Genomic DNA, 72,089 nt, shown 5'->3' on the forward strand with positions numbered 1-72,089 from the left:
CAAGTAGGCAGGAAGTAAAAATTAGAATTGCTCTGGCAAAGAGAATTTGACATAAAGAAGAGTGGATAACAGGATTAGGAGCTCTCAGGGGAAATTAAGAGCAAACCAGGATTCACTAGGAAAAAAAAGAGATGGACATTGTGTGAGAAATGTGAATGGGATGCATAGAGTCATGGGAGTAGAATTAGCTAGGCTTGCCTGGGAAGGACGTTGGAAAAAAATATGTACAGAAGCTGAGAACCAAAGGATGTATTTTGGAAAGGAGACTTTGAGGGAGAGTTTGATGGGTGAAGACTGGAAACAGAGGGAAGAGAAAACTTGGAGACAGATGAAACAATGATAGCAATCCAGCTTGATGCAAAACAGTCTGTTTCCCCTTAAAACTCTGTTTCCTCAACAGTCTGCAGTCTTGAAAATCACCTAAAATCACCATATCTCTGGTGTCAGCAGATATGTTTTAGAACCATTGGAAAAAATGTGATCCTCCTGATTTACTAATTTGGTTTATTAAATGATGACATAACCAAATCCATAAGTAGGAATCTCCTGGGAGGCAGAGAAGAACTGAAACCTGCCTCAGTTAGTGTACAGCTGAACTTGTTTCCCTACCACTGCAAGGGCATGATGCAGAAGACTCTGTAAATCACACCACAAACACAACCATGCCCACTGCTACCCAGAAAAAAGCCTCAAGAACTTGCTCAGAATACAAGCTGACCCAATGTGATTCCTCCTTTCTGGGCAGGACCCGAAGGTAAGGAATGGATGAGTGGAGCACAGCCATGTAGACACGTTGCTGAGGTGGACCAGTCAGATCTTGTGCAGCCTTATGTTATGTGTGAGGGGGGCCAAGGAGTCTAATGGGGCAGAGGAACAAGAAGGAGCCTGCAAGGACAGAGTCAGGGATGGAGAGGAACTAATATATTTCTCACCTGACCTTGTACAGGATTGCAGGATTTGAGGAAGCCTACATTTCCTTGAGCAAATGCAGACATATGCAGAAGGTCATGGGCATTAGAAAAAAGGCACTCATCTAGAGGACCTATAATCTAAACAAGTCTACTTGTCTAAACTGCTCTAACTGTAATCTAGGAATTTTTTTTTTTAATGTCACATTAAACAACTAGTACAAAAATGCACCTTCAACAATGAGAGATGTTCATTACTCTTACCCTGCAGGTCATCTACCTTAGTGAGGGGAGGTATGAATTTGATACCCTCAACAGACTGAATCCATATCTAATCCAGCTCTCTGAAGTCTGTTGGTATCTTCTCTAGCCACGTTTTAAAAAGTGTGTTACCAAGTGGACACATGCTTCTGAAATACAGAATGAGAACTAGTAAGACCATACGTACCATACAATGCTGTCCTCAGTGTTTCAGCTTACCTGACCCTACACAAATGCATACTGAGTCTGCTAACTGTAATCAACTTTCTGCACAGACTGATGATGGCCATGGATATTATTATGCACAGATTAGGTCTCCACATGACATGCACTTCATAGCAAGCCTAAGCTCCCAATCAAAATCCTTGACTCTAGGAATTCAGGTGCTTAAATCCTTATTTGGATCTAGATCTTTGGCCTTAATATCTGTGTCTGGTTTCTCAACATTAAACAACAGAACTGATACCAATACATCATCTTCCAGGATAAAAAGATGGTTGAAGATAAGACCATCAGTAAAGGTTTAAACTTTAAAGCTCAAGGGAGACTGACTTGTATCTAACGTTGTATGGCTTTGCTTAGTCTACTGACAATTGCAGTGAGTAGGTGATGGAATTGTGAAACATGGATTTGTGAACAGCAGAATGGGAAACTCCTTTAACACAGAGTTGGAGCATAGCGACAGAGTTTGTGGTTCCTTCTAGAGGCATTTACAGGTATTTTTCACTATCAGATTAACATCTTATTGTTTTCCCCCAGATCTTGGTGAGCTTGGCCACTTTAGGAATAACCTACCTTTAGAATAATCAGGTTCATATCAAATAATTTTATTCATACAAAACAGACTGAGCACCTTACACATGGCTCACCAATGCTTTTCCCCCAAAATTTCAGGCTTGTTTATTCTTTTAAATGTCAAGATTGTTCTACAGAAGAAAATAAAAATAGGTTTGAAGTCTTAATATCTGAAGAACTAATTGCCCTAAATTGGGTGATTTTTCTTCTTACAGCTGAAAGTAAAATGCCCAGGAGGCAATTTGGTTAAAGGAGGTGTAACTGGGGCCTATGCTTCTGTAAGACAAGAAATTGCAAATTGTAGTGAATATCAGAACATTCTTCTTATTCTGCTTCTGTGGTCTATAATGTATATTCAGTATTCAAATTCCTGTGGCTCAGTTCTGAGGCATCTACAGTAAAAAGCATCTATGAATCAAGAAAAGCAAGGACTTGGTGGCAATGTCCCAGATCTCATCACTCTAGTATATTCATTTCTTGAATGGAAAAGTTTGAGTTTCATTCAGCTGCAGATATCACAACCTCATATTCCGACATCATATTGATATAATTACACTGGTAAATTAAGCCCTAAGCCCAAGTACAAGGACTCTGTACTTTTTATGTAACTAAAATAGTATCTGTATGTCAGATAACATACTTCACAATGAGAGAAAATACATTAAAAGAACCTATAGAAAACATCCAATTTCGACAAGCAGAAACAAAGTGTGTGAACATAGGCATGTGTGTGTGGTATGGGATGATAAAAGATTAAGAATGCCATAAAGGCAAGGAAGGAAAAAATAAAATTCAAACAGTAACAAAAAAGGAAAATATGTAATGTAAAATACAGCAAAGAAAATACAGGCAGTCTTTGTAATAATATGTGGGAGAAACACTCAAAGGAATAAAAATCAAACATTCTAAAACTGCTAAAGATATGTCTTTTTATACCCACTACTAATGAACTGAAGGATGCCATTTTCAACACACACTATAAACCAGCTAGCACGAGGTCAACAACAGCAAAGGACAAAGCTTGTCCCAGTTAAAACCTGGCAAAGGAAACGGATCTCAGCAGAAGGTATTGCGCATTCACTTTTTTTTCAAAATAAGGAGATCTCGTGTAGAAATAAGCTTCAGGACAGAACTTGTTTTTTAAAGACAAGGAATAAATACTTCACTGCAGCCTAGAGTTCAATAATTAATTTCTTCTGGGAATGTTATTAGACTGTGTTCCGCAAGACCCCTTGCAATTTCTTCAAAAGCAGATGGAGCCTCTGGCTTCTGCTGCCCCCAGGCTATTGGGGAGCAGAGACCGGGGTCCGGGAGGAGGAGGCGAGGCAGGCAGGGTGAAATGCCTCCCAAACCCTGAGCATCGCTGTGCCAGGAGCTGGCAAAGGTAGAACTGCAATTCTGTTAGTGCTCCACTCGGACTCATAGGCCGAAAGTGCGGGGGTGGGGAGGAAGCGGAGGACGGCCAAGAAAAAGCAGTAACTTTTCTTCTAACTTACGCTCTGATACAATTAATACAAACTAAGCTCATCAATTACAAACGCGTGTGCCTCGTTTTGCACGGAGCCGAGGAGCCCGGCCCTGGCTACAACCGCTTCTGGCTGGGGAGTGATGGGGATGGGGCCGGGGCCACGGCGCGGGCTCCTCGTGGGGCCGGTCCCGGTCCCGGTCCCGGTCCCGGTCCCGGCCCGGCGCCAGCGCGGCCCCTCCCGCCCGCCCGGAAGCGCCGCGGGCCCGGGGCCGCCTTCCTGCGGCGCGGCTCCGCCTCCGCCGGGCAAGATGGTGGCGGCGGCGGCGCTGGAGGAGCCGTGAGCCCGTGCCTTCTCTTGCCGCTCTCTCGCTCCCCGTCCCTCACGGCCGCGGTCGCTGCTGCTTCCCGGCCGCCTGGCGGGTGTGCCCGGCCCGGCGCGGCGGGCGATGCGGGCGGCGGGGCTGCGGGGCTGTGTGTGAGCTGAGCGCGCCGCCCATGTGGGTGTCCCGGTGAGGCCGGGGGCAGCGGGAAGATGCTGCTGTCGCTGGTGCTGCACACCTACTCCATGCGCTACGTGCTGCCCGCCGCCGTCATGATGGGCACGGCGCCCACCTACATGCTGGCCTGGGGCGCCTGGCGCTTGCTCTCCGCCGTGCTTCCCGCCCGCTTCTACCGCGAGGTGGATGACCGGCTGTACACCATCTACCAGAGCATGGTGCTCTTCTTCTTCGAGAACTACACGGGCGTGCAGGTGAGCCGGCCGGGCCGGGCGGGGCAGGGCAGGGGGGCTCCGGCGGCGGTGCCGGCCCTGGGCTCGTCCCCCCGGCCCCTCGGGCCGCCCCCGGGCAGGTGCGGCCGTGGCCTGTGCCCGGAGCCGCAGAGGATCCGCCTCGTTCCGCAGCCGCCGCTGCTCCTCTGGTGATGCTTTTCACAGAGTGTTGGTGTTGTGTTCGTTTTGCAGGTCGGGGAAACGGAAGAGATGCGACACCGGTCGTGCTCTGTCAGCACTTGAATAGCAGCCGCCTTTGCACACTTTGAACCCCTGTGGCCTGTGTTGCCCATCTGTAGTATTAAATTGGCAGCAGATGAGAAAGCTGTCACCAGCTATAATTGTACATAATACACGTACAAGTTTTTAATAAACAGATTGTTTAATCTTTCAGTTATTACAGATTTTCAGTTTTCATGCAGTCTGCTTCATGTCACTCTTTGGCCCTTAAATTTTGTATCAGCCATGGATTGTGATTATTCAGGATCTCAGTTTCAGGTTAATAAGTTGGAATTGGAGGCCTCTCTTGTATGATCAGAGAGGTATTTGCATTCAGGTGATAATACCTCACAAAGTGCTCAGTGTTTGAGAGGTTGTCTATTTGTCTGTAATTTGGGAAGTAGGCAAGGAGACTTTTAATTCCGCATGTAAAAAATAATAAATGACAGGTGCTTCCTGTGCGTAAACATGACCTTCAAAATTTTTTTATTATACAGAAGGCTGTTTGAAGTTAACGTCAGCTCTAGGTGCTTGAGAGCAGAGAATACCAATACATATTGACAGATGACAGAGCTCAGACAAATAAGGTATTCTCATATTTACAGCTAAGGCTTTTTTCTACTATCTAATAAAGCATTTATTTCAGAATTAGGCTGGATCTCCCCTAGTTTCCCCTCTTGAGTGCAGTTGTAGGCCTTGCTTTCATACTGGCTCCTGGGAAACCCACAGAACCAGCTAAAGATACAAGAGTTGCATCTAATTTGATATCAGAGTAAACAGAACGGATACAAAACTGAAGCAAGATTTTCTTTCAGTGGTAGTTTTTGATCTGGCTTGTAATTTATTTAACTTCGTCTTACCTCTTGTCCAAATGAGCTAATTTTGTTATGCTTGATATATTAGAAAAAAAAAGAAGGGAAGATGGAACAATAGTTCACAGGTACTTATAGTTTCAGCTGCCTTCTGTTTTATGTAGTTAGTATCTCTTGTGCTGGTACCTTGATGTGTAGTAACACACCTTGGGCATTAACTGCTGAAAGTAGTGACATAGAAATTTAACTTAAATTATTCTGAGAATGAGAGGCAAAAATGAATATATAAATTGTAATAGAAAAGCTACTCAAGCTGCCTACGACTTGTGTGCAGATATAACAAACACTTAGAATTTTTAAAAAGAACTTTTACCCAAAAAATACCTGTGACATTAAAGAAAAGAAAATGCTAACCAAAAGAAACAACAAGGCAGCCATCATCTGGTGACCTCTGTTTCATTGCATTCATAAGCTTCATACAAGCACAAAAATGGTGGTGATCAATTACAGGCCACTAGCAGGAGATCGATTAGGATAATACTGAACTAGAGATGCTTTGTCACAGTAAGCAACAAATAATACTAAGAAATGGTGGAAGAGGAGGCATATGTCATAGGATAAATAAAATAGTAACCTTGACTGGAAGGTAAATAAAAGCTTGGAAAATACAATACATGTGTAGAGAGATAAGAGCTATAACCCTTAAAATCCATATGTCATTTAACTGGAAGATAGTCCCCATTTGTTTAAGAGAGAGAAACAGGGTGTCCTTTTAGACTTTTTCTTGTGAATGCTGCAAGTGTTTAACTTGAAACTCAGTGGTAAGTTAACCATGTGCCTGAGTGTGTGAGATTGGGATGGTAACCTGAGAGCTACTGTGGATGGGCTGTCTTAAGGCATGCAGTTAGATGGAGAAGTGTAGCATCATTAAACTTAATTCTAATAAGCCAGCAAAAATAGTAGCTTCATAAAGGCAGCTGTAGGGCTCTACTGTTAAGGCACCGTAAGAGCCATGGGAGGGAGGAATTCTGTATCTCTTTAAGGTCTATTAATTTATTCAATCTATTGAAGTGTGTTGCAGTATTTATTTTTGTCACTCAATAAATAGGAGACAACAACCTAATCCATCAGAATACTAGAACTCGTTGTAGTCCCACTCAAGTAGTTAGGACTCTGCAGATGCTTAAGTGACTTTTTGTTAGCGTTGTTGCTGTCTTACAGTGTTTAAAATGTCTTTCATGTTATGTACTTTTTAGCATTCTTTGGTTTTGTACTCAAGGAATTTGTGGTTTTTAAATGCAGGAACATTCTAGACCAGTTGTGGATATTTGAGGTGTCTGATCTAAAAATAATTTGCCAAAATTCCCAGTAATGTGAGTAGGTATTAATAGGGCAGAGTCAGTTACTGTCATAAACATGGATGACTATCTTTTTGACTCAAATACTAATGTATTGTGATATTTGTTTTCTATTTATTTATCTGTCAAGAGGTGATGTTTCTCTCTATTATTTGCTGTTAATCCATTAAGTATGTAAATCTGTCTCCCCCTCATGACTGCATGCACAAGTGTGTTTTTTTTGTTCTTCTTGACTTGGATGTTCTTAGCCAATTCTTTAAAAACAAAAACTGTTCATGCTAGGAAGGCTTTTTATCTTTGTAGTAAACTCTGTTTTGAAATGTAGCTAAGGAAGGTGATCACCTGATTTGCATGGTAGAAAATCTTGAAATACTAGTCTTTCCCTTTCTCTTAAGTATTTGACTTGAGATATAAAATAATTGCAGAGCTATAATTGCTGTGAGCTCTGGATATTTTAGGTCCTAGAGAGTGGCTTTTTTTTTTACTTGGTAAGTAAAACAAGTATTTACTTGTAAATACTTTCTCTTTTTAAATTTTGGGTCAGACTTGATTTTTTTCTACTAAAATGATTTTGTTTTACAAAGCCTAAGAGAACTCAAGCTAGCTTGGCATCAGTTTAGGTTTTCCAATAATACTAGAATTCATTAATGAATTGGCAAAAATAGTCCTTTTTGCTGACTGTCATGCAAGAGTTGGCAATAGAAGACTGAAGAACCAGTATGGATAGTACAGAAAGCAACAACAACATCCCAGTGCTGTGAGGTAAACTTGACAAAGCCAGTAGGACTATAAAGTGAAATCCTATAATGCTGTGTAAATTTGTCAGTGCAGTTTAATGGGCATCCATTAATTTTATTAAGGAGCTATAAATATATGAAATTAATTAATCTGTGGCACTGTGACAGTGCTCCTCAATAATCTCTAGGATTATATACTCAGAGTAATGAAAATGTGTAGGTGTGGTATTGGAAAGTGGCACAGATAAAATGTCCCTGCTTTGGCCGTATTGTTTCTCACCTGTACTGCCATAAGATGCAGGTGCCCTATAGCATGGCTTTCTAGGAGGAATATATACCAGTTGCTTGAACATTGTATGAAGTGAGAAGAATTCTATGTAAAGAGAGTCTCAGAGAGCAAAAGATCTTAATTTTATCAGTGACGAGCTAAAGCAGTCCCTAGTACAAACAGGTGCAATTCACGCACTTTGGAGGACTTGCATCTGTGGGTGCTAATAGTTGGTTTGGCCCCAGGTTTTTGAATCATCAAGAAGCTGATGAACTGTGGTTGTGTTCCTGCTTTTCTCTTTGCTGTGTCAGGGAAGTCTGGTCTCTTCCATTTCAAACAGACTATAAACAGTTGAATCCTACCATAGAATGTGAAAACCAGGATGGCTGCAAATAAGCATGTGATTAGAATGGTTAAAGGGCTGAAAGTAATTCAATATGATGAATGCTCTCATCTCTCTCTGACCCTGAGCATCTTATCCCTGTTGCTCTCAGGGTGATGAAATTAATGCCTATTGTGTTTGTGCACATGTTTCAGACCAGATGAGGACTAAATGTTCTTCAGCTTTTTGTGTTGTAATTTTGTTTGATATTTTGTACTGAATGCTGGTGAAGAAATAATAAAGCAATCATCACTCAGTCTGCTTCCTAAAGGATCATTTTCATCTGAAAGGTTTTGACAATTGAATGAGATCCATAATTGAATTAATGTGCATGGATTTTATTCAGTACTTGTGTCAGCTGTGTTCCCTACCCCCACTTCCTGAAGAATAGAGTTTTTGGAAGCAGTGTTTTTATTAAAGACATTATGAAATTCTGGTTTTCATTGTCTTTACAGAACTCTTGAAAGGCTGTAAGAATCAGATAATACCTCGGTGTTGTTTAGTAGAGCTAAACAATTATTTTATAAAATACAAGAGATGCTTGTTAAACAGTGTGCTTCCTGGATTGATATTGAAGCTTGGACTTGCTGTGTCTCAATAGAGTTGAAAATTACTTAGGTTTAGAGCAAACTAAGAAAACTCTGTTGGGCAAATGTGCTGCTGAACTCTTGACAATACTTTCCAGTGGAGTAGAGCCTGGGATTTTTTTTGTATCTTGGCTTTCTAGGAAATATGTGAGGAGAGCTTGGTGTCTGAGATTGGAATGGATGCTTAGTCTTGGAGCTGTTGTCCAATTTGCAGTGAGTGTCTGTGCCCATCTCTGTTCCCAGGACAGCAACCTTCCCAGACAAGATTATCTTTACTTAATTCTTGTTTTTCCTTTTGAAGCTGTTCAGCTGTCCAGCAGGTAATTCTTGAGTGCCCAAGGTGGAAGTAAGAAGGCAAGAAGCAGTGCAGGTTTGACAGCCAAGTTGCAGCATACAAGTTGGTGCTTCTGGTTGCTGTTGGTGAGGTGGTTTGTCATCTCTTAGGAGCCTGGTTCTTCTGTCTCCGCACTGGGCGAGGCATCATAACCAGGCTTCATCATGGCAGGGTGAAGGTTTGGCCTCTGACTCCTTCCTGTTGGTAGATGTGAGTGATGGGGTTTGGCTTCTCTTTAGATTAGGACCCATTTCCCAGGCGAATAATGCAACCAGAAAAATCAAAGGAAACATAGCTTTTCACCCTTCTTCCACTGTGTTTGGAAGGAAAATGCTGGCACTTGCATTTTTGGATGAGGCTGGGTGTATGAACCTGTGAGCTCTCTCCCCTGTGTGGCAGCTCAGGGGTGGGAGGATACTGGAATGGTGTGGGAGCAGAGCAGCCTTCAAGGGCTTGAGCTTTCCTCATTCCTGTAACTTGTGGCAGTAACCCCAGTTAGTGCCTGCTTATGTTGCTACTTTGTGAAACAGTGTTAGCTGTTGCAAGGTGTGTTAACAGGTTAAAATAATCATACTTGTAATTTAATAGAGATGGCAGAAACAATGAAGTAAACTTCTTGGGGGAGTGATAGAAATTTGGGGACTGGTGCAATGCAAAGACTGAAAAGAAAACTTGGAGAAGGTAGTGAAGTGTATTACGTTTGTTTGGTAAACTTTTGAAAGAAGCCCAGTGAATTTTTTCTGCTGTGAAGTTTTTCTGTCTCCATTAAGAGGGTTTACCCTGCTTCATTTCATTAGAGAATTCAATGTACAGCTGTCTCCAGGCATATATGTCTTTTGTAGTATACAGCTAAGTTCTTTGTGTTACTGGAACAGAAATTAAGTGGTACCTGCTAAGCCCAAGAGATGCAACTTTTAAATTGAGATGTATGTCTAAATTTAGACTCTTACATTCAACTGTGGTATGAGACAGCAAAAATAGATAGATTAGGTATGTTAACTTTGTGCTCTTTCTGTTTTAGGTATTGCAAACCAGATATTTGCATGTATCTTAATTTTTATTCTATGCCTTTGACTGTACATCTGAAGGTGAAAGTGATGTCCTTCAGGACTCTTGTCCTACAATATACCATCTAGAGTTCCAGTCTACTGCAGATCTGGCTTTGGGGCAATCTGGAAAGAATTTATTATAAAGAGGTTCTGCATTCAGTGCTGGTCCTGATCATCCTCCACTTACTGCCTGATATATGAAAAATAAAATAAATAAAAACGAGGTCTTGTTAGCATTTTTAAAATCAAGTATCAGCTACCTGAACCAAAACTGCTGTTTGGATTCATAAATTAGCAGCTTTGTGTGGAGATTTGCCTGGCATATGTTTTCTAAATGGCAAGTCACAACTGAATCTGAATTTTATATCAGCCTTGTCTGTTACAGTCCACAATTTAAAAAATGTGCGTTTACAATTTTAAGTTAGCTGCATGTACTTATGAAAATATTAGAAAGTATGTATCAGGTAGGAACAGCTAAGGAGAGCAAGTTTGAATGCTCTTATAAATTCTGATTCCAAGTATTTGACCAGTAAGTTTTGCAAAATCATGGTTTGATTTTAAAATTTTCTGTTTAAATATACTTTATTTTAATATCTTAAGATTTTTGGTATATGGATTTTTCAGTACAATTTGTCTTGACTTAGCGTAATTCGTTACATTGGAAAATAAAAGTTGTGTTTTTCACTTTTTTAACCTGCATGAGTTTTATACCCTTTACTGATTTTTTTATTTAACTCTTCTGGTAGATGCTAGGCCATGGAGTTTTACTGTGCTCTTCTGCCATTTTCTTCTGCTTACATAATATGTCTGGATACTTTATGTAAGGATGATTGTTAATTTAGATGTTTTTTCTCCTGGTACTCTACCATCAGACACTGCTCTTGCTAAGAAAAGATTCTGTTCATAGTTAAACATTTGAGTGCAGTTATTTCAAACTTTTTCTCTTAGGCTTGCAGGTGGGATGTCCTTTATCTCTCAGTTTTAGTTGTGTTAGATAAAGTAGGCTCAGATGTCAGGGATTTTGACATTACAATTATGAGGAAGCATATCTTCTTGGGGAAAAAATACTCTTTATCTTCTGTCACTTTGAATTTATCCTGTGAAGGTATTTGGTGTAAAAAGCCAGGGAAATTATTTTCTTTTGTTCATTTCATTTCTGTCACGTAGTACTTGTCATCTTCTCTGTTACAACTAGATCCTTTGTGTGAGTAGAAAATAGCATTTGTGCTAGTTTGATTTTTAAATGTAAAATTAACTACACATGATTTTGTCAAATTTGTATTTTAGCTCATGACTAGATATAAAAAAAATATTAGTTTGGAGTGCTTTGAACTTTACCGCGGTAGTTGAAATAATTTTACCTGATGAACTTATGGATTGTCTCGAAGACTTACTTTGTTCCATTTCCTAAGGCTACTTGGCAATCTGAGGCCATGCGTGTTTCTTTTTGAGTAAGCAAACACAGTGCAGGGTTCTGAGCAAGCTGCAAGTGAACTGGCTCATTTACATGCTGTGGTGGTGAGCAGATGAGAGTGATTTTAATGTGGTGATTTTTGAGGCTGATCAGTTTACTATGTTCAATTCTGGAGGCAGAATTGTTGCAGATATCTCTCTACATGTTCTAATGCTGTGTAGTGATTTCTTTGCTTCACTGTGAAAGTCCAGAGTGCTTAAATTCTAGATACTTACTGACAGTGTATGGAGAAGCTTTCAAAAATCCTATTCCACAATCACAAGCAGAGACTAGAGATGTTTCTTAATCATCCTCATTCATGTCAACTCACTGAGAGCTTCACGGGAGCTTTCAGACTGTACTTGATACAAACAGTTGTAATGATATAACAAATAAAGATGCAAACAATTCCATGGAGTCCCAGGAAAAGTTAAAAAGTTTAAAAGCAAAGTTCCTATTACAAAGAGCTCTATCTGGAGGAAATGCTGCAAACTGCCACAAGGTTTCCTGCTCATGTCTCATGGGCAACAGGTATTTCCAGAGTGAGCTTAAATGGACATTACATATTTTCCACTACAGAAGGATAATAAAGTAAATAATGGCTACTTTAAGGGGGTTGCTTTTTCCCTTCTTTTAAGGAAATTACAAAAATGTGCATGAAGAAGTCTCCAGAGATGCAACAGCCTTACAAAGGAGACTTTCTCCTATTGAAACAGGTGGAATACTTACTTCCACTCTTGCACTAGAAGACATGTTCAGGTTTTATGTAATACCAAGATGCCAAATGTTCAGAAAAACACTCCTGTTGAAATCTCATAATATAAATAATCACTTTTCATATACATCTGAAGTATGTGCAGTTACTATTTTAAAAAAATCATTATCGGTGATTTATGATGAAAGTTAGGTACTCTAATTTTGGTTTTTCACAGGTAGTCACTGATTGTAATGGTGTGTTCGTGCCATGGAACTGCAGTGTAATCAAAAGCAAGTAATTTGAAGAAAGATATGTAAATTATTTGGGCACTGAAAATAGGACTTCTTCAGACTTAAGATGTCAGAATCTTAGCATTAAAATAATGATAAATCTTGAGGTTTTTTCCTGTTATCAAGACTGGAACATTTTAAGATATACAGATGCCTTTTTTAAAATTTTGTTAAGGATTCATCAAGAGAGCTAAGGAGTACAGGGGACATTATCTTTAATTCAGCTCAGAAACTGTAAAGCCTTTACAGTCAGCATCAGAACAAAATTACTTCTATACATGTATCTAGTACATGGAATGAAGTATAACCACTCATAAAAGTTTGTCAATTTAGACCATAAGGCTAAAAATGTAATATGAAATAAGAATGTGCAGACCTCATATTTAACATCTGATGGTAGTCCTGCTTAATCTAAATAGATTGCTACTATAATTTTTTTACAAAAAGGAAATTAAATGCCAGTAAGTGTATTTTCTGAAATTCTGTTCTCTCTGGTTGAATTAAGTGAAAAACGTTATTTTTTTAAAAAAATTGAATTACAATACATATAGGAAACTATTCAGTATTGACCAGAGCTTATATCTTAGGAATGTTTTTATTTGCTGAACCCCAGTAAAATACAGAATGTTTGAATGAATTCTGCTTCATAAAATGGATTGCCTTGTGCTTTTATGGCTTGTTGCTGAGCTTGCTAGAGCTGTCTGAGCAGGAGGCTTCAGACTTGTGCAATTCTGCATTGAGAGGATAGTCCCTAAAGAAGTTGTGACGTGTAGCAACAGTATGATCGTTACCTTAAAGCTGTGTGTCCTAAAGGTATTTTTAGAAAATTTATAAACCTTTTTTTTTTTTTCCCCAGATCTAGGGAAAACACAACTAAAAACATCAAAGTCCTTCCTCTTCTGTTCTATTCATATTCCTTACGCTGTAGGCAAGGGAAACCTGTATCTGTTAAATGTGAATGAAAGTGCTTCTCTGTCTTCTGTAAAGAAAAATAAACATTTAAAATTCTTATAGTAAGACGTCTTAGAACCTGAGAAATTTGTCAGCACCAAGTACAGATTCACTATCTGTAACCTATCTTGAGCCTGCTTCTAGTCAAACAGGGTAAATACATTCTATGGTCTGAGGTGGTTTCTCTGAAGCTCAAAGGACTTGTGACATGAGGCAGGTTTTTAGTCTAAGAGAACTTAAAGAACTTTGCTGAAGATGCCTGCAGCAATCCTGCAAAGGTCAACTTGCACCGGGTAGATGTTGACATCAGAAGCTGCTGCCTGGTAATTGTTTTGGTGGTTTGTTCATGCAAGCTCCACCCTTTCACCAGAAAATTGTATCCAGAGTTTGTAACAAACAGATGAGAAATATGTCCTAGGATACTGTTTATTTTTGTAGAGGTGTTGTTGTAGTGCCTAGCTAACAGAGATGCTCTTGTCCCAAAGAGCACACAGTCCCAATTATTAATCGTGAAGAATAGTGGAGAGAGGTGAATTTTGTGAGGATAGTACAGCTGAGTAGGAAGTCTGTGAGGTTCTTTTTAAGTGTTGATGTCTTGACTTGTTCTCCCGAAGAGGGAAGAAATGCTTTCCCTGTTATCCTGCTTTTATCCCTCTTTCCAGTTGCTATTGCCTGTACTTGGAGCTGATGTTTTTCCTGAACATGATGCTCTGCTTTCACAAAATAGTCCAGTGAACATAAGTTTTGTTGAAGTAACAGCAAAGATGGGAACATCACTCTTAATTCACACCTGGTTTCTTTGCATAGAGAAGGGAGGAGGGTTAAGAAGTCTGAGGAACCAAGACTGAATGTGCTGGATAGGCACCAGATGAGATGGCCCAAGTTTTTACCAGCAGCAGCCAGTTGCCTTAATGCTGCTGAAACAGGTCACACTAATCAGAAGATCTGCTTGCAGATCAGCTTCTAATTGCTTCCATTATCAGCCACATCCAATTACAATATTATGGTGATCTTTGCTAGGAGTTTGATGTAATCACCAGATCTTCTGATAGTATGATTACTTTTACCTACAGTTATTTTTGTCATGACAGTGTTTTCTGAACTGATCTTGCTAGGATGTGATTAAATGATCTATCTAATTTTCTTTGGTATGTAAAGATTTCATAATCAGGAAATAAAATTCTTAACTCTAAGTTACAGTGTCCACCTTGTTTCAGTGAAAACCTGTGTGCAAATTATGGGTTATTCGGGTGTGGCTGCCATGCAGGACTGTTCCTCATTGGTACGTGACCTACCACATTAGCACAGCCGTAGTTTAGTATGTTGCACCGGAAAAAGCGGTCTGGTAGGGAAGCTGAAACTGGTGTCACCAGATCACCCAGGAGCTTCCATTTGCATGCCTAGATCAGCCTATCACTGAATTAGTACATTCTCCCTGCGGAAATACTTCTAACTTCCTGCTAATTCACCAAAGCTTTGTCTGGACACACCCTGAGGTGTGTCTTTTGGCTGCTGAGCCTGTGAACAGCTTGGTATATGGCATCCATGGAAGCTGGGTTCCAGCCTTCCCAGAGAAGGGATCTATTAGCCTTCAGTTTTCTTTATTTGAGATCTGACTGTATTGAGTTTGACAGTGCTACTGTATAAACAGATCTGAAAGGCCCACATTAACACTTACTGTATTACTCATTACTGTGAACTGGGCTTTGAAACCACCAAAACATGGCTAAAAGCACACATTTCAGTGTTGAGTACACAAGTAATGTTTACAGTGTTCGACTGTAAATCTGCATTTTAAACATTTTCCCTCAAATCTCTGCTTACTTTGGCTTGCTGTGTTGGGCTTCCTTTTGACTCATTTTCTTTGCTTGACTTCATTGTGCCTTGTTTTTTTTCTTTTTTCTTTTTTAACAGCAGATTCTATTCTAAATGAACAGGTTCCTCACTTGCTTTGCTGTGGCTGGCAGGGCACTTATCAGTTCATTAAGATGGTAGATAGGTAGAATAAATCTATACTGTAGTGTCTGGAGAACCATGCATGAAGTACGTGAAACACTATGCTGACATTCAAATTGCCTGCCAAGCATGTCCTGAATGTGCTATGCTGCTTCCCCTCCCTTCCTATGCTCTGCACACCCCAGGAACAGCGCTGCTTCTCTAGGAGGGCTGGCAGTCTAAGCCACTCTGATGTCTTCAGGTTTCTTCCAAAGGGACTTGAATACAGGTGGGCTCTGTGGGCTCTTGTTTCTACACTGCTGTCCCTGGCAAGTCACTCAACTGCTGCCCTAGAGCACAGTGCTGGGAGCACCAGGGACACAGGTTTGGTCCCCATAGGGGCATTCGCTGAAGAGGTGGACTCAAGGATCCTTGTAGGTCTCTTGCAACTCAGAATATCCTGTGATGCTGTAATTCACTGTGGCCCCCAAACATCTCTGGCACCAGCAAAATGAGGAATCACAGGCTGCATAGCCTCTGCAGCAAGGGATTCTGCAAAGTTAGCTAAGAAAAATAGCAGGGAGTCTGAGGTTTTCTGGAGGCCATGAAGAAGACTACTGTATTATTTTCTTCTGCAGCTATAATATACTTGAGGTGCTCTGTTTTACCTAAACACATCAGATGGCCGGAAATTGGTGTCTTGTCCTGAGCAGACTCTTCTCCTGCTTATCCACAAGCAGATTAATTCTTCAGACACCATCAAAAAGGAAAAAGGGCATTTCTATAGGATTCAAAGCTCTTAACTGTTACCCCTCTGTTGTGTATGGTGAGTATTTTCAGAAGCTCAATAAAGCAAAAATGCTTTGGTCACATAAGGAGAGTTGCGTGGGTGCCCACAGAGTAGGTGTCTCTTGGGACTGCAGGCTGGAAGTTGCCATTCTTAGCTATTTGTAGTAACAGTTGTAAGTTTGTAGCTCAGTTCTTTAACTCAGAGTGTCTAAGGTGAATAGTTGTTTGCTGGCCTTTGATGAACTGTATAAGCCTTTCCTGGAGGTCGGTGAAATGGGCCCTGCTGAAGTGATGATGCTGCAGATAAAGCTGGTGCATCCTCTTAGGGTGAGCCATCTGAGCAAACAAAATAGAGCTTTCAGATTTACTTGCTCTTACCTTCACTTTGAAGTAAAACATCCAGGTTTTGTGTGTTCAATGAGAACTAATATAAACAAGGTTTTTTCTTTTTTAGTTCTGGACAATGGTTTGGCCACGTGTTTTATCATGAGTAAAAGATTTTGGTCCATTGCATGTAAACACATCTAATCCTTAGGGTAGGCCATCATCTTGTGCATAGAAGTTGTTTACAGGAACAATGAGTGGGTGTTCCTCTGGGGTTAAAAAGTGAACTAGATCCAATCCTAATGAAATAAAAAATCACACAGATTAACTGTTATATTTGGCAGACCCCAGCATACATTTTTAAATGGGAATGATATTTTATATTTGTTTTTACCCATGCAATAGTCCAAAGCAAGTGCTTTAAATTGTGGGTGTGACTGCACTGAGATTCTGATTTGGTACATTAAAGTGGAAATATTTACAAGTTGAAGTTATAAATTGTATATTTCAAACCCTGTTTCTTGTGTGGGGCAGACCTTGGGGTCAAGGGCAGATTTTGTTTTCCTCTCATTTTTATTTTTTTTCTGTGTTTTAGTAAAGCTCAAATAACTTTCAGGACTTCTGGTTTAATGGTTTGTTCTACTGGGCCTTCTCTCTTACTCTAAAATTCTCTTTGCCAGAAACTGCATAGTGGAGTCTTAACTTGAAATTAAAGAAAACAATATTTATGGACATTGTGCGTAACAGTGCTGGGAAAGCATACACTTCTAAAATGAAGTTTTAACTCTGTAAGTGAGAGTAGGAGGATTTATTTTGGAAGAATTTGAACTGTAAGGTCAACCCTCAGACTGCTACCTTGCTCTAAACTGTGTGTGGTACCCAGTGTCAGCAGTAAGGTTATAAATTCTGGTATTTCAATGAGAAGACTACTCCTTTAGCAGAATCTTCTTCAAATTTGTCAGATCCTGTTCAGAATATACTTGTCAACTGACTTGTTACAAATATTGTTCAGTTAGAATTTATTGTGCATGCCTTTTTCATTTTTGGGAAAAAGGTAACTCAAGTTATATCCTCTTCTACTGTGTGCTGAATGATCACATAATGACTGAGTATCTCAGTTCACCAATATCTGGTTATGGCCTTGGAAAGAAAACTTGATCAATGGTGTGGTTGTATTTTCAAAGGAGCAGCATGAATGTAAAAGATACAGTGTTTTTGTGAGGTTTTTGCCTGGAGTTAACAGTATGAGGCATTAGCCATCCAGTATCACAGGTTATCTGAGAGATGGGCAGAGTTTCAGACATGCTGGTAGACACCTTCTATAAGGATCAATATAAGACTTAGCAGACTAAATGATACCAGTTAAGATATCAATGTTAGTTCTTCCTAATGAAATTCTAGTATTGCCCAGACTAGAGAAGTGTTGATAATAAGTGGGTAAATCTTCCATATAGCACTTTGCTTTTTTGATAAATGGAATAATTTCAAAGTAGTGTGTATGTCTGATACAGCCATCTTCTAAAAACAAGGAGTATGTCCATTGGCAGAACAATGGTGAAAGCCTACCTAGACTGTTAGAAAAACTAGGTTTCATTAAGTAATGAAAAAGTTTATTAAAGGTAATTGAACAGCTCCATTGGTTCTTCAGAATTAAAATTAATTTCTCATTTTATCTTTGAAAATAATTGAATTAATCCATTTTAAAAGGGTTACCAAGATTCTAGCATCAGCATCTTGTTCTGTAGTCATGCTCTCAGAAGGTTATTTCACTAATAGACCAATACCTTTCAGGGGCAAGAAACTACAAGGTTAAAGTGTGTCTTTAGTGTAATAGGGGAAAAGATATTTAAAAACCTGTTTATTTAAAAGTCTGTTTAGAAGCCACAGACTAATTTAAAGGCACCCCTAAACCTCATGGGTTTTTTTTGTTCACTCTTGATGGTTAAAATCATGGCAAATGGTTGAGATTTTGTTCTTGATCTAATCCAGGAAAATTTACCATTTTAGATTGAATAATAGTAAGTGTCTGGCTAAAGCATGTCTTATTCATTAGATGTATAAATCAAATTGTGATTTTGCACGTGTCTGTGATTCCTCATTAACTTCAATTATATTAATGTAGGGAGCTTGTGGCTGAAGGTCACCTTCCATGGATCCAGTTCTAGGACTATGACACAAGAACCAAATAAGTTTCTTGAGCCCTCATTAATTAATATTTACAGTTTTGTTGATAAGTCAGTTGTCTGTGGTGGGTACTTTGTCTGTTAATGATGCTAACTTGCTGACAGTTTTCCTAGTAAAAGCCAATTACTGCATTGGATCTCATCACTGCCTAATGCAATGAAAATAAATTATAAAGTAATACTGCATATTTTTTAATTTTTTTTAGGTAATTATCTACGGGGATTTGCCAAAAAATAAAGAAAATGTAATATATTTATCAAATCACCAGTGTACAGGTTTGTATTTTTTTTTTGCTTGTCTTAACACTTTTATAGATTTAAAAAAATCTGCTTGTTTGTTTACTGTGTCTCTTTCCAGGCTTGCCCTAACAAGCAAGAACTTCTAGTTCAAAAACCTTTAATGACATTTATACATCCAACATGTACTTTCTGTTTCATCAGTGGCAATTAAGAGTTAATTAGCTGATTACTTCTGGCTTTTGTCGTTGCAGTTGACTGGATTATCGCGGACATGCTGGCGATCAGGCAGAACGCGCTCGGGCACGTCCGGTACGTCTTGAAGGATGGCTTAAAATGGCTTCCACTGTACGGCTGGTACTTTTCACAGGTGAGCTACTTCACTCTTTCCTTGCTGTTTGCGAGTCAAATATGTAAGATGTACTTTCCCCCTGTTTTCCATGCATGCTGTGAAGATGTAGTTCTGAGCTGGCATTCGGTTATTTGAACGTGAAAGCAACTGGTTTCACTCAGTGTAGTTAGATGTGTATCTTAGTTGAGAGACAGTTACTAAAGATGCAGTTTACTTTTCTAAATGAATACTGATTATGGATAGAATTAAAACTGTAGAGTCTGTTTGGAGTATTTCAAAATATTCTAAAACTTTGTTCGTTTTACAATCCAAAACTCCAGTTTGTAGTTGTGCTGTCAGGTTAGCAAAAAGTGTAAACAGACTTTTTTTTGCTGTGTATCGTGCTACAAACTGGGAGTAAATTGGCATTACTGTTTGATGTACTTCTTTGTTTTTCAGTTGTTTTGGTTTTAGCTCTATATAAAAGAGAAAATTTGGATCTTAGTATAGTGTGGAGGAAAGTCAGATAGATCCTGCCTCCATGAAAATGTTTGGACTTCAGTCAAGCAAAAACCTGAGTCTATCAGTATTCCCACCTTTTTCTTTCTCTTCTTTCTGCATAATATTCCTTTTGTTCCTTCTAGTCTGAGAGCTCAACCTCATGTGACTCAAATTTATTCAGTTACTGAGAAACAGTGGCCCATTGTCACTGAACAGCCAACATACTGAGTGGATATGATCTTCAGTCTAAAATGGTGGAGAACAGTGCAGATGGCTTACTTCCCTAAAATCCTCTGTGAATTTGTCATGCCTGTGGTGTGCCTTTTCCAAAAGCAGAACTATTTCTATGTGAAACAAAATAACATTAGAGGTGAATGGTTTTGGAAGTACTGGCCTTTTTCTAGGTGAGCAGAAATGGCTTCATGGTACTTATCTCAGGGTTTAGATGGGTGCTTAATTATTAGAATAGAAATGTGTATAGTTTTGGGCAGTGATTCCAAAGTGCTTATTCAGTAAGACTTCTCTCCTTTGTCCTCTCTGTTTGATCTTAATGTGTTCTCTGAATATTAATCTGCTTTCTGTCCCTCACCCCATTGCCCAGGCAAAGAAAAATATAAAAAACAAACAAAAAACAATCAATCAAACAAACAAAAAACAACTGGGGGGGACAAACAAACAAGCAAAAACAAAACAAAACAAAAAAAAACCCATACATGCTTAGGAAAATGCTTCAAATAGAATTAGACATTTTGATTGAATTGCCTGTCAGTCCTGTCCAAGAGGGCAAGGTGGAGAACACTGAGAGAAATAATAATATGCTGGATATGACTGGAACTATATATTAATTTGTAAAGGAGTGTATGAAGAGTAGGTAACTACAGGTGTATGTCCAAATAGGAAGATTTACTCTTTCCCTCATATTTGAAGCACATCCAATGTCTTCAGGTTGATGGTTGAAAATCTTTGTTGTCCTCTGGATGAGTACCTTAGTGAGTAGGCTATACATCTAGGCTGGAGCATGGGTGGTCGCCATCATTTCTGCTAAAATTGATATGTTTAGAGAAGTATATGCTGCAGAGAAAATGAGAAAGCTGTTCATAATTTCTTTTATTGGTAGATCTGCTGTCCCAGTCCCCTAAATACCTACAAACTGTCAGACCCTCTCATACCTTACTAAGGTATGCATTAGGAGAAAATTGAATTCTCAGTTGTCTAATGCTTGTCCTTAATGCTTCTCTACATTTTTTGTCCACCAAAGTGGCTGATCTGCTGCTTGGAAATATTTTGCTCTTTGTCCTTGCCTTTAGCCATTACAGTGGTGGTGATTTAAGTCTGCTTTAATTAAAATGTAAACAGGATATATATTCCATCCATTATCACTCTGTGTCCAGAATTTTTTTTTTCAAGATTTTGGAAAATCACTTTTGCTATGTGGAATATCCGGTGCTAGTTTCCTGAGTTGTATATTGACTGTTAAAAGGAGGTTCCTGTGGAAATTAATCTGAATGCAACCAACATTTTAAAGCAAAACATGTATTTATTAAATAAACTCTATTCAGGTTTGGACTCCTCAAAAAACAAAATTTCTGCAAGATTTAGTGGGCAGTGATTATATATATTTTATATATATATGTGTATATATATATATATTTAAATCAGTGACACAATTGACAGGCAGGGATGATGCACGTATGCTTAAATGACTGAGATGGGATGCAGAAAGCCTGCAATGCAAGCTAATAGGTATTTTTATTGTTTTTATCACACCAAACAGTGCAAAAACATAAAACACTTCCTGCCCTTCCTGTTGATGTTCTGTCAGTGATGTCACTTACACTCCACTAAAAGTTTCCAGAGCCACATAATTACGCCATGCTTACGGAATTCATATTCCCTTCCTCAGGTAAACATCCTGTTTGGAAATAAACGTGGTCTGGATGTCCAGGAGAGCAAAATTCAGGCACAAAGGAAGTATATCTGTAAACACAATCCATTGTTGACTGAGAGAGGGGCTTTTAAAGTACAGCGGAAAAAAATTATAACCTTAAAAACAGTACTTCCAGAAATCTGTTTTGAAGAGTGTTCATATATTTGATCTCTTACTGAAGAGGAAATGCAATACAAATTGGGGAATTTGGGCTATATACAGTCACATAACTAGCATTCTTCTTTGAGGCAGCTATCTAATAGCAAGGAAAGAAAAGAAACACTTAAATTAACCTATTATGTTCCAAGCTTGTTTTTTTAGGTAGAACCAATTTCTTTTCATAAAACTGTCTTTATTTCTTTTTTTTGGGTGGATCTGAAATATTTTTTTTTGCCCTTATCATTTGCTGCCAATTCATCCCAGCACTCCTATTCGCTTATACCATCCAATTCATACCTGTTTATCTTATACCCCTGATGCAGCTGCGATGTAATTTTGAAAAGTATTTTTGATAGCCCACAGTTTGCTTGGCTTTTTAACATAGGAAGTATGTCTTTATCTTTTCTGTTAACCAGCATCAGCTTGTGCACCCTTTTGTTTTTTCCTGAGTTTTAGCCACATATCCTGACTCTCTTTAGCTTTGTACCTCTGAGCCACAGGGGCCTGCCATCGTGGTGGAGTTGGGGTGAATGTGGTGAATGCTGATCCTGTGATACTTTTTCTGTTCTTATGTTACATGACACTGTGCTCATTTACTTGAGAAGTGCAAATCTATTTCTGAGCATTAAAATGTCTGACGTGCAACACCAGATCTATCTTTGGTGTCATGGTGTGTGTCCCTGACCAAATAGTCCAGTAGTAACTTCATTTGTCCAATTTTCATTTGACAAATCAAACAAGGAGAAGTTGGTTCAGCATTTTTCCAATTTATTGCAGCTGATTAGTAATTTGATGATAAGGGAATACCTTAATTCCAGGTTTCTCTTATTTATCAAAGCTTGACCTAGCTGAGCTCAGAGTATGATGACTTACCCATTACATAGAAGTCTTACATAGCAGATTAATTTTTTCTCATACTGATCTGAGCTTGCTCTTCCTGGAAGGGGTGGTTGTGTTGAGTGTCAGAATACAACTGTACTTAAGTCTGCTTAAGACTTCTGTTTTCCTTTAATAGTGTAAGATCTTGAAAATGGTCTTATATGTGGAGTGTGGAGATAACATGAGGCTCTCTGTTTACTACACAGCTGAAGAAATGTTTTTCTGTTCATGCTGCTTTCTGTCTGGAACTGTTAAACTGCTTGTGGGATGGTCCCAATATCATGCCACAGCCAAGCTCAGTGAGCTGGGGAATTCTGTTCATGGTTTTGGTTCCCTGCCAGTCACAGCAGCAGAGCTGAGTGTTAGAGCTGGCTACTTCACCTTGGGAGGGAACCTCAGACAATAAAGTTAAGACATGATATTTAGTATGCAGTTAATGCTTCATTGGCTTTCTATTCCCTTTCACTGCAGCTTTTGAAGTACAACTCAAAAGTCACACCTTTCCACACCGTGAAAAGCAAAGGCTGAAAGCACTTTGCATGACCACCTCTTCTGCCTGCCTCCTCCTAGCCCCTGAGTTTTATATCTGTCCATGCCATTGACACAGCTCTGCACACAGCTGCCACTCCTGTTTTTACGATGTAGTATATCTTTCCATGAGATCAGGTATTTGAATGGGGCTCAGATCTTAGTTTTTATCTTACTGTCACCTTTCTGTTAAGAACATGTAAGACCAGAAATGGACAGAAGTTGTCTGACAAATCCTAATACCAATTGTCATGGTAAACAGAAAAGAGTATTACCAAGTTAAGGATTCAGCTGGAAAATCCATGAAAACAATGTACCTTAAACCTGAAATTCTGTTATTTGGAAGCTAATTGTGTTTTTTCCAGACTTCATTGTATCAGTAGTTCATAGTTGGTGCTTGTTTGTTTACATCCTCTTTCTCTCTAGATAAAACAACATGCTGGAAGAGGGAAATTATAGGGAAAATTTCTCTTTGTGTGTACTTTTACTGAAGTTTTGTCATAAATTGTTTGCAAAAAGTTATAAAATCAATCTCTTCCAGGACATAGTTTAACTTTTATTAACAATTTTCAGTAAAAATACTTCTATAAAATCCTTCACCTTGTGAAGAGTTTGGTTTACTTATTCAATTATTATCTTGGTATATAACTTCTTTATTAAAAGTTTGATTCAAGTTTTCAAGACCTATGCTAGTTACTTCTGTGCTATTCATAAATCTTGTATGTAGAAGTATGATATTTGCATTCCCAGTATTTGCATTAGTTACTATTTAATAGTGGGCACATACAATTGAAAGCATTGACATGTAAGTACTTGTGAGTAACTTAAGTTCTGCGTTTTTTCCCTTGATACACAAATGAAGCTGCGTGTCAGCATTGTTGGGAGTAAACACCCTGCAGTCACCTCTAATACCATCTTCTAATTACTTATTTAACACCTTTAAAAAAGACACTTCAAGTGTCTTATGCATTGGGGTTTTTTTGTATCTGATTTTTATTTAAATAGATTTTGTGAACTAAAGTATATGCAAATGTAAAATTAGTTTCCCATGTTTATGTGATAGAAAAAAATGTCTTGTAGGCAATTTGCAGTGTTAAGTCATAAAGATGACTTGTCATTGTCTCTTGTTTATTCTTCTATCAGCTATTCTACATTAAACTACTTAAATATTTAATGCTTTCCCTTTTTTTTCTTTCTCTCTGATAGCATGGAGGAGTCTATGTAAAAAGAAGTGCCAAATTCAATGAGAAAGAAATGAGAGAGAAGTTGCGGACCCAGATGAAAGCTGAGACTCCAGTAAGCTTATACCTTCCTTCTCATTTCTTTGACTTTTTTAATGGCAAAGGCTTGTTGGAGAAAAGAGCCATGCCTGATATCCACAAACCACTAAGATAGTAATCATAGATTTGTTTTCTTTCTGTGCTTTTACAGTTACTTTCTGTGATTACAGTGATACCTCCAATTAAAATGAGGAAATTTTGACTGGTTCTTTGTGGTTGACAGGAACTTCATGATCCGCTCTGTAGAGGACGGGGGGGATCTGGAATTAGAACATGAACTATAGTACCTTCCTAAAGAAACCACTATTTCAAAAGAGAAACCCTCTGTTTCAAAAGACAACATTTTGACTACTGTGTGCTTTTCAGAGACTGATATGCTCAACTTCTAAAAGTCAAGAACCTTTCTTAGCAAATGTTAATTAGTCATCACAATGATCAATCATTTTTAATGGCAATGACATCTTAGAATTGAATAACTTTGTCTGCTATGCCTGGAGGAAGGAAAAAACCCAAAACAAACTCTTGATAATTTTCTATTTGAAGAATGACTGTTACTGCCAAGTGACTTTTCTCATGACTCCCTGTATGGTTTGTGGCTCAGTGGTTAGAATCACTGTGCTTTGCTTCTATTACTTGCTGTGCATTAAATTTTTTTCTGCCTTTTTGGCCAAGCTAAAAAAAAATAAAACAACTAAGGAAGCCTTGATATAGAACAGTTAAAACTTCCATTTTATTTAAAATTGTGTTATTCGGACTTAGATTCCCCATATTGTCAAAACTTTTATAAGCTGAGACTTGGGTAAAAAGAATTCATGGGTTGTTTTGACATTCCTAATAGTATTCTTTTTTCTTATTTGGAGAGAGTGAGTTTATGTTTGTGCATGTGTTGAAAAAGTAAATTTACCTTGTGCTTACTGAGAGGTTTAAATGAGTAAAGGGTCCCTATTTCGGACAGTGCTCAAACTCATTTTGTCCTCAACTAAGATTTAACATGGGTTTTTTTGTTGTTTTGATTAAGTAAAGAAAGTTCCAATTGTTAGCATGTAAGTTAGGCCAGATATACATTACAACAACTAAACAGTATCTAATCAGTGATGTCCATGGAGAAGATGGTAAAGTACCAGGGAGGGTCCTGGGATGTTAAGAGTTTGTGTTGCCTCATTATTTGCCAAATGTCAGTGGTAAAGATTCTACTTACTGTAAAACTTGTGGTGTAACGGAATAAGCAAAGGCTGCTTGCAGGATGTCATCCCTCTAAGCAGAGTGCTGGTTAAGTTCATTGTAGTTAGTCTGGATGAACTAAGCCAGCAAGGTGTTTTCCTGAATAGGCCCATGGTTTTCTTGCTAGTTAAAGAGACAGGTTCTGTTTGAGTCTGACTTTCTGGCTTCCCTCTGCACTTCCTAAAAATCAGGGGTTTGTTGTTACTATAAGGTTTTCATTGTGATAAGAGTCTTAATTCAAAGTCTGTGTTAAATTAATCTCCTTTTAAATGTTTATTTTTCTTTTAATACAATCTTGGGAAGATATGCCTAGAAACTCATCTGATTATGTCCCTGGAAACCTGCAAATGGTGTTCAGCCTTGCTGCAGTGTGTCATTTTAGCACATTTGGAATGTAAGGAGAGGTTTGAGAAAAAAGCTTTTCTTTAAAGGTACAGCTGATGTGGATTCTGCTTTCCATGGGGTTAGTAAGTGAAATAAATCCAGAATTCTTTGTTTGTGGAATCATCTTTCTTCTCCCTCCTGAGCTGTGTGTAGATTGAAAGTCTATACCTAACTTGTCAAAGCTAATGTGTAATAAATATGGGACCACTTGGGTACACTTGTTTTTTGCTGCAGTTTAGCTCTCTGGGAGTTTGGTGGAGCTAGTAACGAGCATAGACGTGCATACCAGGCAGTTGTTGTTGCCATTTGCCTTATATTATCAGGTGTTGAAATATAGAAGAAAAATAAGTGTAACTGCTGCAGAAATTAATTGTCAAATCTCTCAATCAAACTATATAGGGAGTGACACTTGAATTTACAAAACTGAAGTTGTCAAAAGCCTATTTACTGAGGCAAATGTTTGCATCTACAGGGCTACAAGACACAGACCATTGAGCTGTCATTTGAGGGAAGAGTAAACTTCTTATAGCCTACTTTATCTGAGAATTTAAATGTAGATGCTATTAAATGGCCTTTAACATGCAGTTACTACTGTGAGAAGAACATGATAACCTCTGTCCTTATTGCATTATTCTTGCAGTTCTGCAACTTGGCATGACATTTACAAGCAACCATATTCCTTTTAAAACAATTGCATTTTGATCAAATATGCCCTGAACTCATCAGTTTAATGCAAAAATAACTAATTTATGACTCTGGAATTTTCATGTGCTGTATGCTACAGCTCAGGATGAACTTTCCTCAGTTTAGTGGGCAGCTGGTGTAGCTTAGTCATTCTGTGTGTATGTGGTAGAGTTCTTTCTTTAATGTAGTGCTAGAGATGAGCTGGCTTTTCAGCTGCTCAGGAAAGATTTATACACCAATAAAGATGAGATGGACGGGAATCTGTGTTAAGGGTCACATTATTTACAGTTTCTCTCCACATACAATTTAAACAAAAGAATCCAGATGATTAATGCTCAGTCTGTCTGGAGCCATCCCTTTACCCATTAAGAAATTGAAGATTGAAGTGAAGATTGAAGACAGCAGCAGTCCTCTGTTCTCCTTAGCATAGCAAGCTCTTTACCACTTCACTGTGGACTTTTTTTTTAATTATAGCAAGTAAATTGGAGTTTAAACTGACAAGCAAAGTAAGGCTGCCTCTTGGCCTCTTAATGCACAGCGTAAGTTGATCAGTGCTCTGCTATGTCTGCTTTTGTGTAGACAGCAGTGGACTGAGTGATTCTCCTTGTTCACCTTGTCTTACGAGTTCCACCCACCTGTCTGCTATAAACACCCCCTTTTCCTGTCCTCAGGTCTGCAGCTGGTCCACACTTCTTCCCAGGTGTAGCACAGCAGTGTCAGACTGGCACAAAACTGGCACCAGACTGAAACACTGCTGCACCTGTGTTTTCTTAATGGAGATATTGAACTAACTGTTTTCATACTTATTTCTGGAAGTCACTTTGCTTTCCAAACTCCCGTGGAATTATACGCTTGAATGGTGTATTATTGGGATTTTGTTGATAAAATTCACTCAAGATGGTGTGATTTGGTTTAGAATTCTGTAAAATTTGACTGATTGCTAACAAATTGCAATCTTATGTCTTGTGAGAGCAGAGACTGTCACAGTGTTTAAAGAACACTTTTGTGTTAATATTGTTTTAATGTAAGCCATAGATGAATGTAAGCCCAATGAATGGGTATCCAGCTGTTACTTGATATGCTTAATCTACTTGATTTATAAAGAAAGTCGACTCTTCTGAACAGCAAACTATTCAATTTGATAACTGAAAATTTCACTTCTCTTTTTTCATCATGCATCAAGAGTAGGAAATGCGCATTCTGAGATGTGAGATTTAACTCTGTACAACCAATATTAAGCTGATTACTATGTGCTTTGGTTTTGTCATTCATTCAATCATAGAATAAATCATCAACATGTGAAGAAATGGCAATCAAACAATAAAAACACAGAGGGTATGGATTCATTAATACAACTGCTATGAGTTTAATGTAAGAATTTTGTGGTATAGTTACTAATTTGCAAATCCCTGACAACTGTAAATCATGGATGTCCTTGCCTGCTTTTCCACATAACCTCTTGTATTTTGTTCCAGTTATGCCAGATAGGCTTTCTCATACCATATCCTTTTCAGTTATTGATCTGAGTGGTAATGTCTCTCATCCAGTTCACTAGAAGCATGCTTTCTGGGCAGTGGTCTAAATGGATGCAGATACGAATCTGTCTAGCTGCCAAGATACAGTAGTAGTATTAATAATATGAAAATTAAGCAAGTGCATTGTTTAAGACAGTTTTTAATTTCATAAATTATTTGTTTCCCCTTTGTCACGTGAGAGCAGCACAGTATGCAAGACACCTTTAGTCAATAGTTACCACTTCGTGATGCCCTATATTCTTCTACAGAGTAGGATCTGCTTACTCCAGGACATTCTTCAAGGCCCTTGGCCACCTTTTCTTGCTGTGTATTTATGATTGTTCTGTATTCCAGGGACTCTGCATTGCTTTGCTGCTTTTCCCTGCTCCACCCCTACCAGCTCAATTTGTGGCACTCTGATCTATCTCAGGGACTTCCTCAGCTGCCCTATCTCCTCTCTGGAAGCATGGCCTCTTCTTAGTGCCATTGCTGTCTCTTCTTGCCCGTGAGACCTTGACAGTGCTGGGCAAATGAAGCATTGCTGTTTGGGAGAATGCAGTTACTATCAGGTAGCCCGTGATTGGCAAAATGCAAAAGAAAAGATTTGCATCTTTTTATTTTCTGGCTCCAAGAAGAATCAGTAGGGTTCTGCTATATGAATCCTGATCTACCCCTTCAAGCTTTCAAATTGATGAGAGATACAAAGTTTATTGATACCTACCCATTCCACAGAAGGAATGAAAGTAGCACATACCTGAACATGATGACTTATTTCCTGGGTTAAAATTGGTGCCTCAATGCATGAGGGATTGTCGTAATCCAGAATTGTCACTGCCATTTTGAACATGAGCACTGCATTTTGCAGCAAATAAAGCATGTAACTTCTATATAGCTAATTGCCCTAACTGAAAAATCTGTATTAAAAATGGCCTGAACTGCAGGTAGTGTTTCTCGGCAATTAAAATGTTTCTACAAGTTCTTATTCCAAGTTCAGGAGAGCTTATTTAGTTATTAACATCTTAGAGATTTGTAGTTCTTACAGTCTGTGGAATTAGTGCTTAAGGATTTAACTTCTGCTGCACATAGTGGGAGAAAAGCCAGTCATAGAAGTAGTTCTGATAGCCTGAACTGTACTGGCAGGATATCTTTGTCTTGTGCAGTACTGTATGTGAGTATAAGTAGGTCATCTGTTTACATTCATGAATTCTACTGTTAAAACACTCCTAATGAGATATATAGTACGTTATTATATGCTGAATTTAAAGCAAAGGCCAGTTCTCTGTCTTGTTGGTATGCTTTCAACTCAGAGATACACAGATTCTGGTCAACAAACTTGTTTGGCTGTGTATTTAGAGATTTGCTAGAATAAGGAAAATATAATTTCAGTCCCTGGTTTGTATTACACACATAGGACTGGAGTAAGTAGATACTGTTCCTGTTGTGTAATCAGCTTTTGGGGATGATTATCTCCTTTGAAGACCAGTAACAATGTTGCCTACTTCTAAGTGCTGAGCTATGTACCAAGAATGGTGTTCCTGTCCTGTGTGCTTCACTTTCTTTGCTCAATGACCTGTTACAGTCACTGTATTACCCTTTAGAGCTGAGCAATGCAGTCTTTAATGGGGATGAAGGGGTGGAACTGGAGCACCTCATTTTCAAGTACCATTTTAAGCATCTAAATTGCAAGATTTGAACATAAGCACATTAATGAAAAGGAAAAAAGTGTATCTGGATTTGAATATAATGTCCTTTCCAGCTACCTCTGAAAAGTTTTACTTAGTCACTTAACCATCTCTACATTATACTTCATAGATTAAATGTATAGATGACTGGGGAAAGTGTGGACTACCTCTGGGTCTAAGGATTCCTATACTTGTCCCTGTACTTAGGCTACTGCTATATGTGAAAAAGTAAGCACCTTGACTCTTAAACCCCCCTTTTTTTTTTTTTTGTTCTGTCACCAGCAAATCTATATGCATCTTGGATTTCTGTTGATCCTTGAACATTCTTGGACTTCATCTATCTCTGCAGTCTGCCAGTTTCCCCCAAGCACATTGTGACAAGGAGAGTCTTTCTCCTAGCTCTCTTTACTGACACTGCTTTTGCTATTTTTAATATTTATTTTCTTTATTTTTCCCCTGTCAGGTTCTGGGCTATATACTCAGTTCTCCTTTTTCTTGATCTCCAGCTGGCTTCTCTGGTTGGCACATTTCCTACATTTCTTCCCACCTCTGCATTTTTGTGCATCTTTCAGCCTTCCTCACCGTGGGGTGATTCTGGAGAGGTCATTTGCTGGGGCCTGTCTTTTGGCATTCAGCCCTTTCTGTAGCTGTTCCTCAATAATTAAGTTCAAATACCAGCACACTCTGATGTTTTGTGGGCCAGAAGCACAAAGTTGCATTCCTGTGTGTATGTTTTTGAGTTTTTATTTAACTTGGCATCTTTATGTGATGTGCTCTCCCAATTATCAAAGTTTCTGTCTAATCACTGATAATATTCCTTGGTATACATTATCATGTTTTCTTTCAAATGTTTCTTGAGACTGCTTTCTGCAAAGTTAGTGAATTAAGTGTTTACAGTAGGCATTTTACTATGAATGTGTCACGTTCAACTCTATAGCAGTTATCATTTGTGGCCATAGTTGCTTCTGTAGATGAGCCCCCAGTATGAAATTTTCACTGTTTAAATGATACTTTGTTTTACATCAGCTTAGTTTGTAGGAGATTAAGCAAGACACGCACACACGCACACACACACACACACACACACAAAAATTCTGTCCTGTCCTGTTTTAAAAGAAAATGGAAAATTGTCAAATTTGGCTGCTTCTATTTAGGTACATAATTCATAATTTTACAGTCAGATATGCAGATAGTTAGGCAACCTTTGCCTGTGTAATGATTTGAGAAGCCATAGGTAGTTTGGTGCTGAATAGGCAAGCAAATGAATTTATTTGAGAAATCTAACCTTGCTTAAAGGAATGTGACTTTAAAGTTCAAATTATGCTAAACTATGAGTTTGAGTTCCTAATATATTTAATATCCAATTCATTGAGAAACATCGAGGCACCTAAGACCTGTTATCATTTCAATTAATACTATTTCTAATAATGAATGAATTATTGTATGTTTCAGCATAAGGAAGGACTAGAGGCAAGATCACTATTTTTTTAAAAAAATGGTGACTTTGTGATATATTTATCTATCTTTTCAAAATCTCTTAAAACTGATACTCTTGTTGATACCTACTGCTTCTGACTTGCTGACTTCTGTTGACACATGCTATCTCCCTTCCTAAATCACATGGAGTATTGTCTATGGAGTATTTTCAAATAAAATTATTTTGAACCTTGAACAGTAAGTTTCTTAGAGCTAAGAAATTTTATCTCAAGTATGCTGATTTTCTTTTGATCCTTACAATAGTCAGTGGTGTGAGCTAAATAACATAATGGACCTAGAAAGTGTTGATAATTTCTGTAAAAGCAGTCATTTTACATTCTTCTCTGTCTGTTTCTTTTTTTAATTCCACAGATGTATTTAGTGATTTTTCCAGAGGGGACTCGTTACAATCCAGAAATACCAAAAGTCATTGCGGATAGTCAATCATTTGCTGAAAAGGAAGGTAAGCAAAAAAAAATTTGAAAGAATTCTTTTGTTACAGTGTTAATATGTATAAAATTGCTACATAATATGAAGATCACCTTAATTGGACTTTTAAACCTTGCATCATTGGTATTTAAAGGTTTAGAGCAGTATAAACTACTGTTTCTCTTACAGAGTAAGATTATAGTAGTTAATATACAGACATTTCATGCATTTCACAATGTACAATAGTAACAGTTCTCCAGAAGGCTCTTTGTAGTTCCTATCTATAGTTGTGTATTTACTTATTTTCTTGCTTCTTGAGGTTGTAAGAATTGCCTACACTGAATCAGGGCACTGATCCATCTAAGTTGATATTGTAGCTCCAATTACAGTTGCTAGTCGATATAAAGAGTATTTTGCATAGAGCTTGTTGTGCCTTAAAAGAGAGAGTGTTCCATCATTTCACTTTTAATTAGTGTTAGTGCTCCTATGGCATTTTTGTTTTGTTCCACTCTTACCTTCCAGTCTCACTATTCCTTGGTAGAATTTTATTCTGGAACTGCTTTGATTGTTGACATTGTCTCTATAACCACAGATGGAAAGGCTTGCAAAAAACCCAAGAGTCACAAGATCTTTCATATTTTCTCACATGATATGCACATAAACTTTAAATCCAACAGTTCAGAGAACATGTTTCCTGATGTTTTTTCCTGTTGACCAAAGTGAAATAATTCACTCTAAAAGTAAACAAAGAATAACAAATAGGTCTGGTAAATTCATCTCTGTGACACACTGAAATGAATTCACAAGTCTGTGAATCAGCCTGTTGATATAATCAAGCTATTAAGTATTGTTAACTCTTGTCCAAAAGGATATATGCTTTTCTTCTCCTTGGGAAGAATGGAATTTGTTTGCGTGTGAGAGCAGGAGAGCTGAAGTCATAATGTATTTATTCATCGCTTAAGTTTCCTGTCGGAAATGAAAGTCAAATGTTTCATTTAGGTTGGTGGTTCTTTGAGAGTTCAGACGGAGGGGGCTGTTTGAGAGGTTTTTTTCCTCACCTTCTTCAATGAGAGAAAAGGCTGTCATTGTTTTACTATTATTTTATTTCATTACTGTTATTTTATTTCACCTTTTAATTATATCTCTGCGGGCTGCAAAACAGTGAAACACGGCTTTTGTGCTTTCAGAGCACCTGTTTGTTTCTTCTACTGTTTTTCTCTCCAGTACTGGTCTGTTCTTATTTTCCAACGATTACTCCTTTCAAAAACTCTCCCAGCAAATAATTATTAAACAAGAAGCATCTCCAATTCTATTGTGGACTCTTCTTGATCTCCTTCTCCTCACTGCTAAACTCTTTTGTTGTTGGCTTCTGCCCCATTTTTTATGCGGGGAGAATGGGAAGCAGTGTGTGCTCCCCTGGGGCCCTGCTCCCCTGCATGTCCACACAGAGACACGGAATACTCATGGGAACTGGAGCATCCCTCGTGCAAGTGTGTTGAGAAGCAGGGGCTGACACTGAGAGGAGAAGCAGACCGTTCTGACGGCTGAGCCTGGAGCACGTACCAGTCCAGGACACATCCCAGCACGCCAGGAGCTGTGGGGATGGGGAGTTCCGAGTGGCTGCTGGCAGGATGTGATTACAGCTCCCCAGGGTCCCACCCTGCTGCTGTGCAATGCTGCTGGCCCTGCCCTGTGGCTTGCCCTGAGCAACCCCGGTGTCCCCACAGTGCTGGCTGGGTGCTGGGGCTGCAGCGTGGGAGCGGTGGCCACGGGCAGTCTGAGCGATGGCCGTGCTCCCTGGGACACTGCTGAGCTCAACCAAAAACACACCTTGCTATGCTTGTCCAAATATCCAGGAGGCTCCTTACTTCCTACACTTTTAGGAAAGGTGGTAACAAGCGGTAGTTCTGCCAGCCACAGGAACGAGGAGGACATACTATAACCTATGGTTTAAATAAAATTGCACTTCATTCTTTGTGGGGATATAATAAAGTGTAATAATTTAGTCTTGTCATCTTAGTAAATTTGTTACAGAGCATGGTGCTTCAGGGCAGGCCTTACTGACATGTAGGGGAATTTGTTTGTTTTGTACCTTGAAATGATTTTTCCCCCTACTTTTTTTGCTCAATTTTATGTTGAGTAAATACTGCAAGTGTAATATTGGGAAAAGTAGTTTAATTAAGAAGAATTAAACAAGAAACCCATGTTAGAACCAGAGGTATTAGCCCCAAAGATAACAAAGCTATTCCTAAAGCACAAACATAACTCAATGTTTATGATGCTGCCTGAAATACTGATTTTGACATTAGTGTGTGTATATGTTTTACTAGTTTTGCAGAGAGGAAGTATAAAAAAGTTTTTGTGGGATTTTACTTTTACTCCCCATGAGCTGCATCCTCACCTAGAAAAGATTCATTGGTTTAAGAAGAATTCTTGGGCTGAACTTAGTTACCTGCTCTTAGTGAGACCAGCTGATAAGCTGCATCTCATATCTTGATGTTCTTTTTATGTTTTGCATACAGTTACTGGCTCTTTACAGTTGGTCCTAGGACCAGTTCAACAAAATGAAATTTAAAATTAATTTTTAAAAAGCTGGTATTTACCTACAATGAAGTATTGTGACAATGCTGATTTCAACTATTATGTCTTCATTCATTGATATGAATATTTAAATAAAGCTTAACTGTCTGTCTATGAATAGGATGGAAGGATATCAAGCAGCAAAAAACTTCAATCTTGAAAGAGAGGCAATATTTAAAAATACCAATAATAATTCATGTTACTGTTTGTCTTGCCCTAGGGCTTGGGTTCTGTACAAAATGTTTATTTCTAGCAAGAACAGATGGTTTTCTTCTTTATGAAACTAGCAAATCAAATACACAGGGTGGGTCCATTATAAGTTCTGCCCATTGAATTGTATTCAGTGAGAATTAGCAACAGAAAGTTAGTTACTTCGAGGAATACTGATTTTCTGGTGATGAACTAAGAATGTTGTCATCTAAGGGCAATGCTAATACCTCCAAAAACTGAAGGATTACTCACACCTTTTACAAGTGGCAGAAGATTCCCCTCAGATCAGCTTCCTACCTGGGATAGGAGTAAACTTAAAATATGTTTGTTTGGTGGTATTGGGAAAGAAACTTGTTGACATTTAAAAATGAGAGCAAAAATTACATGTCTAAAACTAAGCTGTTTGGTTATTTGTTGTAGGATTAATGCAGGAGTTAATAATAAAACAAGTCAAATTTTGTGGAGTTAAGAAAATTAATCCACTATTTATATTTTTTGGCCAAAATATCAGTATTTGCTGGGATTTTACAGTTGCAACAAGCCACATAAGCCACATGTTGCCAGAATATCAGATGTAGATGCGTGTTTGATTTTCTCATTTCTGGTGGAGGCTTCCAAGCTAAGGGCATGTGTGCCATGTAGCTGACTTTGAGCCTGATACATCTTGCTGTCCTCTTCTGGCACAAAGTAGGTGCCTGGGTGAGTTGACTCCAGCAATTGCTACCAGGATGGGCTCTTCCTCCATGTTCCAGTCTGGTTGGTGGCTCCCATTTTTCTAATGGTGTATCTTTTGGTATATCTTCCAACATTCCCATAATCAAATATTTCATCCTCTGCTCTCTCAAAGAACTGGTATGATGGCATGGGTTTTGCCTTTTGTCTTCTGAGCTTTTGCATTTCAATTTCCAGTATTTAAGTATATAGTCAGTAGTCGAGTTTGCTTTAGTTTTCCATTGTGTGGGAGTAGTCAGCCAACCTGGTTCCTGTCTTCAAAGTCTGATGCAGTTATTCAGTTGACATATTGGTGATCCCTTTCAGGCTCTGTTCCATGGCTTTAGGTATCATAAAAGTGCAGGATTTCTTTCCCTGTAGTCAGTGAGCTGGGGTTGCTGAGTCCAGTTCTAATGTCTAGGTGGCACCCATATTTCCATAGGGATTTAACTAAGCTTGTCATAATAATAGAAGTGGTAATTTTTATTGGATCTGTTTAATTAAAACTGTAAATCTTATAAGTCTTGGTCTTTTTATTTATATTGGACTATAGAGAAAGATATTTGTAAACCCCGCAAAATGCATGATTGCTACTTTTTGTGACAGCTTCTAGTATAAAATCTATTTCATTTGTATGTAGCCAAAATACCTATGTGTAGATTTCATATCATTTTGCAGTAGTCAGTCATAGAATCATAGAATATGCTGTGTTGGAAGGGACCCATCAGGATCATTGGGTCTGAATCCTGGTCCTGCACAGGATACCCTGAGCACCACAAATTTCTTTGGTTTAGTAGAATATAAATTTTATGAAAATGTTAACAAATGGTGTTTTAAAAATTTGAAAATAAATAGGAATAATCCAAAGCCCTCCTACTCCTAATATTACTAACTCTGAAAAGTCAAAGCCAAAGGGATGAGAAACTTCTTAAATTTAACTTGGCTTGTTTTTGCTGAATGAAGACTAAACAATCTTCCCTGGCAAAAGGCATTCGTGGAATTTTGTATTAATGTTTGATTTCTAACAAAGGTCATTTCATCAAGCAAACATTTAAGGTATGAATTTATTATCCTCTTTGGTTTTATGGAGAAAAGTTGCTGATGTAAATATTTTTTAATGCTGAGTTTATCTTGACAAATATGCTTTGTGCTAAGATGTTTGTGTATGCAGGATGTGCTTATCTCGAAATTGTTTTCCAGATCATGTAAAAAAGAGGTGTTTCAATGCACCTAATTGAAAATGTTTCCCTTCTAGGTCTTGGCATTCATTTTGAATTGTATTCTAAAGCAATTCAAAGTATTCAATATCCATAAAAGTTATTTGGAATTGTCACTAAAGAAAACAGATTTTGGCTGTATTTATTCTACACTTTCATGAAAGCAGGCTTGGTCTAAAAGTGCTGGTGAGATGTGGACAAAGAATATAGTTTTAAAGATGAGTAGGTTATGGACCTTGAGTGTCATTTGAGATGGATCATTAGAATGAAGTAAGGGTCTGTGTTATTAAAAGTTATCCTTTGGAAATTAAGTAAGGAAAACAAGAAGCTACATTGTATGCATTCTGTAGATATCCAGGATGAAAGAAAGTATATCAATGTGTTGTGTCTCCCATGGCTTGCTGTGGGCTGGTCCTACTCTTCCTGAGGAGTTTAGTTGCATTTCTGATATACTTTAGTTCATGGTAGCAGAAAAACACTTTTTGCTAGTGCATGTGGTTTTTTACTACTGCTATCAGCTGAGTCCTGTTTCTGTGAGTCAATGGAACGCTAGCATACAAATGGGTGAGTTCTCCCACCAGTTATTTTATAAGTCTGACTATGGACTCTGGTTTCAGTATGTAAGGCTCTGAATCACTGGAGGCATTCCAGAAAGCTGGTGGGAACTCAACAGTTTTGTGAGTACTTGGGACACTGCACGTAACTGCAGAGCTTTTTGTCTAATATCTTCACTGCACACACATTCACATGGAAAAGGAAAGATCTGGTTGGTCTTGAAATCAACTCATCAGTTTTCACCCTGGTTTCAGTTTTTGTGTACTTGAAAGGTGAGTTTCAAGTACATGGTTTCATGGGGAGGGGAGAGAGATGTGGAGACCTCAAATTAATTCTGACATCCACTTTCAGTGAGCAATTAACGTCTGTTGATGAAATGTGGTAAATGCTAATGTAATACACATGGAGTATTCTTAAATTAGAGCTGAGAATTTTTACTGTTTTCTTTTTAAAATATGGTGTGTACAGATCAGGGGTAGAAATACATCTAACAAAGTCCAGCTCTGAAAATGTGGATGGCCTGCCTGTACTGAACAGCTCTGAGTTTTTGGCCTGGAAGAAGGGAAGACGATGGCAATCTTCTACACAAAGCTGTATTTAGCTACTATTATATGTTACTTCACCCTGATCAAGTTAGATAAATGATGTTTTATTTAGGGTCTTTTTGCTATTTTGTGTTTAGATGAAAAATTCACATCTATAGCTGTTAATGATTTGGGGCTTTGTAATTGCCAAAGTAATTATTTTATTTCATTTGGTTTTCTCGCAGACTTTATGAGGTAATTTCTGCATCTTACAATAATGTAGTCAATGGATGATATTTGAAGTATCATAGCTCATCATATTTCTTCAAATTTTCTTTTTTTTAATGTCTATCATTCAAAAATTAGAAGAGTAAAGCTGTGGCTTTTTAAGGTAGAACATTGCAATATTAGTAGTATCTAGTTCATTTTCTTTGGCATTTAAAACAAAATCTCATGACCTTAAATACTTTGACAGAGGGTCCTAACTGCATTGCACAACATTAAAAACAGTTTAAGCACAGTGTGTTTTGTGAATTGGATGCAGGCAGCTTGCCAAGGTAACTATACTGTAACTACTTAGATTTAAATTCTGTTATGTTGATTTTAGCAAAGATCGTAAGTAATTGCAAGAATATGTGGTAATGTTTTTATAAAACAGATTCTTTAAAAGTATGTGCTGAAATGGTGTTGCTGCATGTTTGTCATTCACTGTAGTATTTCTGAAAAATGGATTATGGACTTTACTGATTTAGATGCATAGTCATATTGTACTTAAATTAGCAAGAGTTCACTGACAGCATGTGGAATAGGAGTGGCTTATTCTACATTTGCACTCCACAGATTGTCACTGACCATCTTCATCACCAGAACTGGCCATGGATGAAAAGAAATCAGCAGCTAATAGCCATAGATACCTAACTTAATAATTTTTCTAGATGGTTTAATTCTCACTGAATTTTCCCTTTTTCTTCCTCACAGTAATAGCTTGGTGAAGGGGAAGATGAGTTGGGCAGGAAAGGAATGACTGTGTTTTTAGAATATGTTTGGGAATTCGGCTCAGCAAGAGTTGTGTTGAGTGTCATGTCCACACTAATACCATTGCTGACACAGCACGAAAATATTCATTGCTTCTTTTATAGAATAAACATTTTGAAACATAACATAACATAATTAGCTGTTTGATGTAACAGTTCACAAGCTAAGAAAACACTACCACTATGTTATGCTTCAAAATATTTACATGATCCATATAACATTTTGCATAGACAGTTATCACTATTGCCAGTAAGGCATGGAACAATGGCTTCAGAAGGAGCGCTGATAAACAGCCTTTTATCTTTGCATTCAGACAAGGAGATTCTTAGCAAATATTAAGATCAAGATAATGATTTATATTAAAAATTTCAACTCTTAAGGATATTAAGAGTGGTGTAGAAACTAGCATTATCTTACAATATTCACTAGATATTTTGTAATTTTAGGTCAAAGTGTGTTTTACCTGGCAAGGGAGTTCAGTACAAAATCAGGACACAATATATAATCTTTTGAATTGATTTTGCAATCAGAAAGGTACCAAAAGCAATGCCACAATCCTTTGGTTTAGAAAAATTTCCTGTTTACCCACCAGGAACCAGTGGATTCACCAAAGGATCATTCTTTAAAAATGGACTGAATAGTAAGCCAATGAAAAATAGGCTAGAAATGAAAAAACACCATTTTATTCTGTTACTTCTTTGTGAGAAAGATACACATAGGAAAATAGCAAAAATGTTACATAGCATGCTTTTTTTTTCCAAGTAAATGTGGAAGAGCTGGGTTCAGGTCAAGAAAAGGCTTTGGGTTTGGGCTTGTTTGCTTGTTTTAATTTTGAAAGTCATTGTATATTGAAATTCTGGAAAGAAAACCAGGTTTACACTTTTGAGCCCAGGGTGTTTTTATGTTCTTAAGTATGCTTTAAGTAGCAGTGGTAAACTGAAGTAAACATGGATATGAAATACTGTTGTTAAGACATGTGGAGTGATGTTAAACTTGATGTTCTTGTGTCTTGGCATACCAATCTCTGTGGATTGGCCTGGAAAAGACAAAAATTGATTTCTGTCACTATGAGTTTGTCAGTAGCCAAGTCAATTTTAACAGGTTATTTACAGGGAAGCACAGAAGATGTCCTCCTTGGTTTTGGATCTCAGTGCTGTATTTTCCTCCATTGCTGCTAAGTTTTTCTCTGGGATAGTGAATAGGTTAGGATTCAGTATGTTCACTAAACTGGTTTGCCCTTGGGAAGTAAAATGCAGGATGAGCATTAGGCGTGCTTAAATTTTCTGTGATTATCTGTCAAATCTGTTACTGATACAGAATTTCAGGAGGTGATGCTATGTGTGTTTCGTAGTGGGCACACATAAACAGTAAAGAGAAGTGCTGTTTCATCACTCATGAGCCACATCAAAACCATCACTGCTTCCAGTGAGAAGTTGTAAAAAAGGCTCTCTTACTGAGCAGCCTTCCTATTGTTAATGTCCTTTAGGATTTTTTTTCATCTTCTAATGTGTTCAGTAGAGAAAAAGCAGTGAATACACATGCACAATCTCTCAACTGAGAATTGAGATTGAGAATAAACCTCTTGTGATTTTGGATGGAGGTGCTGACATTCCTTGGTGTGATGTTCCTTTTGTAAATGTAGTCCAGTTTACTTTCAAACACTGTAGTTCTTTTTTATTTTTTTTCTCCTCTAGGACTTGCTATATTAAAGCATGTGCTGACTCCACGGGTGAAGGCAACTCATGTAGCCATTGACACAATGAAAGACTATCTGGATGCAGTGTACGATGTGACTGTGGCTTATGAAGGTACTGTGGACCACAAAGGGCAAAGAAAACTGGCACCATCTATGACAGGTGAGTTGAGGCCTATGAGACATGCTGTAGCCATATGCTTGATCATATACAGTACCAATTTCAGGTGTTTTGAAATGCTCTGAAGATAATCTCCACAGCACTTCAGCCATCCTATAGCCCCCTGGTAGGGCATTGTTCTAGTCACTGGACTTTACAGGAGTTACCTGTGACACTCCTGCCCTCTGCTTCCCCCTTCCAAATCTAAATACAAGTGCCCTTTGCAGTTAAAGGGAACTTGGAGCCATAGGCAGCAGATCCCATTTACCTTCATGTTTCTTCTAGCACTGGGATTTGGCATCTTAAAGTCTCTCTCTCTTCTTCTGCTGTGCTACATATATGTACATGAACACGTGTACATCTAATTGCTGAAGTGCACGTATTTTAAAGGGAAAATGCATAGCAGTAGTATTGTAGTGACAATTTTTCAAAGTGCTGCACACAGCCAGTAATCTTACAAGCACTCAACAGCATTTTTATGCAAGTGGGCTTCACTTGCTTTAGATTTTTAAACCACCTACAGGACCTTAAGAAAATCAGATAGATTGGTTTTACATTCCTTGAGTAATCTAACCAGAAAATAGGTTCTGGAGTTTCTGCTAGGGAAAACTCAGGGACAGAGAGCTTCAGGGTTTGCTGTTTATTATGCTTGGTGGTAGATTGATAATTTATTCTTAAGTAAATAATTTGCCTGCACTGTTACTGGAGTGCCAGATATCGCCTTTCTTTCCATTTGTAGTTGCTGTATTACTCAGCTGTATCTGTGCCTGACTGTTGCTGGTTGGATCAAAGTGGCACTTTTGAGTCTCTTGCACTACCAAAAAATACCAAGTGAGAAAAAACAGCTACAGTAGTTCCACAGAGCTCTCCAAACTTTTAGGCAAGGGATCGGTATCAACTGAGAGACCTGCAGGAAACTTATCTAACTCTCTGATCCTCAGCTTACCCAGTGTCACTGGGACTTGTTCCTTCTCCTGCTAAAAATAGTTCCTAGTGCAGCTGTTTCCATGTTCCTTCATTAGCAGGTGTAACTCCTTGAGTCACATGCACTGCTTCCCAGGTGCTAGTTGATTAGATGTTCTGGAATTGTCTATTTTTACATTTTCATCCTGTTTAAAATACTTTCGGATGAGTGAGAAGCAAAACCGTAAACATTATATTAATTCAACACTTGTATTGTACTATAGCATCTTAGGATGGTTTTATTTTATGTACTTTTTGTTCCTAGTGGGAATTTTTTATGTCAAGAGTTCTTTTTGTGATTTAAAGTTATTTTATTTTCTTAAATGCCTTCTGACCCTTTTACAGTACCTTTGGAGACTGAGCAGCCTCCTTCTTGTCCCATCACCCAACCCTTTCTAAGACCCCCTTCAAAACAAATAGGATTGTTTCTCCTTCCCTGCAGCATATCTTGTTTCATGACTTAATTACTAGGCAGTTTCAGCCATTCTCATGCTGAACTTCTCACTGCCTAATGGTTAATTAAACTATTAAAATGTCATTACCTAATGATAAGATGGCAAATGTTCAAATTCCTTACAAGACCTCTTCACCTATTGAACCTTATGGTTTACATGAAGCATGATACAATTATGGAAGGGGAACCAACAAGCTGAATTTCTCTGTTGGCTGCTTTTTGTGTTGGTGTCAAGGAGGAATCAGATGCTTTGGGGTGGCCACTCCACATCCAGCCTTTTGGAGCCTCCATGGCAGCAGTCCAGGCATATCTTTCAGCCAGGCTTACTGTTAGGGCTGGGGTAATTACTGGTTCAGCCTTGGGGTAAAAATAAGGCAGTAATACAGAATGAAGTGCAGCCAACCAGCTGTTACCCCTTACAGAGCAGATAAATGATATATCCATGATAGATCAACATTGCATTCCATGCTATTGTGGCAGTCACATGTATATCATATAATATAAATTATGTAGATTAAGAACACTTTATGAATTACAGTGTGGAACATAGTTGTCATTCTTTTAGACTCTCCAGACAAAGTGACAGACAAACAATTTCTGTTCTAAGAGATCAAGATCATTTCGCCATTTGTTATGCAGAAGTCCAGCAACTGGTCTGTCAGGAATATAACAAGAATTGAATTAGGCATATTTATGCATTTAACATTTTTTAGCATTATTTCTCTTTCACAGTCCTAAAATGAGTTGTGCACACATGAAAAGAGCATCTTACTTCGTATGAACATTTCATACTTGTGTCAATGCTGGTTGAGAATCTTGTTTTTCATTCTCATCGGAATAAAATGGCAGTGCAATCTTGGTAATTTTTAAAAGATAAGGTTGACATGTCTTTTTCAATCTAGCTACACTGATTGAAATTTATTGCATGGAAAACAAACTTCTGATAAACACAACTTTACTTGAGGACTTTATTTCCCATACTATGACATTTCCCATGTGAATGAAATCTGAATTCCACACAGATAGTGTTTCTTGAAATGCATTTTGCTTTCAGATCTATAAATCTCAGTTCCTTAGAAGAGCCTCTGCCATTTCAGGAAAAGCCCATACTTACCTGGCACATCAGCAGCTCTTGGCTGTTGTCTTCCGTAGTAAACAAAGTGTGTTAAAAAGAACATTTTAATGCCTGTGAGGAGTACTAGCACACTTTGAGAAATTGTGTTAACAAAATGTGAATGGGAAATAATATCTGAAGAAAAAGTGAATTGCTTTTTAAATTTTGTAGTATGCAACTTTTAGTCTACGTAGTCTTTCTTCTCAAAATTCAATTTTTTGCAATTTTTTTTTAACTCCGGCAATCTTAAATGTGCTGTTGAGTTGCTCAATAGGATTAAAACACAGCCTAGTATACTAGCAGCTGGAAAATAGTTATTTCACCGTAAGAACAGTGAATGCCAGATACACCTGTTATAGCATGGTGCCATTTCATAGCAGGCAAATTGTTGTAGTATATACTTTCAAATGTGTTGAGCTTTTTGTCGCTACTTATGCATGTTAATATTTTTTGGCACTTTCCAGTGGCAGGTTTGTTTTAGGAGACATCAGATTTGATTAGTCTTCAACAGTGACTTAGGTTAGCTTTACACAGGGATGTTGCTTTCTGCTGTTGCTTCACATCCAGCTGTAACCAATGGATGGAATCCTTCTCCTACCATTTATTCATTCCCTTTGTTACAAGTGTGGATCTTGGTACATTTCCAGTGGAAGTTTATCTGGCACATAGCAGCCTTTCTAAAACATAGCAATTTCCCAGAGGTTTCTTCCTTCTCTCTAGTCCTGAAAATGGCTTGTCCAGATCATTAATGACAGAACATCTTGGTCCTGCATGGGAAGGACCATGCTTCTAGGCAGTATTTATGTGTGGTCATTCGAATAAGATGCAAATAATCATATGGGCACTGTGGCACAGCTGAGCGACATCTCAGGTACTGAAGTCTGGAAGAGATATTTAGAAGGGAAAAGGAGGAGAAGAAACCTGTGCTGAATTTGTTGATACTGTTTTACTACACTGTAATTAAGTGAAAAGCAGAAATAAGTTTGGGAAGAAAGGATGAGAACGTAATTCCCCCCCCCCCTTCTGAATAAATGTGCTATGCATTCACATCCAGCTTTGTCTGGTGTTAAGGGGCAGGTCTCATAGGATGTGGGAACTGTTATCATTCTTGCACCTGAAAGAGCATTATGTACACATCTACATCTTTATTATTCTGCCTGAAGGCTTTAGCATAACCAGCTGGTATTTATCTGGCCATTGTAGATGAAAGAGTGTGTGAAATAGCAGCATGTGACAATGATAAACACTGAATAAAAATAGCAAGTACATATAGACTCTGTCTTAAGTCAGAGGAATTCTTGAGAGTTATTGACTCTGCTGTATATCAGTTCCAGAACAAACGCTTTGAAAGCCTTGTGTATGTGTGCATTTCTGAAAATCTGTACATCACTTTGATCAGTATAATTTGAGGAGGTCAGACTGGCCTAACTGCCCTTGGGGAAGATACACTTTTCCAAAAGCTTGCACTTTTGTTAGGACCCAGTTAGACAGGGAAGTACAAGACTATAGAAAATAAACTGGAGCAATAGAAAACAGTCTTTTTCTGGACTGTGGCCCAAATTGGTTCACATCCATTGTCTCTCAAGGTCGAAAGAATGATAACAAGCACATGGTTACAGATGTGTTGAAAGAATTAAAAAGCTGAATTATTAAACAGATAAACATTAACAGAAGTAGAAAACAGCCCAAAGTAAGTTTTATAGTTATGAAGTGACTAATAATCTCTTCAGATCTCTGCTAGCTGTCATCTTGTATTGAATGAAAGAATATCGAAGAGTAAATGTCATTTATTTTTATAGTAACCAAAGAAAAGATGTAGATTAGACCTCAGGCTGGCATTAGCACTGGTGAAATTTATATCATGTGTAGGATGGCTTTTTAGCATGTATAGTAAGTCTCACATCGAAAGCTTGTCATTCTGCATCTGTTCAAGCAGAGTTTAAGTAATAATTACCTTTTGTATTTCAATATGTAAAATTTACATTGAGGTGTTTGGAGGAATTTTGATAACAACACTAGCTGGCAACATAGTTTGGTGGGGGTTGTGCTACATGATCTCCAGAGGTCCCTTCAAGCCCTAAGAATTCTGTGATTCTGTGATATTCTGTAAGACATTTTTCTTTTCAAGGAAAACCCTAGTTCTATTTTGTACAAAATGTAAAATAAAACTTATTCAATAACATGATTTCACCGGGTACCACAAGGTAAACTATCATCCAGTTTTAACTGAATGCATTTTCACTTGTCCTCCATAGGACTAGAGCTGTCATTTTAGACTCCCTGTAATTCCCTATTAGAAGTAGTTTGAGTAACATGAGAACCTGTCTGTTAATTTGGGAATGACTTATTCGTAGTGGCACTTTCGACAAAGATGTGGGCATATGTATCAGTATTCTGCAGATAAGGACAGTCTGGGTAAATGCAAAGTGTTTTCATACTGTAAGAATTAAACATTGTACTTCTGGTCCAAAAAAATATGTCACCAAAGAGCAGCATCAGTTTATGGGAGTGTATGAAAGCCTAGATGTAGTTCATCAGAGAAAATTAAGGTCAGTCTGTGTCCTTGTTTTCAGATGGATAAAGAAGCAGAGGTGCTACTCATGCTCAAAATGTCAACTGTGTTTGGAATTCCTGTAGCTCAGTTTCTTGTCTCCACCATCAGGCAATCTTGAATGCTTAAGAAAGAATGCAAGATTCAGGCAACCCTGAATATGTCTAACTTTTCCCAGATCACAGACACTGTATCTGTGAGCACTGTATCTATGTGCTCACACCCCCTTGGTGGGGGTAATGACCCTCTGCAGCTCCTTCTGAGCCCCAGGCGTATGTTCCTCTGATTGCAAACCAGATCATTGTGTATCTCAGTTATTCCCAAGCAGCTCTTACTGAAGGTAAGCATCTGTAGTGCATCTGTAGCTTCCCTTTGGGAATTTGTGATCTGAAAACTCATGGTCATCAGGAAACCTCTGCTACATAAGAGGCTCTTGAAAGTATTTACACTGGAGATTCATAAAATTGCCCTGCACCCTGGACCTCATGCACATCTGAGAGGAAGTATTCCACTCCCCAAGCAGCCATTTATTTACAAAGGCTCAAGGAGCTCCTGATCTTTATGCAAAAGTGTATCTAAACCCTGAGGATAACAAAAACAACTTTAATTTCTTCTCACTGTCAGGTTTGGCCAAAAATATGTTGCTGCTTTGAGAGTCTGTGTTTATTTTTGGGGTTTTTATACATTACAGTCCTTTTCTTCTACTCTGTGGTGCTGTCCTCTGTTTATCAAAACAGACTGTCTGAAAGAAAAGCAAAAACATCAATATTAGCAGTATTGGCATAGTTCCTAGCAGATCCTGTTTTTTTTCTATGGAGAACATAGTTTTGAATTGGTCCACTCCTCGTATCTTTTGTTGCCATTTTTTCTTAACTGCAAAGTTTGATTTTTTTTTTTTTCACTTCTGAAACTTTAAAACCCTTCCAGGGAAGACACAGGTATCTCCTGAATTTGCTCATTTTCAGTTACCACTGGTGGGATACACTTTAGATGTAATCCACAGACCTAACCTGATCCAGGTTCTGTTCCTGGCAGCCTCATGATCAAAACTGTTACACTTTTGTAGGAAACTTCCTGCTAACTCGGCCAACATACAATATTCACATATTCTTACAGACAAGTACAAAGGCCACAGTGCAGCTGTTAGAATAACAGATTAAAGCCACTCAAAGATTGTTTCAGTGAGCTGTAATGTGCAAGTACTGTGGGTCTTCATCAGAGACCATCTTGGAACAGGAAGACAACTTACACTGACAATATGCTGCTCTCCATTGCTAATATCAGTGTAGCAAACTATAGATATCATTTTCTAATAATTATAACTTTAAAATATTCTTTAGATCTCAGCATCTTCAGGAAGATACAGGCAAGTGATGATTTACCCTTGAATTTGCAGGATTTGTGGAACTACAGTTCTTATCTGCCATCTTCAGGATATTTTTTTAAGCTGTCATATCCTCCCTCCTGCTTCCCTTCTCCAAACTGAAAATTTGGCCTTTTTAATGTCTCCTTGTTTGTAATGGAGGTACTTTTCCTCCTTAAATGTTTTAGTTGGTCTTTTCTGTGGCATTCTCTGAGTTCATTACATCCTCTTTCAGATGCAGAGACCAGAAGTGCACACAATATTTAAAATGTGGATTCAGAATCTTTATCTGTAGAGTGACATTCTTTGCCTTGTTCTTTATGTCCTTCCTCAAGCTACCCAGTATTTGGGGGATGTGGGGCTGCTGCTGAGAGGATGGGTTTAGGCAAGGGTCAGCAACTCCCATACTGTAACCACCAAATCCAAGTTAAGCATCATGTAATCGGGGTTTCAGTTTTTGGTTTTTTTTTTCCCCATGTTTGTTTACCCTGAAGCTTGGCTGCCACATTTTCACCCTGTTTGTTCAGCTTTGAGGGTTTTTTGAAGTTCAGCCAACATTTGACTACCCAAAAGAGCTCAGGGTCTTCTCAAAGAGATGTGAAAAATTTGAGCATTCACAGTTTGTTCCCTTCTTCAACTCATCAGTCATGAGACAGAGTAAAACCAGTCCTGGCATCAATCCTCGGAGGATCACAGTCAACAAGTCTTTTCCATCCCTAAGTCCTTCCATTTGCTTCCTCTCCTTTAAGCAGCTTTAGGTTTATAAAACATCATTTCCTCTAATCCTGTGGCAGCTTAATTTCTTAAATAGCCTTCAGCGTGGAACTCAGTCAGAGGCTTTATGAAAATTTACAAATATCATGTCCAGTGAATCCCCTTTATCCGCCTGGTCCTTAACACTGTTGTAGAAATCCAGCAAGTTGATGGGACAGGATTTCCCTTTACAAAATCCACACCAAATATTTTTCAACAGACTGTGATTATCTGTGTTCTCAGTGATTTTATTACAGACCTGTTGTCTTACCCAGTGATGTAAAACTCTAGTCTGTATTTCTGTATTTCCCAGCATCATCTCTAAATGAGATGAGATTTCCCAGCATCTTCTCGTTTGTAGAAGGGAAACTCCCCACTTTTCTGGCACAATGGCTGTTTGTGATGATAGGTTACACATATTTGCTTTTAAATTACACATTTGAGAGCTTCTGGATGAATGCTGTCTGGTTTTAGTGACTTCCTGACATCTGACTTGTTTATTTATATTTAGTCTAATATTTTCTGTGTGTTTGCTTATTGATCTAGTTCCTTTGAATGACCTGATACAAAGAGTGCAGTGGGTGTAGGAATCAAACATTTTCAACAAGAAAGAATGGTGAAAACAGATATATGAGCTTCTCTTGCAAGGGTTTATACTTGACCATAAGCACTGGTCTTCATCCAGCAATCCTACCAGTGGATTATCAAGTTTACTGCTTTTAATATACTGAAAGAAGTTAAAATAGAGCACCCTTTCCATTTTTCAAGTTCATTTTTAGTCCTCTTAAGTTTATGTTTACATTTGGCATGAACAGTTTTGTGGCTTTTCCTTACTTGGACAAGCTTTGCATTCCTCAAAGAGGAGAAGAAGGTATCATGGTAGCCTCCTTGATTCTTCCATTAAAGTCATACAGATGTTTTTCATACCCACACAGACTTTTCCTTTTGCAGTGTTACATGTTTTATGCAAGCTTCTATTACAAGTTTTTTCTGGGATTTGGTATTTGGGGAGTTTTTTAATAGTATCTAGGTTGCCTTCTTTTAGAATGTATATTTTAGGGTGTTTTGACACTTTGCCTTCCCTCCCATTGTGTACTTCCTTTAATTCATAGAATCATTGAAGTTGGAAAAGACTTCCAAGACCATGAAGTCCAACCTTCAAGCAAACACCACCCATACCCACTAAACCTTATCAGAAAGTGCCACATCTACTTACATATTTAACACTTCCAGGGACTACAACTTCACCACTTCCCTGGGGAAGCCTGTTCCAATGCATGAGCACTCTTTCAGTGAAGAAAGTTTTCCTAATATCCATCCAGCCTGAACTTCCTGTGGTGCAGCTTGAGGTCATTTCCCTTGTCCTGTCACTAGCTGCCTGGGAGAAGAAGCCAACCCCAAAGAATTCTGCATTTCTGTGCTGGATTCTTTCTCTACAACACTGAAATTAATTGTATTGTGGTTGCAGAGCAAGACCACACCAAGAAGACCATCTTTTCTTGTGGGTTTTCTTACTTAGTAGCTATTCCAGGAGATATTGTTTTCCCCGCCGATGTTTTTGTCCAATTGGTTGGGTCATCTTGGTTTGGTTTGATTTCGGATTTTTTTCCCCTGCTCATCCTGCTGAAGTATCAATGCAGCTCAATAAAGGTAGGTGGAATCTCACACTCCTGTCATCAGTCCTGAACTTGCAGGTCTCAGTCTGGCTTCACAGTTTCTGCTCACTATTATTAAGCTTACTTGGAAGTAATTTAATTATTTATGGTATATATATTCTAGTAGAGTCTGGATTTTCCATCCACAAGGACTTCATTGTGCTTTTGTCTCCTTATTATATAAAGCTATTATACTTCATATAATTTTTCATGCACAGTACCCTGCCCTCACTTGTACATCCGCCTCTGTCATTCTTGGTAGTGTGGTAACATTGCCCACTCCTCAAGCCCACCAGGATACCTATGTTACAGGAAGGAGTGATCTCTACGTGCCAGTAATTCTTGTAATGTCTTCATATTTAGCCTCCTCATGTTAATACAGAGGCACTTCTTAATCTTGTCCTCAAAATAAATTTTAGCTACATCTACCTCATGTTACATCCATCTGAACAAATTGCTTTTTCTGATTTTCAGTCTTGCCCAACTACCAGTTGAAACAGTTTCTAATTTTTCAGTTTTCGTGGCCAGCACACTGGCCTAATAATGATTCAGGTGCACTTCAAAACATTCCCCATCTCCTGGGGATGGAGAATCCTCCTCACACTGTGCCCCCCGTGCATGCATGGGATCACTGATCTCTGTGTGCATGTAAGTCCTTGCACAAGGGCTTTGCCAGTATTCCTGAGAGCTCTATTCCTCAAGTGCAGGCTTGTTTCCTGGCTGTGAGCTTCAGTCTGGGCTGCACAGCATCCCCTCCACGCTTCCCTACATCCGCAGTGCTCGCAGGTACTGGTGCTGCTCCTCCAGTGCTGCCTGGGGCAACTCCTGCGATCAGCTCGGGATGTTTGCTTTCCTGTCTAGTGCTGCTTTACTCTACTGCTGCTTTATTTTGTTAGAGCAAGTCGTGAAATAGTTTCCTGTCAGCTCAGCCTGGGATGATGGAAAGCATGAAGCTGAGAAACAATGCAGCACTTACATTTATGTTTGTTCTGCTGGTTGATTGTTAATTTGGTGTACAAAGTAAATGGAAGTGGAGAGATGGGATTTCTTTCTTTGAAGAGGAGATAGTTTACAAAGAACTTTGGTAGCTGAACACTGAAGTCCAGACTAATGCAAGTTTAAGAAGTGGAGAAAGAATCTACAGTTCAGAGGAATGTCTTTGCTGTCATGGTTGTGCCTGTAAAACTACAAACCACAACATACAGTGTTCTCTCACTGAAGAGACGTATTTTTACACATTTGAAATGCTAGTTACTTAGAATAAATATACATTATTCAGATATCATTTACTGTGATATCACTATTAATTTATCACAAACATTACTGAAATCTGTTAAAACAGGAGAGATTTGAGGGCTCCTTAAGCAGACACAGCTAAGTCAGGCCTCAGTTTGTCCATTCTTAATTTTGAAGGACTTTGGCAACAATTACATTGTAGTAGAAGAGCCAGTGTAGGAGGTTGAAATCTGAGCCACTTTATTGCTGTCATATTTAAAGTGCATATAAAAATAGACTTCATTAGTAATTGAAAACTGGAATATCTGTTTAAGTGTAACACTGCTGTCACAATTTTCTTAAGGTACAAGGCAAATAATTTGGAGTGGTGGAATGAATTTATGTAGTTCAGAAGGGGAAGGTGGTCTGAGGCCAGTTGTTTGTCCCTTCTCAGTTACAGATGTATCAGTGTTTCAGAGCTTCTCTCCTCACTCAGTTTCCCTGGTAATGGTGGTAATTCCAAAGAGAATTAATTGGCTTTTGAAGGTGAGGAGTTGGGGACTGGTAGACTTTTGCGAGAGCCTCAAATAATAGTTTTCAATTAAAAATTCCATGGATTCAATTCCTTTCCTGGAGGCTGTTGCACCTCATTTATTAATCCCAGGGCTGCAGTGATTCCTGCTCTGAGGCCCTGTGTTAGTATGAATCCTGTCCCACCAAAGGAGGGGTACAGTGTTGCAGCTCAAGAACAAAACATGCTCAATCCACTTTATTATTTTCGATTCTTTCCTTCTGCTGTGCTTGGTCACTAGAAGCATTATAAGCATTCTGTGCTTGTATCTGTTATTCAGCCAGATAGAAAGTTTTATTAGGAAATTATCTCCCACACGAAAGTCAGTCCATTTGGCTCCCACACAAGTTGTTAGTGGTCATTTAACCCAAATTGTACAAGGTTCTTGACTAATGCTGTCCCCAACATAATGTTTGCTTGTAATGCATGATTTCCATTTCTGTTTTGTCTCTTGAAGGGAAGTTCAGGCTTGCTTGTTCCTGCTGTTAATTATAACAAATTCTGGCAAGTTTAGGAATCTGAAAAGCCTGTCAGATGTTGGCCTTAAGGGCTAGTGTCCCTGAAGTTGGATGTAATTTGCACATAATAAATTGCTTCAGTAAGATTTTGTTTCTTAGCTTAATTACATAAGTCTTTTGGGAGTTAAGCTAATGTGAAATTAAGGGTCATGGGACCACCACAAACCTTTGGAGGTTATGGTGATAAAATCCAGCTGTTTCTTCTCACATTCAACCTCCAATATGTCCTTATCCAATGGTGTTCTTACGTGATTGCTGTGACACTGTAGATTGGGGGAAGAAAGGTTTGGTTAGTCACATTAAACACTGATATGAATTGGATAATTAAATACTAGTCAGATTACCTGACTCGGTTGACTGCATTAGAGTTTCATCTGCAGATGTCTTGAATACCCAGGCTTCGGATAAAAGGACTTCAAATTGATGTGTGGGAATCATGACCTTCCCTAGGTAACACCTGAAGTAGCAGATCACACAGCCCTGAGTGAGGCTGAACTCAGTCAAACTTAAAAGGGAGGGTGAGGTTATTGGGGAAGGCCCTGGGATTCACAAAGGTGGGAGAAATAATGACAAAGTTTAAGAGATAAATGTATGGAGATTCAGTTTAGAGTGTTTGAAGAAGACCACAGTGGGAAGTGGTAAGGATAAGTGTGCATTGGAACTTGGGCCTAAGGTGGAAAGCCAGCAGCAACACTCAGATATTTGAGGAGGGGATTTTGTTGTCTTAAGTAGACTTGTAGAATTGCTACACTTCAACTTTGGTGGGGGAAGGTGTTTCTTTTGAAAGACTTATGTCTTGAGTTTTGATTGGCTTATAGTTTTCCTTAATAATTTATAACTAAGTTATAAGTAACATCAGTAAAGGCTTGTTTGTTCCTATGCAGAACAGCCCATGTGCTATGAAGCAAAAGAAACATATACTTATAAAATGCACAGAATGTTTTAAGTATCTTTTAAAGTTGGATCATCAGCTCTAACTGAACATGCATACCATAGATGCTTTCTATAGGAGTCTAGTACAGAAAAAGGCCAGATCATCTGGCTTCCAGTATTCGCTTTCTAGATACAGTTTTGTATATTGTTAGAATGTTCCACTTAATAGGTAATGCCACTCAGAAGAGGATTTGTACATCATGAATATTATAAGCATTTAAGACAGGGATAATACATCTGTCATTTTAAGATATTAATAGCATGCTTTTAGGTGCTCATATAGTCAATGACCTTCACGTAGTGGCCTGGGTAGTATCCTTAGAGAAACAGCCCTGCAAAATCCTTTTTTCACATTAAAGCAAGAGGAAAAAATTATTTTAGATAACAGTGATTTCTTTGTGGTTAGTAAAAGCATTGCACATAAACCTGAAGAAAATGTCTACATGTACCATCATTCTGGACTCCGAGTCCTTAACTTGCCATCTTATATACTTAAATGCCATCTAATAGCTGTAGCTAGGAGAAGTTTCTTCCAGAAACATTTCGGCAGCAGCTGTGTTTGCTGCCCCATGGCCAAGAGACGGACTCATGACTGGATGGAGCCTTCATCCAGCTCCAGCTGATGGTGTGGGGCCATGTTGTTCCCTTTATGCTGTGTTTCGGTGAAGGGCTCTGTGCACGACATCCAGAGAGAACCACACACAGCACCTTACAGATTTCTGCATCCAAGTGCCTCAAGACCTTAGGGATCTCTTTATCTCTTTTTCCCTCCCCCTCTGCAAGGACACACACACATTTGCATGAACAGGCTTTTAAAATTCTTTAAGGCAATTTCTAGTATGTGATAAGGGCTGTTTTTACAGCAAAGTCCTTACAAATCGATAATCCTGTGAAGATGAAAAACAAATAGGGGGATATCTGCTTTGGCAGACAACAATAAAGATGTACATGCTGTAACAATTTATTTGCACATTCATTCCTCCAGATACCCCTTACAGTTACGGGTCAAAGTCTTCAGTGCATCTGCACTGCTGTCCAAAAAATGTCAACAACGTAAAGGGACCACCCAGTCTGTGTACATTTGTTGCCTGTATGTATTGAAGGAAGGCACTTTTCAAAACAGGATGACTATCCAAATTTCTGAGGACTTCTATCCTCGCATCATGCAAATCTCTGTCCAGGGATGCTGTGGTTACTGCAGTACCCCTTGCTACTGATAAATGCAAGTAGTTACCAATCACACTGCACAGGATTTCACATTTACAACATGCAGTACATTACAGTAATCATGCCCAGTATCTTTACCATTTGTTAGTTGTAAGAAATCCCACAAGGCCATTTGAGTAATGGAGTTTTGTTTGTCCTTAATGCTTGCTTGGTAAGTTTGTCTAGGGACAAATTGAGGAAATCGGGGAGGGGGAGGAGCAGGGGAAGGCAGTTTGCAGTTTTTCAAGCTCTGTGAGACAGAAGAAAAATGAAGGGATACAAAATGGAAAGCAGCATTTTGTTCTGAATCTTCTGTCCTATTGCACTTTTTAATTATAGGTTATTGCTTAAACTGAAGCATACTTTCTCCTGGAGATGCTTTGGGAAATTGCTGTAATCCAAATTTTGTCATCCAGCAGCAAACAAAATTTAGATTTTAAAAAGGACAAGCAAAGAGGATTGCTAACTTTAGACAAAATTGCAGGATGGGTAACATGACATCATTATGATGACATCAAAGTTTACTGCATCAGACACTACTGAATTAGTAGATTGCTGCTGAGGTAGAGGGCAATGTTTTCAAGCACAGCCTTTTACAGTTAGCAAGGTGCATTTTGGGACAGTTCTTCCATGTTTTACATGACAGTGGTCCACCATTTCAAGTGTTTAGGCCAGATGGTTTCTAAGCTGAGTGAAGTGCTCAGGATCCGAACATGAGGAGGGAAGGTTTTTTGAGCACTGAAGTTAGGCTTCCAAGGCACTTACAGTCTGAATTTTTTTGTGCATTCATAACTCAATGTTTCTGTAACTCAGTCGTGTTGTTTTGCTCTCTTCTTAGAGTTTCTTTGTAAGGAATGCCCAAGAGTTCATATTTTCATTGACCGAATTGAACTGAAGGACATTCCAGAAGAGCAGATGTATATGAGAAGGTGGCTTCATGAACGTTTTGAAGTAAAGGATAAGTGAGTAGAAATATGTAGGACTTTGTGTTTCAAGAGTCTGTCTTATTTCTTTTATATTAACAAATATACCCATGGCTTTTGTGTTACCAGCAGTGCCAGCTGTAGGACTCTCTGAAGAGAGGTGATGTTGGTACTCCCATTAATATAATATAATATAATATAATATAATATAATATAATATAATATAATATAATAAATACAATATAATTAATATAATATAATATAATATAATATAATATAATATAATAATCATGTCATATCATATCATATCACCTTGTATATTCCTTGGGTTTTGACGTTCTTTAGATTGAAGACGTGTGAGTCCATGTTCCAGGCAAGACTCATATTTATCTGAACACTCTCCATTCATCTTCTCATAGTTAAGTCCTGTGCAGGAATGTAAGATGCCTGTGGTAGGCAAGCAAGAAAGAGCAGTGTGATTCTGCCCTTGTAATCAGTGTTAAGTTGGAGTGATAGAGGGGTAGGTCTTGATCTAATCTCTTCTGCCAAAATTGTTTACAAATCCTTCATCCAGACAGTGACTGGATAAAAACGCAGTTAACCCCAAAATTCCTACCTTCACTGGGGAAAACAAGGTGAAATAAAAGTTTCATTTGTCCATTTTTGAATTGTGGCAGAAGCAAAGTGCCTGGCTTCCTCCAGCATCTCCAGAAAAGGTCACTAGCGAGAATATGCAGCAGATACTGGGGAACTTCATTCTCCAAAAAGACTTTGTGCCTAAATGTAGGATTTAAGTATTATTTGAGAGATGATTTAATTTGCCAGATCTGAAGTCCTGCTTAATGGAGCTGAATCTGTTTACTTTCTAAATCCTTAAATGCTTTGAGTGAGACAGAAATTTCCCTGGTTCTTCAGTTCTGTTCTGCTTTAATATTGCTCTGCCAACCGCAACACTCCACAGAAGTAAAAAACGTATTAATTTCTCCTGAGAACTTTAACTTCATATAGAAGTTAACATGACTATCTGTAAACATGGCACTGTTACTAAAGTTTCTTAGACATTTAGGACCACTAAAAAGTTTTTCTTTTCTTTACTTTTGAACGATAGAAAGTCTGAATTTAATTTAAATAGCTAAGGAGCTGATACATAAAATAAAAGGCTGTCCAATGTCTGTCCCTTTAATTATCAAGTGGAGAAGAACAAAACTGAATCATCCATGTGTCATTGTTCACTGGAACATCTTTCCTGGGACCAAAGCAGTCTGTCAGGCAAGTTTAGAGATAAAACAAAACTTCAGCATTTCCAGACCCATTTATTACTGTTTTATAAAACTAGGAGGAAAAAAGTTACTACTAAGCCAGTGATGTAGCATCTTACTCTTGCATGTTTAGCTTCCATTATATTCAGCACCTTGTGAGCCCTTGTTATTTATTACTTTATTTTATGACAATACTTCTTCCTCCTCCTTTGGTGCTCAGTGTACTGTTTTGTCCTACAATATTGTCCAGTGCTCTGGGCTTTTCTGCTAAATGCTGAATGAATTCTTGTCAACTTTTATATTCACTGTTGCAGTTGCTCCACAAGGAAAATATGGCCTTAATGTTTCCAAGGGTTCAGGTTGAGTATTTTGATGTGCATCATATTTGTAAGCAATGCTCATTGTTTGAACTTGTTACAGAGGAGCTGCTACATATTATGAGATCATTTGTTAAAAGTGTTTGGTTAGAAGCAGTTACTGGATGAAAGTAAGGTTGCTTAAAATGTCTTAAGCTACTGTCTGACTTTGACTATCTCCTTTTTCTCTGCTTATAGGTTACTAATAGAATTTTATGATGCAAAGGATTCTAAAAGAAGAAATAAGTTCCCTGGGAAATGTGTTCATTCCAAACTAAGCCTCAAGAAAACTTTGCCATCTTTGCTGTTTTTAGGTGGCCTGACTGCTAGTATGCTTCTGACAGAATCTGGAAGGAAACTCTATGTAAAAACATGGATATATGGAACTTTAATTGGCTGCCTGTGGGTTAGCATTAAACCATAAGCAGATGTTAGTCCCCAATCAGTGAAATGTGCAGTCTTTTCTTGCACATTGCAGCAAATTTTTTCCTGACTTTATAGAAAAAAAGTGTAAATAAAGCCTTATTGATCGAATATTGGAAATAATAGGTTTTGTGACTTAAGCCTCTGTGTGGTTGGTCTGGGGAAAATAAATGTAGATTTTCAAATTTGCTACTGATTTTTGCTGGAATAATGACAGATAAACTGAGTCATATGATAAATTGCTTTCCCCATGAACTAACATCTATCTCTGCAGATTTGAAGAAGTATGAGTTATTCATAAGGGTGTCTTATGTGGACCTGTGAATGTATTTACAGAGATTAATTTAGGGTATATATTTATTCTTCTGATATTCATGTTGAATTTTTGTTACTCTTTGGTGCATTACAACAGCTCAGTTGCATCTATCCCAGCTGTATCGCAACTAAAATCAAAACTTTTTTTTTTTAAATGTTGCTTTTCAGTTTTCACTAAATACTGTGTTCTTTAAAAGGGACTGTGTAAGCTGGCAAATCATGAGATGTTACCAGAAGCAGAATAAAATGTTCCTGAGAACTATTGTTCATGGGGAAGAAGCTCTGTTTATCTAGTGCATGATTTTTGATTATATTGCAGTATTAGGTGATTATTTTACATATGCAAAACATTAAATTGTACCAAGCAAGCAGCTTATTTTGCGCACCTCGTATTTGTGCATAAAAGGAATGTGTGCTGTGTAAGGAAATGTGAAGTTTTTGTTTCTGGCCAGAACCCTTGTAGCCTCCCTTGTGTCTGCATCACTCCTCACACCACGAGTGTTCAGCTGAGCTCACTCTCTCCCATGTGTACGTGCCATAAGCAGAAGTTTCCTGTTACCTCACAGTTTTTTGGAAGCAAACCTTGTTGTTTGGGAAGTGCACAGAATCACTGTAACTTCAGGAGCAGTATTGAGGAACCTTCAGGTGTTCCTGCTAAATCTGGAGCATGTGCCTTTCCCACTAACCTGATTTAGCTTGGTGTTTCATAGGCTGGCATCATCTCTGTGCTGTAATATCCCACTAGATTCTGAGTCATTCTAGGCCATGCAGACTGCACTTAGGTCGAAGTTATGGGGTTGATGTGTATGATTTGCACAGTAGATAATAGTCAACGAAATGCGTATCCTATCAGTAGTTCACCTGCTTGAAAATGTACTTTAAAAAGTAAAATCAACAAGCCCTATGAAAGTCTGTGATTCCCAAGGCTGGTATATGTGTTGGGGAAAGCCATTTCCTGATCCAAGGGAACAGTCTGTATGTACAGCAATGGGGTAGGAAAGAAGATGTATTTTATCTTCTTCCATGAGGGAATTGGACTCCCTGTATCAAAATTTAAAAACTAGAGAATATTTTTATATCACACTTGCAAGCTTTAAATGTGCATCTCTTTTCTTGCTTCAGTACGATTTGTCTTGCTTTAGAGTCCATTGTGAGTTAAACATCTCTTAAAATTATATCTCAGTTTTTCAGATTCCACCATTGCCAGTTAATTAAAGGTTTTACTGTGTGGGGTTGGTTTTGGTTTGTTTTTTTTTTTTTTAACAGAGTGTTACAGAGGAATTACAGTTCCACCTTAAAATCATTCAGTACAACTTTCAGTTTGCAGTTCTGTGTCCTTTCATAATGGATTTTGTCACTGGAGTTATTTATATCAGTGATTGATTCAGGATATGTCGATGAACCATTTAAAAAACAATGACTGGGAACACTGTTGAAAAACAGTATTGTTATGAGGCTGTGAAACAAAAAAAAAAAAAAAAGCCATTTTATGTAACAGCCAAATGTGCTTACATGTAGTTCTTCCTAGTCTCACCTGACCGTTACCAGTGGGTATAACCAGAAGGCAATGTTCTTACATTAGTGTGAGTTTTCTCAGTCATGGAATGAAATTTTACTCTGACATGACTAAATTTCTTTGTAACAGCTAAGAATAGCATTTAATTATGCATCAAAAATAAATGCAAACTGCTTAATTCATTCAAAGGAAAATAACTGCTATTTTGGAGAGCCTAATTACATGAAATATTGGATCTCTCTTGCTATTTAAGTACCAGGAATATAATTGACACAGTGCAGCAAACAAACAGGATGTTTATTTTGAACCTTATTGTCTATGTTAATCTTTTTTTTTTCCTTACCATTAATTTACAAAGTTTTGAAACTGTAATTTGCTGATGTATTTGGCATTGGGAGTATCACATGCTATTTCTAAATATGCACTGATATTAACTTGAAATATTTCTTCATTAAAATAAGAAGAGCCAATGCTCATTCAACTTTTCTGTCATGTCTGCTCATTCAATTTTTTCTGCCCTTTTATGTTTGTAATTTAGAACTGTTTAAACAAAGGCTACAAGTGTGGTTTTAAGTCCCTGAAGGAAGGACTTGTGTGAGAAGCAGTCAACTGAAAGAAAACCATTTTGTCTTTTTTTTCCCATGCATCCAGAAATGTGTTGGAATGGATCTGTGCCTGTTCCAATGCAACACACCACCAGGTCAGTCGAATTGCTGTAGCTTTTCATCCTTGAGCACCTGCACCATTTGCTGCTCATTAATGATGTTCATTAGTGTGTAGGACCACTCTTCTGTCCAGGAATTGGCCTCAGTGGCAATAGACCTTGGCCTGACAATGCTGACAGAGTGTGGACAGACCCTGGGGCAGGGAAGAGGTACTGCAAACAAATATCTGAAGCATATCTTGGTAGGAATTTTACCAAAGTTGTAGTGATGTGTTAAATCTCAGAAGGACCTTTATGTTCAGAAACTGCATTTGCCAGCTGTATCAGTGCCTCTGATAAGAGCTGTTTCCCTCCCACAAGTACCATTTTGGTCATGCACAAGCTGTGTGTAAAAGTTGCAAGACCACCACTAAATGCTAGTTTTGTGTTTACTTTTGGGGAAGGAATTCATCTAAGCAAGCATGAACTTACTTGATGGAAAGCACAAAAAGTGAAGTGACAAAATATTGTGTGATACTGGAGTGAAGAAATGACTGAGGAGGACATGAGGAACTCCACCCAGATGCAGTCCTCTGAACTCCTCTGAAGCATTTTACTGTAATACTTGTTTCTTCTCCTTTCAGTCCAACACAGCATACCTGTAAAACTTCTTTTACTACATAAAAGTTGGCCTCTGATTGTTTTCGTATTTTAGCATGCAGAGAATGTATATACTTAATTCAAGGGAGAGAGAGGTAACTATTTTGCGTTTGGATAATGAAGAGGACCATAAGCAGGTTTGGGATTTTTGGCTTAATGTTAAAACTGAAAAAAAGATACTTTTCCTGTCACTACCTCCAAATAAAAAAAAAAAAAAAAAAAAAAAGAGAAACACTTAATGACAGAAATTTCAACTATGCAATCAAAAACCATCTAACGGGTTCAAGATCTTGGCACCTGCTTAATAAACGCTTTTCTGTTCTAAATATGGAAACCAGAGTTTGGTCCCAACCTCCAGTTCTAGGTCACTTCTAGCAGAGTGGCTCTGGTGCCAGGGCTTGGAGCAAACACAGTGGAGTTTCTCTTGTGCTCATTTTCATGTTCTTGCCTGTCTCATCAGTTTGGAGCTCTGTGGTCCCAGTGAAGTGTGCTGAGCAATTTACTGAGCATAAGACAAAAGAAATTGTTACTTTAGTTTGTATAATGGCAAAAGTCACACAAGTAAAACACAGCATGTCCAGAGAAAGAAAAGCAACAATAATCTGAAACAAAGATTAGAAATATCAGCTCCAGTCAGGCATGACCACATCTGACTGATTCAAGGGAAAATTTGTTCTCTGTGTGAGGACCAGTTTCCCTGTCAGCATGGTAAATATTTCTCCCACCTATCCAGTTTCAGTCCCAGATCTGCATCCTTACCCTAGGCTGACTGCAGTCTCTTTTTTCTAATGAGTCCTTCAGCACTTTTCAGACTGATGTGAATCTTGGGTTTCCTTCATTCTTCTGGAACTGAATAATTTCCCTGTTTGTTTTCAGTCTGATAAACTGCTGACAGACCACAGCCATTCACCTCCTCCTAATATGTTCTCCTTTAGAGGACTGGCATTTGGTGGGCAGATGCCAGTGGAATGGCAGGGGTCTGTTGCTGGTGGGCTGGAAGGAGGTGTTGCTGTTGAAGGAAGGGGTGTTGAGCTCTGAGCCACTTGGTCTAGTGGAACGTGTCCCTGTCCATGGCACGTAGCTTGGAACTAGATGGTCTTTAAGGTTCCTTCCAACCAAACTATTCTGTGAAGTCTATGTTGGACATCCAAGATGGATCTCCGTCCCTCCCGCCTCTGCCAGAGCCTGCTCCTTCACTGACTGGCACTTGCATTGCTTTGAGTAAAGGCAAAGGCCAGACACTCCCCTGAAAAATAGTGATTGTTCCTGGGTCATATTTGTGATATGAAAGCTCCATTAGTTAGGCTTGTACAAACTATTCCACAGCCTTTTATCTTCTGTGGGAACTCAGTTTTCGAAGGACATTTTGATGCCTTTGTTTGTATTCCCTGTGTGACTAATTCGAACCAGAGCCATTTCAACCTGTTTGCCTGACAGGCCCGGAGAACCGACAGAGGATGCAGATGTTCAGGGGCAGAAGTTGCTGCCAGTTTTCTGGCTGTGCAGTGACAGAGCTACTGGTCAGAACTGCCGGGCTCCCCACAAAACCTCTGCAGAAAACAGGCCCCTCAAATCCCAGTCCTACCATCACAGCCTGTGACAAGAATCACCATGGGCTGCCAGTACAAACAGTTTCAGAGTGGTATCTTGGCTTGTTTGCAGTGTCCAGGATGTGTTCTTCTCTCCTTAGGGTGAGCTGGGTTTCATTGGTGCTTTGAAGCATGGATGACAACCAGTAACAGAGTTATGCAACTTTAGGGCATCAAAGCCCAGTCACTGGGATGAGAAGTAGGAGATCTAGTCTCAACAACTCCTGGCCTGAGAAAGACCAGAGATACTTTACTTTTCCCACCATTCCATGCCCTCAGGGAATCCCCAGTGCTGTTTTTCACCTGGCTAGGCTGGAAAAGATTTGAAGATTTATAGGGCCAGCATGACTACCTGCATGATGCCAAAGGCATAGGCTGGGTACATGGATGTCTGCATTTCTGCATTCAGCTTTGGCCCTGGGGCATTTCTGAACTACCCTGCGAACAAGGTGGAACCAGAGATGCCCACAGCTCACACCAGTCTGCAGGCAGAGGTTACAGAGAGAGGAATAGGGGAAGGGTTCCACCCTGAAGTGCCATATTTTTGAAGTGCCTTAGGAGTGCGTCCAGCACACCATGGGCAGCAGCAGATCTTGTCACCACTACAATTGTTGTGTCCCACGCTCCACACCAAGACCCTCCATCCCTGTCTTCTTCAGGGATACTCACAAAGGTTGAAATTGCCAAAGCAGTTTTGAATTTCTGGATATAACCAGACCCTAGTTATTCAGCTCTGCAAGTATTTCATCCAGTTGGGACCACAAGGGAAACAGAATTTCATTTCCAGTTGGCCAAGATGGGAGAGTCAACACTGTAATGATCCCAAAAAGTATCAAATGCTGTGCAACATCATTGAACACAAATAGGAGAATATGCAGATTTCTCAAGGCTGAAACCTGAACTGGAGGTATTAAGTTAAATTACTTTTCATGCTGCATGCATTACTGTCTCTGGTTAAGGATGTCAGGCTTTAGCAGGCATTTGCATCTCCTATAATGTCCTAGTGCACTTTTAGCAGAAACACTTTTGGTCCAGAAAATGGCATTGCCTTTATGCTAGTTTGCACCCAAGTTTTTTAAAGTCTTGCATGATAAACAGGCTATAAAATTTTACCTCTAATCTGTATAATCTGTGAGTATATTTTGGCTTCTACAAACTACCAAGTCTTCACTTTTTGTCACACAAGGTATAAAAAAAGTAATTTGACATCAGGATACTTTAATAAATTCCTGTTTATCACAAAGGATTGCATTAGTACGGTCACATACTGAGAAATATTAAAAAGACTTAAAAATACACATTGTTTTTACAGCCAGGGGAGATCAATCAAAATGCAGAAATACTTCTTTCTAGAATCCCACACTTGTGGCTAGGATTTGGTTGTAGTCATAGGTGAATAACCTGGTTCACGCAGCTGTTTAAAGACAGAGAAATAGAAGTTGCTGGAGAAATTGTGTTTTTATTGTCCAGAAAAGGAAAGGTATTCCAAAGAGCTGACAAATAATTCTGCATAACCCATGGTAGTCCTGTTGGCACAGGATATGGTATTGTTTTCTAAGTTTAAACAGTAATAAGAGATTGTGCGTACATATCCTGATACTGTCAATTGAATTCCTGACAAAATCACAAGACATTCAAGAAGTCTCAGTGCTTAGAACACATCCCCTTTTGTACTGCAGGGTTGGAAATGCCAAGTGGCTGCTGTCGCTAGCTCATCCTGTGTATCCCTTTGGAATGCTGGCTGCTGCTTTCGGAGCCACTTTAAAACTAACAATTACTCTTGGCAGCGCAAGCACATATGAGAGCAGAGGTGTGAACAGGGATGTGTACCATCACCAAGGATGCTGAGCACTGCAGGAAAGCCTGGGCAGCCCATCAATTAGCCCTGCAGAAGGCAGGAATGGGAACTCAGGCCAACATGGAGCTGCAGTCACGGTGAGATAACCACGTGCCTGTTTGAAGAGCAAGTCTCAGCACAGGGGTGGGCACTGGCAGCACCAGGGGTTACACCACGTGCATGGCAGAGGCAGTGTCTCTAGGGGCCACACCAGGCTCAGCTGAAGGAAAGAAACTTTGTATTTCCTTTTTAACAGTAGAACAAATTTGAAGTTTTTAAAAAAAAAGTCCTCTCCTAATTTTATGACATCCTGGAAAGGAAAGAGTGCTTCTGAACCCTCCAAATTTGGAGTAATTTTGGGATCAAATGATGCCATAGAATAATTGAATAAGGGTCTGCCAGGCTGCAGGTGCTCATTCCTCTCTCTCAGCTCAGGTCAAATCTTTCCACATGCAGTTATAACTTCCCTTATTCCTTAGATGCCTGACCTAAATTAAGCCTAGTTCACAGAAGAATTTAGGACTTGCAGCTGCTGGAGAACATAAAGAACATAGACATATCACTATACCTGGTACAATATACTTCTTGGATTGAATAATCAGGAAATACTTCCAGGCTCTGATTTTCTGTTTGTAATATGATGGCAGTGCTCTTCTACTTTAGAGGTGTTCAACAAACACTTTATTTTGTGAAGTTTTGGTGCTTTTTTAATAATAATTGCCATGACAGTATCAGAAAGAAATGTGTGTTTCTGTCTTTATAGCCAGGTTTATTTACTAAAGAGTCAGTAATGGATGGGAAGACCATCTGATTGAGCTCAAGTGTTCTTAAATGAGTTCAGAATAACGTGCAGAGAGACCAAAATGAGATCCTTCACATCCTTTTCCCACACACCACTTCCCAGTTTGCCTCCATGCTTTGTTGTGCTTCAGTCTCCTCTCCATCCCGATTTCCAACTCAGTGTTCACACACTTCAGGTTCCCCCAGCTCTCTTCCAGGATTCCTTTTGTCTGCTCCAAGTCTACTTTTCCAAATTACCTCCCTCTCTTACCTGTCTCACCTCCTCTGAATGCAGTTCAACTGATGTCCATGTAGACTGAAAATGAGCAGTTAAAAAAAAAAAAAACAAAAACAAAAAAACACACTAAAAATCTATGCTTTCAAGTATCTGGATTTAAAGCTGCTTTGGCCTGAAGTAGTTAGGAATTGCAAGTTCTAGGGAAGTCCCACTCCAGACCCTGGAGCATGTCCCATGCTCATGAACTCACCAGAGAACAAAGCCTGCAGTCTCTAGCTGGCCTCTGGCAAGCACATGTGAACTGCAGCTGGCTTGGTTTTTATCCAAAGCTCTATGAATTGGCCAAAATTTCACTGAGAATATAAAAAGTCCATCTCAACAGTAAGGTTAAATTTTGTCCAGTTCCAAGTCCCTCTTCCAGTAAGAAAAAAGCACCACTGCTTTTCAAGGATTTCCAGAGTACAGTGAGGGGAAAGTGGATTTTTGTTTGTCTTCAATCTGGCCATGATTTAGTTAGAAAACAAAGGTGCTCTCAGAAACATGAAGTGTTTTGGCTGAAGCTTTGAAGAAAACCCAGCCTTCAACACACACCTGGCAAGCAAAGCGTGGCTTAAATATTCGCTAATTGGGCAAAAGGAATAAATAATAATAAACACATATGAATGATGAATAAACCCCAGCTGAAGAAGGCAAGATACACTGAGCAGTCCAAAACAGTATCGGCCATGGTGGAGCTTGCATCTTTCCCTCCCTCAGCCTCATACTCTGAGAAAATTTGGACTCAAGGATCGATGTGGGATTGATTGTGGTTTGGATCAGTCTTTGTTTTTAACTGGATGTTTTCAGTGGATCCATTTTATGGCTGCACATATCTCAGATTTGCTTTCCATGTAATGAAGTTTGGCTACTTGAGCCAAACCCAGTAATATGCCTAGGAAGCTTGGCTATACAAATGAGGTTACAAAGGTTTAACTAAACCTAACTAAACAAAGGGCTGAAGCAGAGAGTAGCGAAATCATGTGCAGAATATCTAAGTGTTTTGTTTCCTCATGTAAGCAAATACTGTGTTGTGTTCACTAAAGATCAGCTTCTAACACTGTTCCTGACTGTACCTTCATCGTCCAGCAGGATGTGTCTCAAGTGCTTGGAATCAGTCCTGCCACCCAGGTGGGGTCAGTGTTACTATAACCAAACTAGCTAGCTGATATTACTAACTTGTGCCGGGAAGAATTTTGACAATTTAATTATAACATGCATTACAAACATTAGACTTAAGGCTGAAGGAAAGAATGAAGACTTTAATTGAGAAGTGATTCCCATCATGAAGAGGACCCTACAGCACACAGTTCTTCAGTCATACAGTAAGCCAGTACTGCATGTTAGCAATAGCCACATACTTTGGATGTTCAGGCTTATGGGGTTCATTTTTGGGAGTTTCAGCATCCTCTTTAGCCCCGCAGACAAGCTGGCCTGCCAGGGCAGCTGGAGTTTACATCTTCATGCTGTGCGAGTTGGTTGTGAGAGGCAGAGCTGTAAGACCCTAGCACTCTGCCAAGCCTCATATCCTTCTCTGTTCTGGATCCAAGAGTTCCTCTTACACCACCTGCCACCTCAGTGACTCTGTTAAGTTTGCACAGGAACAGAGCCAAGGAGCAGCTTCAGACAAACAGCAGAGATCTCGGTCAAGAGGCAAGTATGAGCCAAGAGGCTTGTCCAGTGTTTGTTAAGATGTAATTTGTTCACAACAGCAGCAGCTCAGCCAGCATCTTGGATTAAACCCCAGAATTTGGGCCCAGCTGACACATGCAGTGTGGATGCTGTCTTACACATTGTCTGACACGAGCCTCCCCTTGCTCATGTCCACTCCCAAGGCACTTGGCTACCACAGTCCTGCGAGGCTCCGTCCTCTGTGTATTTTGCCTTTTTTACTTCTGCTGTCATCACTGACCGAACTGCAGCCCTGAGCACTGGGGTACTAGCTACTTTTTTTCCCTGAAAAGGAACTCAAACTCACCTGTCCTCTCAGCAAGTCACCACAGTCACCAGAGGGTGACACTCCATCCCTGTAAGCTCAGTCTCCGTGGAAGGCAGGAGCCTGGGCTGAATGTCCCATCTTATCCTACTTTCCATCCCCAGTACCCCTGCGATGACATGGGCTAGCTCAGCTTTTTTGAAATATTTCACACCTCATTCCTATCCTGGGAGAAGCTCTTAAATTGAGCTACCCAGGAGGACCAGAGAGCTGTCCCAGTTTATAAGCCAGGGGATAGAGCTGTGAGGGATAGAGCTGTAAGGGGGTAGTTATTGTCCTGTAGCATGCTCATGCTGATGCCAAGCACGCTCCAGGACTGTGGCCGTGCCCCTCCTGGCATCTGCCCTGGCACTCTGGCCAGCACACGCCTCACATGCCCACAGCAAGCATACCAGGGAAGGAAGGAAGGAAGGAATGAATGAATGAATGAATGAATGAATGAATGAATGCATGCATGCATGCACGGGTGTTTGGGCATAAGGACTGGTAGCTCTTTCTTTCTTTTATCTAGTGTTTTCCCACATTAAGCTGCAAATACAGAAGGGACGCGCCGGTTTTCATTGCAGTGAAGAAGTCAATCCCAGATCTTTTGATGTGATTCATAATGAACCTACAAACCTGAGCTTCCCTGCACAGCTTTTGTGACACACTGGCTACTCTAAGGTAGCCAAAGGATACTAAGAAGGCGCTTTCTTGTAGGACAGATGTTCTCTCAGCAGTCTTGGGCCAGAGCACTGGGGAGCCCGGGCTGTGAGGAACTCTTTCCACCTGCCCTTTGCAGATAATCCTGCTTTGCCCAAACAAGCCCCAGGCACAGCCGCTGCCGAGAGCCGCCATCCATCCCTTCTTCCCTGCGCGACATGAGACAGTGCGTGTGGGAAACTCGGCTGGAAGCGGCCCCTGGAGGGAGGACCTGGTGGTCACAGCAGGGAGAGTTGGCAGCGCTGGGAATAGCGGTAAGTAGGGGGGGCAGGTCCGAAATGCAGGGCAGGCACTGGAACACCAAAAGGTAGAGAAGGTAGGAAGGAAAACAGTTAAACACTAATGAGAATTGAGTGGGCTGCTGGTACTTGTGGGTGCCCGTAGAGATGGAACAGGGAAGGGAAGGGAAGGGAAGGGAAGGGAAGGGAAGGGAAGGGAAGGGAAGGGAAGGGAAGGGAAGGGAAGGGAAGGGAAGGGAAGGGAAGGGAAGGGAAGGGAAGGGAAGGGAAGGGAAGGGAAGGGAAGGGAAGGGAAGGGAAGGGAAGGGAAGGGAAGGGAAGGGAAGGGAAGGGAAGGGAAGGGAAGGGAAGGGAAGGGAAGGGAAGGGAAGGGAAGGGAAGGGAAGGGAAGGGAAGGGAAGGGAAGGGAAGGGAAGGGAAGGGAAGGGAAGGGAAGGGAAGGGAAGGGAAGGGAAGGGAAGGGAAGGGAAGGGAAGGGAAGGGAAGGGAAGGGAAGGGAAGGGAAGGGAAGGGAAGGATCCAGCCCTTGCATCTGGCACCATCTCGTGGCCAACCTGCAGATCCCAGCTCCGGGCCGTTCTCACCATTGGCAGCAAAGGTGAGGGGCAGAGATCTGATGCTCACATTTTACAGTCGGAGGAGAGGCCGGGAGCTCACTGAACGGGATGGGCCAAGGGCGAGGGAAAGCGGCAGCAGGTTCATTCCCAGGCAATGTGCCCAGCACAGGTTAGATCATTCCCAGGAGCTGTGCAATTCGTGCCCGAAAAGGTCTGTCTGACAGACCTGAGCTCATCTGCACTCACAGGCCCCAGAACCTGAGATTCCTCCTGCCTTCCAAGGACATTCTGTCCTGAGGGGTGCTGCGAGAGGATGTGATGCTTCTCCTCCAACATGGGCATAAATAATGTTTGCAGGGAGAAAGAAAAGATCTCGCCTGCTCCTTTCTGTGTGGGATGATCAAATAAACGAAACCAATGACAGTAGCAAGATAGGCTTACAGTAGAAACCAAGAAAATCAGCTTAGAAAACAGAATTTCATGGGAGGGCAGAAAAGGAAGAGGACTGCCAAAATGATGGAGAAGATTTATGATTTCCTAGTGCAAATATGTGAAGCAGTTTTGAGCTTCAGTTTAGCTGCTTTTAGAAACCAGTGACAGTAACAAGCCTTAATGCTCCATGCTTTATGTAGGAAACTCAATGCACCATGGACTAATTTCTACATTTGAGATTCTCTCTGGTGTGATAATGAATGGTCAGTGATGTTGGGGGGTGTGGAGTTGGGATCAGTGAGCTGCAATCTGAGCCAGATCGAAGGGGGCTGAGGACTAAGGCAAGGCAAACCCAGCGATGCTTGCTGAGCATCCTCAGAAAAAAAAGTATCCAAGCAAAGGCTGGGTGTTTCACATGTGGTTTACCCATGCAGAACCTAGTTCTGAACCTGGGCCTCAGGTTCAATGTATTGACTAACCAGAACATTCTGAGTTGGACAGGATCCACCAAAATCATTAAGTCCTGCTCTTAAGAGAATAGCCCTCACAGGAACTGAACCCACAACCCTGTCATAATTAGCACCATACTCTGACCAAATGATCCAATCTCACAGAACAAAATAATTTCCCTGCTCCCTCCTGCCCCAGTTTGCTGCAAAATAACAGAGAGAAGAGAGATCCCTGTGCTTTGTCTTCCACTTCCTCCAGAAAAAAAGGCTTTCTTGTCTCATTTTTGAGGGACCCCTAGTGTGGACTCTTTTACCTTTGGATCCCATGCCAAGCCCTCTGTATTCCTTTGCTCAATTCTTGGCTGTCCCAGCTAGAAAAAGGGTGTCTGATTTAAATCTGTGGGTGGTGATCCGCAGGTCCCCAAGCTGTAACTGTGCAGGCAAAGCATTTGGCATCACACTTGTCTCAGATAACTTGAGACATCCATGATATACACAGCTAGAGCAAATCTGGACTCCCTTATAGCAGACAGAGCAGTCCAAACCCTTTTACTTCTCTATACTGTCACTTGAGAAAAAAATGCATGCCCAGTGTTCCCTTCATCTGAACAATTTTAGACATTGATTCCAGTACAAGATGAAATAGAGCCTAGCCTCATTCACTATATTGACTATATGTCTGCAGGCTGTAAGGAGAGCCCAGCCTGATTTGTCATATTGACTAAATATCTGTATGGAAAGTTCAGCCTGAGCAGCTCAGGCACAGACACCTGTGGTGGGGGTTTACTGCCTTGAGCCAGGAGGGTGCTGGGATCCCTGTCCCTCTGCCTCCACTGGGGCATCAGAGATGCCTCAGCACCTTCCCCCCAGTGGGAAGGGCTACAGGCAGTGTAGCCACCCCTGGGCAGAGGGGCCACCTCCTACCATCCTCTGCCCTTGGCCTGGGGTACAGAGATTGACGTGGTGTGCCAGCTTCTCAGGGAATGTTAGAAATTAAGGTGCCAAAGCAATGTTTGTGTGGTTTGGCTTGTGTGTCTTGAGATCTTCTCACAGGGTATCTCACCCCCCTCCTTTTAGGGATGGGTCTTGGGAGAGATCTGCCCTCTTGTCAATTCTGCTTTCTCTGCCTCCTTGTTTTCTTGATATCCAGCTGATATGGAGCTACTTGTTTTGTCCTGTGGAGACCAACAGAAGCTGAGTTATATTTAGGAATGTTCCCATACAAAAGATCAGTCTTGTTAGGCAATGTTGGATGTACTGCATCTAGTGAACAACATGGCTAAGTGCCATACTCTGATCCAGAAATTTCTATTGCTCAAGCAAACAGGAAGCCCAGAAAATGCAATTATGTGCCTACTTTTAGAAGGAAAAATCTAAGCCATGGGTAGATCTATTTCTAACTTATTTCAGAAACTTCTAAAATGCATTTAAAGGTGGTCAGTGGTGCACTTAGAGGATGATCAAGAAACAAACCTTGAAGCTTAACACCATTATTCACACTGAAAGCTTGGCACAGAGACAGCTGGGGCTGTGGGCTCTGCACAGGTTCAGCTCTGACACATCCCGTTGGGTTCAGAATAAATTACTCCTATCTGGTTTTCAACAAACTTGCCTGAAAGTCCCTGGACTGTTACAAGTTTTATTCTCTTCTCAGGCAAGATCATTTGCTCTGTGATGCTAATGATCTCCTAAGCATTCCTGTTGTTTAACTCTCCATGCAGAGTGATGCACAATGAAAGCAGAGTTGTATTTTATTACATTATAATAGTGTTTCTCAGACTCTTGTAATGAAATACCTGCAGCAGAGTCAGAATACCCAAGGCATCCTGGTATGCATTCAACAACATACCATATGCAGCTGTGTGTTTTTCTGTCTGTGCAGCCCACAGTCAATGAGAACCAAAGAACAGAAAATGGAGTCTCACTTTAGAGGACTGGGCTCTGTGAGAGCAGAGCTTTGCAGAGCTCCCTGGGGCCTGTCCTCTTGAGTGAACTGTGGAAGGACAGACAAACCAGCATTGCCTCTCTCAAAACAGGCCATCATTCTAACTTTTGTCCTTGCTAACATACTCACTGCAACTTACAACTTCCCTCACCTCCACAATCTACCCCTCATCGTCAAGATCAAGCACATGCTTTTACTGCTCACAGAGAAGATAACTCATATTGCCAACAGCTTGGTTGCTATTTAGCTGTTATTAAAAGCTGGGGGGATCAAACAAAAGACACTGTTGGCTCTGAGAAGCTCTGCTCTGCAGGCAGTCAGATGAGATGACCTTGAGAGCTCTCCCATTTCTGGTTGCTGCAGTAATTGCTGCTGCTGGGAAAATGAGCCTGAACAGGATGAATTCAGCACACAATTTCTTTACATTTTTCTGTGCTTGTGGGTTTTTTTATGGAAAAGCACTCCATATTCTCAGCTTTCAACTTTATTTCTCTGTTCAGTTTTCCTAGTGGTTTCTATCATCCTCATTTCATGCTGTCTTCCCTCTTTTTGTTCCCTTCCTTGTGCTTCATAGAACACTTCTCTCTTAGCCAGACACACAGTGTATCTCTCTGTGTGCTGTTTTCTTGTATGTTTGCTACTTCTATTATTTTATCTTGGCCCTCCCCTCTGTATTTTACCACTCTTCACTTTGAGGCACTCTTTTCCCCAGCATTTTTTGCCTTGGTTTTTTTTTTTTTTTTTTTTTTTTTTTTTTGTATCCTGGATTACATGCTGTTTCTTGGACTGGATCTTTATTTCTGCATGTAAAACCAGTTGCATTTCTTTAATCTCTAGTGCAATCTCACCACCACTTATACTACATTGACTTCATTGGTTTCAGGGGAACTGGAAAAGATAAGAGGATAATCCAGTTTTGAAGAGAACAAAAGCCAGATAGTAAAAAGTGGTATGATGAGGAAGAGAAAGTTTATAATAATCTTTAAGGTAGATGTTCCTGGATTGCAAAGGGAAAACTCTGCCTGGATCTGCTAGACCCAGGAGCAGACCTGCTGGCATGATAGCAGTGTGCAGATGGACATGCCATAAACTGACTTGAGCTTTCCAGAGACAAGTAATAGGGATCAGATCACATGTACCAAGAGCAATGTATTTGCCCACTAGACAGTCCAACATTACAAGTGAATTTTGGCCTACAGCTGTCTGGGGAAACTTACATTATACAACCTTTGATCACCTTTTTTCCCTTGTCATTTGATTTCCCTTTTTCTCTGCCAGTGATGAAGAGCTCTTTTTTTTTCCCATTATATTTGTCTCTGGGCTGTGAAACACAAAGAACATCTCTCCTTTTGTTCAAGCAATCTGATAGAATTTGTTAAGGACAGAGAAGTAATGGGATTAGGGAGACTCTT

General features: G+C 39.4%; 1 protein-coding gene across 1 annotated transcript; it reads left to right on the top strand.

Annotated features, from left to right (window-relative positions):
• The first annotated feature begins 3,915 nt into the window (after positions 1-3,915).
• Positions 3,916-59,061, top strand: AGPAT5 (1-acylglycerol-3-phosphate O-acyltransferase 5). The gene is made up of 8 exons (XM_062488538.1): positions 3,916-4,183; positions 18,776-18,845; positions 19,061-19,176; positions 24,338-24,427; positions 31,745-31,835; positions 40,328-40,489; positions 54,621-54,744; positions 56,519-59,061. Exons 1-8 carry the CDS (start codon positions 3,965-3,967, stop codon positions 56,742-56,744), a joined length of 1,098 nt encoding a protein of 365 aa, XP_062344522.1. The 5' UTR covers positions 3,916-3,964; the 3' UTR covers positions 56,745-59,061.
• Positions 59,062-72,089: the final 13,028 nt, after the last annotated feature.

The sequence above is a fragment of the Cinclus cinclus genome, chromosome 3 (genome assembly GCF_963662255.1).
Source record: "Cinclus cinclus chromosome 3, bCinCin1.1, whole genome shotgun sequence".
NCBI classification, from domain to species: domain Eukaryota; kingdom Metazoa; phylum Chordata; class Aves; order Passeriformes; family Cinclidae; genus Cinclus; species Cinclus cinclus.

What these genes read in the sequence shown, in the direction of transcription:
- AGPAT5 (XM_062488538.1), top strand. Translation starts at nt 3,965, where the DNA reads ATGCTGCTGTCGCTGGTGCTGCACACCTACTCCATGCGCTACGTGCTG. An exon ending in AGAACTACACGGGCGTGCAG is followed by an intron (nt 4,184 to 18,775) that starts GTGAGCCGGCCG and finishes AATTTTTTTTAG; the next exon opens with GTAATTATCTACGGGGATTT. An exon ending in AGATGAAAGCTGAGACTCCA is followed by an intron (nt 24,428 to 31,744) that starts GTAAGCTTATAC and finishes TTAATTCCACAG; the next exon opens with ATGTATTTAGTGATTTTTCC.